This window comes from Silene latifolia, chromosome 2 (assembly GCF_048544455.1).
Source record: "Silene latifolia isolate original U9 population chromosome 2, ASM4854445v1, whole genome shotgun sequence".
Taxonomy (NCBI): Eukaryota; Viridiplantae; Streptophyta; class Magnoliopsida; order Caryophyllales; family Caryophyllaceae; genus Silene; species Silene latifolia.
The window spans coordinates 28,945,235-29,017,323 of NC_133527.1; the positions used below are offsets into that span (position 1 = coordinate 28,945,235).

General features: G+C 40.9%; 1 protein-coding gene, 2 long non-coding RNA genes and 1 other non-coding gene across 4 annotated transcripts; 1 reads left to right on the top strand and 3 right to left on the bottom strand.

Annotated features, from left to right (window-relative positions):
- Nucleotides 1-5,092: 5,092 nt before the first annotated feature.
- On the bottom strand, nt 5,093-34,728 carry LOC141629080 (uncharacterized). The gene is made up of 2 exons (XR_012537223.1): nt 33,941-34,728; nt 5,093-5,726 (listed from the first exon to the last, which is right to left on the bottom strand). It is a non-coding gene; the product is annotated as an uncharacterized LOC141629080 (long non-coding RNA).
- On the bottom strand, nt 8,223-8,329 carry LOC141645150 (small nucleolar RNA R71). The gene has a single exon (XR_012544737.1). It is a non-coding gene; the product is annotated as a small nucleolar RNA R71 (small nucleolar RNA).
- Nucleotides 34,729-57,387: 22,659 nt separating the features above from the next.
- On the top strand, nt 57,388-58,602 carry LOC141638127 (putative F-box protein At1g32420). Its single transcript, XM_074447550.1, has one exon. The coding sequence runs from the start codon at nt 57,388-57,390 to the stop codon at nt 58,600-58,602; it is 1,215 nt and encodes a 404-aa protein (XP_074303651.1).
- Nucleotides 58,603-59,321: 719 nt separating this feature from the next.
- Nucleotides 59,322-62,555, bottom strand: LOC141629084 (uncharacterized). Its single transcript, XR_012537224.1, has 3 exons — nt 62,326-62,555; nt 61,508-61,894; nt 59,322-60,310 (listed from the first exon to the last, which is right to left on the bottom strand). It is a non-coding gene; the product is annotated as an uncharacterized LOC141629084 (long non-coding RNA).
- Nucleotides 62,556-72,089: the final 9,534 nt, after the last annotated feature.

A 72,089-nucleotide genomic window follows, 5' to 3' on the forward strand; every position in this document is an offset into this window, starting at 1 on the left:
AGGTTCAAGCATGACCAACTCCAAGAAGGGGAACCTTCCTATGACGATCGGGATGCAGTTGAGCAAGTCTCGATCACCCACGACGCCTGAAGGGATTGAGCGCATGAGTCGTGTTCCTTATGCATCTGCAATAGAATCGATCATGTATGCCATGATATGCACACGTCCAGACGTGGCATATGCATTGAGTATGACGAGTCGGTACCAAAAGACTCCAGGTGAAACACACTGGATAACAGTAAAAAATATCCTCAAGTACCTACGGAGGACTAAGGATTGGGTATTGACTTATGGAGGCGATACTAAGCTATGCGCAACCGGTTCTGTGATGCTAGCTTCCAAACGGATCGAGATGATTCAAAATCTCAGTCCGGGTTCGTCTTCACTCTTAATGATGCTGCGGTCAGCTGGAAGAGTTCCAAACAGAGTGTTGTAGCAGATTCTACTACTGAATCCGAGTACTATGCCGCTTCGGAGGCAGCAAAGGAAGCGATATGGATGCGTCAATTCTTACAAGGGCTTTCGGTAGTTCCTAGTTCGAATGACCCGATCACCATCTATTGTGACAATAGAGGTGCCATCTTCCAGGCTAAGGAGCCAAAGTCTAGCAACAAATCTAGACATGTACTTCGGAAGGCTCACCTGATCCGTGATTACGTGGAGCAAGAAGAGATAGTGATTGACAAGATTGCGACGGATGATAACATCGCGGATCCTCTCACCAAACCGTTGAATTATGATAAGCATGTAGGGCATGTTAATTCCATGGGAATTAAACATGTTCCAGAGTTGTAGTACTTGATTATGGATTTGATACATTGTCTTTTTCATATACTATTTATAACTTCATCGTTTTATATATAATATTTTGTTTTTCATGTGGATTGTACTGACAACATTGAACGCCACAAAGTGAACTGAATTACATTATAATTGTTTTGGTCCGTAATCGCCAATGTGAGCTGATAACTCCGGCTATTATATTGTGCAGTCGATTGATGGTGGGTTCAACGAGCCATAAGTCAAACGGTTGACTGATCGATCACAGATACGAGATTATGACGATACCTCGTAGGACAACTTTTTATGACAACATAATGGAGTCCTAAATGTTTAATAACATTCGGTGCCAGGTCGTGGATAGGACATCCATTGTGTTCCTAGAGTCGATTCTTTTGACTATCGACTGTCTCTTGAGATTAAGGCAGTTTTTGGGTGACTTTGGTTTCTTTCTCACGGTCTACCGTAACTGGGGCTAAGTAAATTTTTTATGGGTCATTTCATACTGTGCTTACGTCTGCAGGATTCGAGTTGAGGAAAATATCCAACCCTTATCAGGTATAGTTATTTCTCAGGGCCACTCGAGGAGTTGTAACTGAAATGCATGGCCATGCTCGAATGTTGATTCGTTTATCAGTTAAGTTACTCTCTAGTCGGGGAAACCACTCTTGATGTTGATCGCTTGTAAAATACGACCTTTGTGAATTCGGATTTGCAAATTGTTTTACATTGAGTGGGAGAAATTTTATAGGATATGAGAATCGGTTATCGCACATACACTTGTGAGGACAAGTGGGAGTTTGTTGGAGCTGGTGTCCTCCACAAATTAGTGTGATAACATTTGTAAATCTCTTACAGGTTCACAAGGGTATACTTCGTATATTTAATCAGTTGATTAACGTTTACCTAATAACGGTTGGCTTGCTAGAAAGTTTGACGTTATTATCATACAGATGGCGGTGATCAATTGGTCCCTAAAGGTCACACCTATAGGATGTGTTTGAGAAATGTGTTTATAGAAATATAATTACATTGATGCCCAAAATGACTAAAATGTTAGTCAATGTGTTGATGAGATAATTATTTAATGAAAATTAAATAATATTAAGTTGAGACGAATTAACTGTCAATTCGTAAATTAAATATAATAAGTTATATTTGATTAAATATATATAATGTTAGCTTGGACGAATTAATCTGTTAATTCGTAATTAAATATAATCAGTTGTATTTAATATCAACAAGTTGAATGTGTCATAGTGGTAATAGTGAGGGTACGCATACCAAGAGGTCATGGGTTCGATCCTCACTAGATGACATTTTAACACATATTATATATTTTTGAAAAGACCAAAAATAAGGAAATTTTATTCCTTATTTCGGTCAACATTGGCCGAAAATTAGGAGAGTTATATCTTTCCTAATTAACTTGGTAATTCGGTCTGTATAAAAAGAAAGGGAGAGAATTATTTCTACCCTAATGTTTTTTCTTGACCTTGCCTCCTCTCTCTCATCACAAAACACAAAAACAACTAAATTTTACAGAAAATTTTAGATCGATTTCTAGCATAATCGAAGGGCATATCTCAGATCGTCTTGGGTGCAACTAATAGGCGAATATCAATTTTGATATTGTTCTTAGGCCATATTTGCTAGGACCAAAGGTTATTTCTGAATCCTTTAATTTTGTTTATGTATTTTATTTTATGACCATTGATCATCATTGTTAAATCGTTATAATCCTTCTAAATTAAGGGAAGTATACAGATTAATTCCCACACATGAGCCCACAAGTTTGTAAACAGTCATAGAAAGGTTCAGACTCAGCCTGAGATACATTTCCACCCAATCTCTCATTAGACTCCAGTACACAATTAAAGTCTCCCCCAATTACCCAAGAGCCATTGACCTAGGTAGCAATTCTTTGAAGGTTAGACCAAAGAGATTCCTCCATGATGGAGGTGACTATTAGTAGAAATGCTCCACTCTGCAAAAATATTACTAGCTATGCTATGAAAATTATTAGACTTTATTTTAGTCTCTAAAAGACCAAACAACGCTACATTATTATTATGAAGGAAAGTATTTACAGCTACTTGCTTGCCTTCTTTATTCAAACCTCTTACGTTCCAGAAACCAAACTTAATCATTTATCTGGTTGTGGATACTCATTACCATTTGTACCAATGCCCTGTTTTGGAGAGGATGCCCCTTGTAAATCCTCCATCAGAGAAGGGGTAACCAAAAGTTTCCTGCTGCCCTCTTCAGGACCTTGTTTAGTGGCCTTCAGAATCCTAATTGGGGACAAAGTCCCACTTGTATTAATTTTAGGACTATTGTTAGGAGTACATTCACTTTCTTTCTCACCATTCTTACTTGCAGCAGGCTGTGACACCTGAAGAGTAGCTTGTGGAGTACTTGTAGTTGGTGGCATCTGAATAGCAGGCTGCTGGACACTGGAAGTTGAAGCCTTGACATGTCTCCACACTTTCTGAGGTACAATAGTTTTAGCCTTGTTCTTTACTCTCCTGCCCGTTTCTTTTTCATGACCCAGTTGCTTGCATTTAGAACACAAACTTGGCTTCCATTCATATTCAATGTTTATAGTGATCAGATTTTTTTCTCATCCAGAAACTTAATTGAGTTAGGGAAATTCTGTCCTAACTTAAATTCCACCATGACCCTAGCAAAACCAAGCCTAGTTTTTTGTTCAGTAGCATCATCACTTTTGACATAAGTACCTACAAGTGAGGCTAATTTAGGGAGATTCTTACCCCAAAACTTTAGAGGCAACTTTTGCATTATGATCCAAGCAGGAACAGATTTAATGTTTTCCTTAGTGAATTCAATATCTGGTTGCCAAGCCTTGAGGATGAGGGGTTTATTGTCAAAAAGGAAGTGTCCACTCCTTAGGAGTGCATTTTTCATCTCCTCTGTTTGGAATCTTGCTAAGAAGATACCATTTGGTAAAAAGAAAATTTTATCAATAACATACTTACTCCAAATTCGTTTCAGGAAGGCCTATAAGACCTACCATGGTGGATTAGCACCAACAACAAATCCCACGACAGCCTGTTGCCAATAATCAAGTTCTGATTGAACGTCCTCATCAGTCAGTTGGAGCAATTCATCAGGGTCCTCATCAATTATTTGGATAATTTTCTTTCCATGGACTTGATACCAGGCATCATCTTGTGTTATATCATCATTTGAAGCAGAGTTCTCTTCACAGTCCTCTACTACTACATCATCCAAGACAAGTGGAGGAATACCAGTCACCTCATGAATATTTTTGCATTTTTGGCCTTCATTGTCATTAGGTTTCCCAAAAATTTTTGTCTTCTCTGATTGTATAGCAATAGAGGTAGTAGATCTAGTACCAATTAGTCTTGGTTTAGAGATAGGAATTGCAGATTTCTTAGTCATTTTGTGAAACCCTAATAATGGCGGCACTTTCTCTCTCTCTCTCTCTCTCTCTCTCTCTCTCTAAACATTTTGTTTCTTTGTAACATGGTAAGGTTAAGTTTATATTGTCTAATTGTTTCTATCACATGTTTGCACCTTAATGTTTAATCTTTGATTATTGGCTGTAATCGTTGATTAAGTTTGTTCATTCATTCTAAAAGTCGAGAGACATGGAATTGAATTAGACTAAGCATGTGTATTAGGACGACCTAGTCATGGACGAGAGTTTCTCTAGGACCCGGTTTATGGTTGACACTAATATCGTAAGGTGAGTGTCTTTAAGCCTAAACATTTATCGTATAATCAACTTGCTAACTTGACATGAGAATTTACATAATTAGCATGTGTGACCCGACCTCCCTAGACATTTTCTTTTTATTGATGTTTTTACTTTAACTCAAACCAATCAACCAAAACAAACGTATACTACAAGAAAAACGCGATTTTGAGACCGCCATAAGTGGTCTCAAACGTTCAAAAGGCGGTCTCAAAAGCGTTTTTGAGACCGCTTTTTTACATTTGCGACCGCCTATGGTCGGTCCCATTATCTGGTAACAAATTTCGTTCTTTGAAACTGATTTATAGCGGTCGCAAATTTAAGACCGCCTTATATGGTCACAAAATTTAAAGTCGGTCCCAAATTTTCAGCGGTCGCAAAATGGATTATGCGGTCCCAAAATCGGGATTTTTGAAGCATTAGTTCTTTTTTTTTTTACCTTATCCATTTATTTAAACTATATCTATAACTTGCACATACACCAAATACCATATTATTAACGGAATCACGGGAGGCCACTAAAGGCAACCACCGCAAAAAAGAGAAGCTTCTGCACCGAAGATACAATCGGATCTCAAAAGAAAAACTTCTATAATTAAAAAGAAGTAATGTTTACATTCCAACACTTTGGTTATCCGCCAATTCAAACAATCTAATCAATCCCACGCTTGAAATTTACAAATCAAACAGTTCAATGTTTAGTTCAAACTAACACTTACGTAGTGTGTTGCAATCTCTAGTTCTCTACCCTACTTGTACCACCGCCGCTACCACTAAACAGATCCTCAACGCACCAAGTGGATCCTCAATGAGGTCGGGCAAGGAGTGAAGTTGTGACAGTCTAACTCTTGTCGCATAGGCGGAGTTGTTGCTCCATTTTTCTTCCTCGTTTTTTCTTTTCATGGTGCCTACTAATTCTGTACATCCTGCCAACAATATGCCTTACATCTTTTGTCAACCATGCCTGAAAACCATTGCAACGACTTATTCTTATACAATGTAATTACAACACAGTGACAAAGACAGAACAAGGAAACGGAAAAAAAATACAATGAGAAAGCACTAAAAGATACTTACTACACTCAAAATATCTTAACTTTAGTCAACCATGCCTGAAAACCATACCTGAACTTGACTGACGAACGTCACATTTAGTCGAGTAATTAGCACTTTGCAGTGACTTCTCTACAATCTCATCCACACTCTGCAGGATATAATTAAATTGTGATAGATGAAGTAGAAACTTTTGTTACAGGTAGTCATAGTTCTTCAAAAGGGAAGGATGGGATATAAACTAAGAGATCAATACATTTTTTTACTTGATCATTTCACATAGTTTTGCTAGTAGTTTGTCTGATACATAAACTACTTATTACTTGTTGTATAACTACTTACTCCTTATTAGTACATAATACTAATGTAAAAGAAGTCAATTAATGAGGTGAAATATAGTTCATAGTTATTGATGCGTGTCTTTTATATGATGTTTTACACCCTATTTTACACGCATTTCAGAGCTCATTTGTGTAGTTTAAGCTACTATTTCCCCTATTTCCGTCTACTTTCGTATTTTTTGTACATTATTGCAGAAATGTGAAGAATTCAACGGAAATCAAGCTAAATCCGTCCCCGAGTATCCTGCATTGCATTTGACGTAAAGTATTCACTAAAGGAACGAGCTTGGTGCGCATTTCGAGGCCCAAAAGACAAATCCACGAGAAGTTAAAAGCGGATTACCAGCTAAAGCAGTCGATCGACCCGTACTCTCAGTCGATCGACCAACTTGCGGGTTCCAGAAGCTACTGTATACCGCCACTCAGTCGATCGACTGCCATGCTTAGTCGATCGACCACACCGCTAATCAGACGGGAATTAAAAGATCGAGGAAACGCAAGCCCATTGTGTTTAGGTTTTGATAATAAGTGTTACGTATATTTGCTATATAACGTAACCTAGTTTACGGAGATATTCATTCAGAAATTTACCTAGTTTTACATTCAGTTTAGTTTTAGCAAATAATTAGGGTTTGGGAAACTATTTCGCATTGGATTTTCGTTGTGCTTTCAATCATTCCGTTACAATCCTTCTGCAATTTCGGTATTCACTTACTCTTATTCCAGTTCATCTTTATTGCATTGATAGTATAGAATTGTTAATTAGTTTCCCGAAGCCATATTCATCGCTTTATGCTAGCCTTTTGTTTCATTAATTCAAGCATGAATTCAGTAGTTAATTTCATTAATTTTATTATCGTTATCGTTCTTAGTATGAGTAGCTAATTTATTCGTGCTAGGATGTAGGGGATTTATAGTGTAGGCGGCAATAGAATGAACCCGGCCTGAATCGCGTGTCAGTCGATCGACTGACATGCTTGGTCGATCGACTGACCACGTGAGGTCTACCTTCGTTTTAATTGATTTAAATGTTGTATTTGACGAATCGAGTGCACACGACTAGTTAAATGCCTAATATATGACTGACCCATTAGATCGAAAGATAGGGACAGTTGTTAGATCACCAATTAAAATGACTAAACTATGCTGAGATCGAAAGATAGGTAATTAAAGTTTAGACCGTTAGTCACTTTTCAGGACGAAAGTTAGTATTAGTGATATTAGGGACCTATAGCGAGATCGAAAGATGCTATTTGTTAAGAGTGGACCGAGAGGACCTCTTTATTTCCGCCTCATGTGTTTGATTTAGACTGTTTAGTATCTTTGCCGCTTGAAACTATAGTGAACCGACCATCCTAGTACCTCTTTTTATATTTGATTTCATATATTTCATTAGTTTACATTTCTTTTATTGCTATTAGCTATAGACCAAATCCAATCAAACCCCCATCTTATTGTTACCTTAGACCGAAATTAAACAACTAGAAATTACGTCTGCCTCTCTGTGGTTCGACCCAACTGCCGCTAGCTATAGTTGTAGTTGGAGATTATAAATTTATTTTTGACACCTCACGACGGGTATCAAATTTTGGCGCCGTTGCCGGGGAGGCGATTGTTCTAATTTTTAGTTGTTTTATTTTTAGTCTTTCTTAGTTTAAGGGACATCCGTTCCTTAAACTTTTCTTATATTCTTTTTGTAGTTTCTTCTTATGCGCAGGTCACAGAGTGGTGAACTATTACCGTTTGATCCTGAGATTGAGAAATCCTTGCGTGAGTTGAGACGATCACAAAGGGTATTACCGACAGAGGAAGAGCTGAGTACTCTGTCAAGCTTTTATGAGAACGAGCTGTTCGAGGAAGATCCACCTACATCTCCTGCTTCTATTTCTTCAGCTGAGACAGTCACTTCTCCAGAAATTTCAGTCATGGCTGAAGAAGCAACTATAGCAAGTCATTCAGAGCCGACAGCTGCGAATCTCTACAAAGGATTCGAACTACCAGGGGAGGCAAGAAAATTCGAACCAAAGCCTTCCTATATTAACTTGGTTGAGAGAAACCAGTTCGGGGGAGTTGCAAATGAAGATGCAGCCAAGCATATGGAGATTTTTATCGATTATTGCTGCTCTATACCTCCGCCGGCCGGTGTGACCCAGGACCAGATAAAGGAAACTATGTTTATATTCTCACTCCGCGATGCTGCTAGGGAGTGGTACAGAGATCTGGATCGAGATGCTTATGGGATCACCGACTGGAATTCTTTGGCCTTGGCATTCTACAAGAAATACTTTTCCACATCAAAGACGAATGCCATTAGAGCTCAGATCACGAGCTTCAAACAGGGACCTGATGAGAACTTTCATGAAGCATGGGTCCGTTTCAAGAAGCTGGTGCGAACCATACCACACCATGGGTTCGAAAAATGGAGCTTGTGCAATCAGTTCTATAACGGGCTGTATGACGATCAGAGGGCTATTTTGGATGCTGCAGCCAATGGTCGATTTGCTGAGAATATGGGAGAGACTAAGGGGTGGACGATCATTGATGATTTGGCCACTCATAAGGCTGAATATGGGAATTCCAGAGGGAATCAAAGGAGAGCTGCTGAATCTTCTTCAGTAGCTGCATTAGAGGCTCTCACGGTGAGGTTTGACAAATATGAGTTGGGAGGAGCTTCAAAAGGAGGGATGTACCATGTTAATGCTGTTTCAGACGGTCCTTTCATCTGTAGAAGATGTGGAGCTGAGGGACATGTTTCAGAAAATTGTCCTAGTCCCTTCGAGTCTTGTGCTGCCTTTCAACATTATAGGCAGACAAACACGTACTATGAGCCGAATGTCCACCCCAACTTCAGGTGGAGTAGCCAAAATGTTTTGAATCCGACTCAACCTCCACAGCAGCAGCAGCAGCAACCCTATGTGCCTCCACATAAGCAGCCTTATCAAAAGCCTCCGTATGTGCCGCAGCAGCAACAATCCCAAAATTCTGAATTTACCGAGTTAAAGAATTTATTTCTGAAGGAGTCCCAAGCTAGAGAGGCCGGGATGAAGATGCTAGAGAGCCAAATTGCTCAATTGGCTAGCAAGAATACCACTCGAGCTCCGGGACACTTACCGACTCAAACTGACCAGAAGGAGACCCTAAATGCCATTACTTTGAGGAGCGGGTCTACCCTGGAGGGGCCCGCTATGGTTGAGGATGCCCCTGCAAATGATAAGCCGGAACCGAGTCAAAACAAGGCTAGAACGAACAAAGGAAAGAAAAAGGCGTCTACCAGGTATATCAGTCGATCGACTGACATACCCGGTCGATCGACTGAAGTGCGACAACCAGAAGCCACTGTTCCTGTACAAGTCAGTCGATCGACTAACATCACTGGTCGATCGACTGAGTCCGCTGCTGATAATGCACAATTTCGTCCTCTGATGCCCGATAACTTGAGGGATCACTTGTTTCGGGGTACGACAGTCTCGAAAATATTGGGGCAAGACCCGAGTGCTGATGGGTCAGTGCCGGTTCCGAAATACGACCCAATGTCGATCAACGGTTCTCATTTGAGACGGTCTGTAGAGGGTTCAAGCTTCAACAAAGAGAAGGTGGTGGACTTTCAGCCTAAGTCCACGGATGCCGGCATGCGAGATTTAGAGGAGAGGGCTAAGCTACTTCTTATAACCCCCTATCCGGAGAGACTAGTGCCGACGAAGGAACATGTATCTTTCAATAAATTTGAAAAAGTTATTCGTAGCTTGAATGTACAAGTTCCTTTCCTTGAGTTAGTCAATCAAGTGCATGCTTATACTAAATTCATGAAACAACTTTTGTCTAAGAAAAAGTCACTTGAAACTGTGCACACTGTCACATTAACTAAAGAGTCATGCTCTTATTTGTCTCATACTGCACCCCTTAAGCTAGAGGACCCGGGAAGTTTTTCTGTTCCGTGTAATATTGACACTTTTCCTATTGAGAAAGCCTTATGTGACCTAGGAGCCAGTATTAGCGTGATGCCCTTGAGTCTTGCTAGGAAGCTAAAATTAACTAGGTTTGCAGTCACAGACATGACAGTACAGATGGCTGACCGATCTGCGGTCCAGCCGATATGAGTCTTGGAAGACATCCCCGTGCAAATAGGGAAGTTCGTCTTCCCTGTTGACTTCATGGTGCTTGATATGCCCAAAGATGCCCACATTCCTATTATTTTGGGCAGACCATTCCTGCACACTGCTGGTGCAGTCATAGATGTTGGTTCGGGTACTTTGACCTTTAAAGTAGAGAAGCATTCCATTGTTTTTGCCCAACCTGCTAAGAAGAAAGACCCCATGTGGCCTGTAACTTGTAATACGGTTTCTGAAAAGAAATCTTATTTTATACTTCCTGATATGCCTGTCTCTGTTTCTACTCTTGTTGTGACACCTCCGCCCCAGATTGGGAGCAAATTGGAGGAAGATTTGTCTGTTTCTGATACTGCAGGAGCTGGTTTGGGGAAGGAAGAGTGTGGACAGCGGGCCGCCCACGGGGGCGCTTGGTGAGAAGCAAAACAAGCGTTTGCATTTTGTATGGAGTCGCCACCAATTTTTATGGGAAATTGGAACCGTTCGAGTACCTCGCGTCATGTCAAGACACAAAGTAGAGACATGAATACTAAGCAATCGTTACCCTTAGCATTCTATGTCTAGAATGACTCTCGTGGATGCCAATGAACACGGGTGCTCACGGAGATCTGGAGTAAGGGGTGAGGGTACGTATTAGGAAGCTCTTTTGATCGAACACCTAATCCCGCCCGCCTCGATAGCGGCCTCTACTAATGATTAGGGAAGTTGTCTATACTCGATGTATCGTCGGCTATATGCATGCAATGCAACATCCAAGTTTTAATCCTAACATGTGAAGATTTAACTAAGTCGGTAAACACATAATTAGCATACAATTGGGGTCGAAGTAGGATTTGATGTTGATTACATGTGAAAACATACAAATGATAAAAGAAATACAATAATTATAAATAACAATAATGAAAATTACATTAATTACAACGGATGGGCGATTTATGTCGAAAATACCTTTAAAACGGATAATTTGAGAAAAAGGAATAAAAGAATGAATCAAAAGAATTAACGAACAAGTCAGAAGGCGATAATACGAATAATAGTTAATTAATACGTAAGCTAAATAAACTATGTCAAGGCAGAAACGGAGTTCAGGGACAGAACTCAACCAGGAACAGGCGCAGTAGAGCTGCGTCCTTTGGAATAGGCGCAGCAGACGCTGCGTCTGTTCCTTGGCTCAGTGCTGGCTGTGAAGCCGTAATTGCAAGCCGTTAATGTCGATTGGTGATTTTAATGATGGATTCAATTATTTACTCGGATGAAAGTGATTAACAGGTTATTTTACACATGAATAGGTCATGAAAACAGTAAAACATGAATGAGACGGATGCAAACGGATTAGTTACATGACGGAATAATGATAGAAGTGAAAAATATTAATGAGTCCTACGAATTAAATGATTAACTACATTAGATACAACGGATTATTGACGAACATACGATGAATATACGAGTAAACAGACGAAAGCTATATCAAAGACGAATTCCAGAAACTCAATATGAACAAATTGAATCTCTACAATCCGGAATTGAATTCAATGACGAAAACCCGCAAATATGGATTATAAGGGATTTAAGTCGGATTTATGACAAACTAAACATGTGAATGACGATGATTATAATACATGTGAATTATTAATATGTTAAGACAAAGAATTAACAGACGAACAAGCAAAAGAAAGATTTTGAACACGGATTACAGAGGACAAACGAAGAAGAAAGGAAGCAGGAACTGCGGCAGCCTCACGAAGAGGCGCAGCAGGAACTGCGCTCCTTCGAAGAGGCGCAGCAGTTGCTGCGTCCTTTCTCGATGGTTATCTACTGGAAATCCGCAAAAACAGATTTTAACAAAGGGTTTTAGAAATCAATTTTAACGGTATTTTCGACATAAACCTTACAAGTGATGATACGAAAAGTAAAATACAGTAAATAAATAAGGATTATACACCCTCAGACTTACATGTTGACGAAACGAGAAGGACTAAGATATCGATTAGTGAATGCTCAACGCGAATGCAAAGAGAGTGCCCTCGTAAGAGGAAAACGATTGATTGATTAAGTTGATTAAGAGTAGTTGGTCAAATTGGTCGGTCATGCAACGGAGAGGCTGGTACCCGGAAAGATCCGAGCTTACGTGGTCGAAAGTTCAAGCACGTAGGCGCCAATAAGTAAGAACAAAGTCTAGAATGCAAAGGGAGAAGAGAAGGGCGGACACTCGCGTGAGAAATATGAGGAGCGAAGGCTCCTATTTATACTAATCACGTGAAGGAATTAGGGTTTCGGAGACTCTTTGGAAGTGAATCTCGGAAAGATATGAAAAAGATACGTGAAACATGCGAGAAAAGGGCACGGGAAGAGGCGCAGCGAGCCCACTGCGTCTCTTGGAAGAGGCGCAGCGCCGCCGCGTCTGTTCCCGAAGGTTTCCTCTTTGAAGAAAGATTTCGCGTTTGAGTTATGGTAGGACGGAAATAATTCGACTTCCTTAATATCTTATATGAATATTACGGGATATTATTTGCCAAAAGATAAAATTTATGAAATATGGAATAGAAATATCAGGAACATTCAGAACATTCGACTCGGGATTTAACGATTTATCGGGAAATGGAGACGGTTTTTGACCCGGACTCCGAATGTACTCTAATTACTGCCAAAACGACCGTATCGGTACGTAGATGACAACCGTGAGGTAGACATTTAATATTTGAGCAATCATTTGACGATAATCTTACGAACTGTCACAAATCGTTCCGCGCATCAAACATGCGGCCCAATCATCACCGGGTGGTTTGCGGGAGGTGCAGAAATAAGGTATCTACAGAGCCCCCACTTTGACTGAGGCTTGGACAAGTCGAAAGTCAAAGTATAGACATCAGGTCAATCGAAGATTACAACCTGACGACTATGGCGACGCGAGGCGGCTCGAGGGGTCCGAGCCAAGGACCTGTCGTCGGGAATATTTTAGAGTCTGTCGACTATCGGGGAGGGTCGTTTAAAGTCCATTAGACTACGTAAGGAGGCTCGCCAGCCATAAGAAGAGACCATACCTGAGACTTCTTTCTCGAGATGCTTCCGGAGTTGCGTAGGAGCTAAAGTTTGAGCATGGGAGCTAAGGGTAAGACCTAAAGGGTATATAAGGATTGTGCTAGGGTGTGGGGACCCTAAAGGAAAGCATCGGCGGAAAGGAGGTCAAACAGTAAGGTCAACTTAAGGATAGCTAAGGTTTGGGTATAGGAACTTCTGGAGAACGACACCTTGTCGCACTCCGCGGGGAAACACAAAATATAGTGGGGGTAGGAGGACGTCGGTAGAAACTGCTGGGGAATCTGCTTGCGTCGGTCTCAAGTGAACTCTTGTTGGATTAGGAACATCTTGATCGTCATGGAAGAAATCTTGATTGAGCAATACTGCAAAATACTGCTGCGCTGGGGACAGATATTTTGACGACTAGGAACATCTTGATCGTCATGGAAGAAATCTTGAGTGAGCAATACTGCAAAATACTGCTGCGCTGGGGAAATGCGAGCCGGAACGAAAGAAAATCGTCGATCGGACCAAAAGAGTAAAATAGCATCGGGGAAGAGGCGCACCAAAGATGGGCCCACAAATAACGAACTTATAACGAATTTTTGAAAATCCGTATGGAGAGAACAAAAGGAAGAGGCGCAGCGCCTGCTGCGTCTTTTCCTCAATTTGGCTTTCCTGCGTAAAAAACGCGAAAATCAGAGGGATATGTGTTCATTCTTATTCAAAACACAAATCACTCATTTCTTCACCATTTCCGCCAAGGTTTGATTCAAAAGCATGTTTTAAACATGACTAATCGAGGTATGTGTCTTAATCTTGCATTAATCTTCTGCATTTGTTGAATTTTGAGCCGCGAACTTTAGGGTTTTCGACCCTTTTGATCGAAAATTTGGGGCTTTTCCCCCAAATGGATTTGCCTTGCCAAATTGATGTTAGAAATGGATAGTAGGTGATGTTAGGAACATAACCATGTATTTGTTTCGAATTTTCATCAAGTGTTGAGCCTTTGAGTGAAAGTTTGATACGGTTTTACAGCTAAACCGTAAATTGCTTCGAAAATAGCCTTAGGGTTGCCCATTTGCGATGAAATTTAATATTCGGGATCCTTGAATGATGGGTAAACTTCCTACCATCTCGGAATTTTGGTTTGTGACAACTTTTTCAGGACACTTTTCTAGGGCATAATCGTCGTTATAGCGAAATGCTGCCGAATTTTCGACTCGAACCTGGAACTAGGCTTCGAACTGGACTTGACTTGACCCAATTTATCACATGAGCGATCGGGTTGGTGGGAACGTGGCCAAAGGTGGCAAGGAAAGAGCGATTTCAGGGCCTTGAAGGCTCGAAAACTCTTTAACAAAGGCTTGTCGTCGTGTGACGCGGCCTGAATTTGCTTTAACGTTGTAGGTGATGAGGCTTCTACTTCTGGGAGGGCTCCCATGGAGATAGACACCGCTGCTGTTGAGAAGGCTTTAGAGCAGGCCTTCACCGCTGCGGTGATGGCTGCTGAGTTTCACGAGGAGGAGGCCGTCGAGGAGGAGGAGGTTCCGAGACGAGCCAACGTCGGGCGAGGAGGTCGTCAGCTGAGGGGAGCTCCTGCGTGGGCTGAGACCTGGGAGAGTAGGCACCTTGTGTGGGCTGCAGAGGGTCACCTGTCCTACAGGACGGTGAAGAGCTTGGTAAATAGGAATTCACTAACTCAATACCCATCCTCTTTCATTCTTTGTCCAAATTTTCTTTCAAATTTCATTCAAAACTAAAGATAGCTTTTGTTTCAAATCATAATAGGAGGCCGGGAACATCAGGTCGTTCTCGGGTTACATGACGGCGATGGAGCACTACGAGCGGCTGTCGGTGGAGGAGAGGGCCATGATCGAGCGTGGAGCGTTCGGTCCTCTGGTTCAGGTCTGGAGGGATATCATGAAGAGGAAGTTGCGGGCTAACCTTAGCATGGTCCGTTCTTTCTTGGATCGATTCTGGGATACGACTTCCACGTTTCACATGCCTTTTGGTGAGGTGGGAGTTACTTTTGAGGATTACGGCATGATTTATGGTCTGCCGTGTGGGACCGAGGATATGGTGTGGCCGGAGACTGCCATGAGGGCGGACTCGGCCGAGGCGAGGAGGTTGATTGGCTGGAACTTGTCGCCGAAGGCTGTTACAGTGCCGGGTTTGGTACCCAGTTCTTACGTTCGAGACTACTTTGCGGGGAAGACCCCGGCGCTGGTGACGATTGACGGGAGGGAGACAGCTCCTCCTCCCTGGTGAGCGAGAGGGCTCGTCTCGTGGCTTTGGTGGTTTCTGTCTTCGATTTATCTCGGAGACAAGGGCGAGAGGTCACGACGAAGCTTCTTCCTTTTCTTTTTGACACGAGTTCCTTAGGGGCGGGACCGGGTCATCGCTTGGTTTTGCGGTCCTTATCCGCTTCTTCATGAGGGCCATGGTTCGTCCGGAGTTGATGGAGAAGGGGACTTCTCCGGTGTCTTTGTCGGACACAGGCTCTGTTGGAGGTATGAACCTTTAGACCAAAGTAAATTCCTTTCTTTATCAAATCACGAAAGATCGTTGCTGATTATTTTGTTTTACAGGCGTGGGTGTACTCTTACTTCCCGAGTCTCGCGCCCAAGAGGACGGAGCCGCTGGAGAGGGCCTATCCCGTGGTGAGGGATTGGGTGATGTGCCGGACGAAGAGCAAGCGTTCTTCTCACAACGTCTACCAGCGGGACGTGAACGCCCTTCAGCTGAGCAGCGTGAGTATCCCATTCGTATTTATTTATACTTCTTATACTTTGCCTTTACTTGATCGTAGGTATGATATTTGCCTTATCTTGTCACAGTGGGTGCCCAGACCTTGGGCGGAGTACGCTGGAGCGTCTCCTTTTGTCGCTGAGGTCCTTCGACCTTGGAGCCCGAGTCGGCTGCTGTTGAGGACGTCGATGGGTCCTGTGTGGTACTTGGGCGAGCGGTTGGCTCATCAGTGCTCTCGGGACGCGTTGACGGTTCCCGTCGATCCTCCCAGGACGATGTTTAGGGAGCCTTCTGAGGCTGAGAGGGAGGCGGACTTGGCTGGTGCCAGTGGCGACGACCTTCTTCTCCTTGGCGAGGACTACTCGGCGTTCCTTTACGGGAGGTTGGCGTACTGGCCGGTAGTGGTGAGTATCTTTTGTTTCTTTCCTGATTTGATTTTGAGAATTGCGATGAAAGATCATCGATTAACGAGAGCTATTTGTCCTTGTAGGAGGTCGAGACGGCGGGCATCGAGCCCCCAGAGTACCCCGAGACCCTCGAGTACACTGACGCGACCGGGAGGACGACGATCTCCGAGCTGCGTGACTTTGACGTAGCTGTGACGGATGCTGGCTTAGGCGACTGGCAACATCTGATTCGGAGGGTGAGCCTCTAACTTGTATAACTTTCGTGTAGGAACACATTTGATTGAGTTTTCAATTTTGAGAATTTCTTTTGATAATGCAGGTCGCGCCGTCCCGATTCATGGCACTATGGAGGGTGACCAACCGGCTGCGAGCTACTGCCATTGAGGTACTCGTCGGTGGTCGAGGTCGCCAGGTATAAACCTTACGCCTATTTTTCTCTTTTTGATGATTTTTATTTTGCTTGAATTGATTGACATGAGCCAATTTGTTGCTGTTTACAGGGTGATCGCGAGCTGGAGCGAGAGTTGACCCAGTCTCGGGAGGAGACCGCTCGCGTGTTGAGGGAGCTCGAGGTTCGGGATGCCGAAATCGCTGCTCTTGTGGCGAGAGTTGCCGAGTTAGAGGGCGCCCAGCAGTAGTCTTGTGTAGTTTTGTAGACTTGTACATTTGGACATCTGATTTTGAACATTTTTGGACTTTGATTGGGGCGCAAGCCCCCAGTTTGCTTGGTCTTTTGGACTTTATTCGGGGCGCAAGCCCCCAGTTTGCTTGTACCTTTGTTCTGTTTGGTGTATATATGACGGCTTGAGTGCCTTTGCTGCTGGGTTGTGTTGCTTGTATCTGTAGGTTAGTTCTTGAACAGGTTTGGTAGACAACGATTTACGCCGTCATGCTGCCGAAATTTACATAGAAATCACGCAAAACATACATTTTATATACATATGGCCTTAATTAGCGCAAAATGAGACTCAAAAGATCACAAAAGTGCAAAAAATTTGCCGGAAATGACCGGACGGTAGGGAGGGTTACCCCCTAAAAAAAATAAAAAAGAGAAATCTATAAGTTTAGAAAATGAAATTAAATAATAGAAATTAATATACACAAGCTAAAATTAAAGTGAAAATTATGTTTAAAATGAAATATGCGAATGTGATATAATGGCAGAAATGTCGATGTTGCCTTGAAATGCGTGCCCGCGAATCTAGGAAGCCTGAAACATGGTAAACTTCTCGTATTTACCAAAATAAAACCCCGCAGGAATAGGAAATTATGCGTTATAGAATTAGGAAAGATCCAACGCGGAAATCACAGAAGTGAGACTGGGGAAGAGGCGCAGCATGAGCTGCGTCCCTTTGAAGAGGTGTAGCAGGTATTGCTTTGTTCCCACCTGGTCCGTTCTGGCGGATTTTTGGAAACAGCAATTAGTATAAATAGAAGCGTCGACGGAGCTTTAATTCACATAAATCTTTCGTCTCTTCTTCGTCTATTCACATAAAACTCTCAAAATAAATCTTCAAAAAGAAAATTGTCATCATGAATACTTTGGAGATCCGCTTGAAGAAATGGACCAATGAATTTTCAAATATGGAGAAGCATGACATGGGTGCTTATAACCTTGGGTCTTTGTTGAGCTTGAAACTCATTAAGGTTGTAAAACCGTTCCTGGATGCTTGCCTTGACTATTGGGACCCGAATTATCATGTTTTCGCGTTCCCGGGAGGTGATATTTGCCCGTTTCCTGAAGAGATTGCTGCTATTGGTGGGTGGGACCCCGAACATTTACCTGCCATCCCTTCTACTTCACAGGGGTATAAGAGCAAATTCAGAGACTTGCTTGGACTAACCAGACTTGAGGTGGATCGTTTAGTTACCCCGAAAGGCGTGCGAATGTTGGACTTTGTAGACCGATTCATCAACAGGGCCGACCCTACTGTTTCTCATGTTGCCAGGAGGAGGGCATTTGGCTTTTTGTTTGCTGCACGTGTATGTCTTCCAAGGACACGTTGATGAAGATTTGAGAGGTGATCCCCGTCTTTTGGGTCTTATTGAGCAAATGGAGCTGCGCAGGAGCCCAGCTTGCTTATGCTTAGGGGAGATTATTTTGGGTTTGGATAATAGGAAATCCAACCGCGATTTGCCGTTCTTGGGTAGTCCCGTCATTTTGCAGGTAAAAGACATCCTTTGTTTTTTCTTGTTTTCGGTTTTTTTTTTTTTTTTTTTTTTTGATGTCTAATGCCTGCTCTTGGTAGGTTTGGCTTATGGAACGGCTCCGATTGATCGAGCCCTCAGTTCATGCACTTTCCTATCATGCTCGTTCGATTGCGATGAGGGCGCGGTTGTACATGGTGGACTTTACCCGGGTCTGTGACTATTGGAAGAACAAGCTGAAGAATGATGATGGTCCGTTGATTAGGTGGGTTGTACCGTGGTGGCGCCTCAAGTCATCCTTTGGAGTATCTTCTTTGGATCCCACTAGGTCCGTGCGCATTCCGGGATTGGAGTTTATGGTATGCATCTTTCCGGAAAGACTGATGAGGCAAGTTGGGCTGAAGCAGACGATCCCTAGGCTTGATACCGTCCCGCAGACTGCTATGGCACTTACTACAGAAAGCCGAAGAGAGTGGGATATTAAATGGGCCCAAAGAAACATGTGGTTCTTGAGCTTCTCCGCCAATGCTTTGTGGGTGTCGAACTCTTATCTGAGGTGGAGAAAGGCTGCAACTCCGGAGGAGCGCGAGAGACTGAGGAAACGCGAGCCTGTTGACTACAAGGTGCGCGAGGGAGAGAAAGAGAAGGAGAAGCATCTGACAGAGGGAGAAGAAGAAGCTGGGTTTCAGGTCATTCATCCTTCGAAGAAATCAAAGACTACTCCTGTCGCGGAAATGGTGGTTGACAAGAATGGCAGAGTCAGGCCTCGAGAAAGACCGTTGGTGATTAGGTCTGAAGTGGTGCAAGAGCGCCCGGCTCGAGGTCGTGACAAGAAATATGACAAGAATGACAAGGGCAAGGGGAAGATGGAGGAATAGCCCGAGTCTTTATTTATTATTTGATTATTATTATTATTGTTGTTGTAATAAAAAGGAGGGATTTATAGAATCCTAGCCTATTCTATTTTTATTATGTAACGTACTACTATTATTTAGGAAACGAATGAAATAAAAGGTTAAATGGTTATGAAACCGTTAAAATTTTCTACTTTATTATTCTTGTCGAATTTCAAATGCAATGCAAATGTCCTTCTATTTACATTTTAGATATGATGGGTTGAATCCCGTGAAGGATTGCCTACGTATTCACTTAAAAAGCGAAATCAAACCCTTGCGCGTAGTTCGAGTAAATGTAAAAGAATAATTGTTCGAAGCAAGAGCTTGTAATGAACATAGAAAATAAGCATGAGCTTTTGCTTACTCTGGAGGCGCGAATTTAGTTTATTTGATGATATGAGGATGACAAACTTGTCAAAATGCAAGAGCACAGTGACATTTAGCTTATTTCAGCTTGGCCAGGGGCCGTTTATTTAGTGCCACAAGAGCGACACATGGGTTTACGCGAGGCGCGTTTTTGTTTCTATTCTAGGCATAGTACCGTTTCAGTTGGTCGAGGTTTGTGGGGTTTGAAAACTCATTCCCATCTAGGTCTGTAATTCTAACCGCACCCCCTGGGAGTATGGATTTGACTAGAAATGGTCCGGCCCAATTAGGTTTGAATTTTCCCCATGGGTCGACAGGTAAAAGAGCTCTAACCGATTTGAGTACTAAGTCTCCTTCTTTGATGTTTCTTGGCCTAACTCTTTTGTTGAAAGCTCGGTTGATACGTGCTTGATATGTAAGGTGCGTAGCCTACGTTCATCCAGGAGGATGAGTTCTTCATATCTGTCCCTCTTCCAATCGGCCTCCGGGATTTGACTTTCTAGTAGAATGCGCAGGGATGGTATTTCTAGCTCGACTGGTTGTACGGCTTCCATGCCGTAGGTCAAATAGAAAGGAGTAGCCCCAGTGGGCGTCCTGACAGATGTACGATACCCCCATAAGGCAAAGGGTATTTTGCTTGGCCAATCTCTGTAGTTGTCGATCATTTTCTTGAGAATCGTGACAACATTCTTGTTTGCCGCCTCTACCGCGCCGTTAGTCTATGGTCTATAGGGCGAAGAGTGGTGATGCTTAATCTTATATTTGGCTAGCAATTGCTCGGTTTCAGCTTGGAAGTGTGACCCATTATCGCTGATGATCTCATGTGGGCAACCATATCGACAGATGATGTTGTTTTGTATGAACTTTGCCACATTTTTGGCTGTAAGACCAGTGTAGGAAGCCGCTTCTACCCATTTGGTAAAATAGTCAATTGCCACTAGAATGAAACAGTGACCTCCTGTTCCGGCTGGGGTTATCTTCCCGATTATGTCAATTCCCCATGCAGAAAATGGCCAAGGAGATGTCATCGTGTAAAGCAATGAAGGAGGGACATGTTGTACATTCCCGAAGATTTGACAATTGTGGCAATGTCTCACGTATTTGATGCAATCGGATTCCATTGTGGTCCAATAATATCCCAGACGTGTGATTTTCTTTGCCATCATGGGCCCACTCATGTGAGGACCGCATTCTCCGTCGTGGACTTCTTCCATCACCTTTCGTGCCTGTGAATGATCAAGGCAACGCAGCACTACACCAAGAGGTGTTATTTTGTATAATTCTCCTTGCATCAGAATGTATTGGGAAGCTAGTAGGCGTATAGCACGTTGTCCCCTCTTGTCCATATCCGGTGGATAGGTACCATTAAGCTTGAAATTCAGGATTGCTTGGAACCAGGGTTCCTGCGCGATTTCCTCTTCATCGGTGATTTGGTGGACATAAGCCGGCTCTGACCGTCGTTCGATGCACAAAGGCATTTCTATCATGTGATCTGGCATATTTATCAAAGATGCAAGTTTCGCAAGAGCGTCTGCAAATTGATTTTCCTCCCGAGGTAGGTGTAGGTATGTTATCAAAGAATTGAGCGACTTGGTCTATCCTAGCCTGATAGGGTGCGAGGCTTTCACTTCGGATTTTCCAAGATCCTGTAACTTGGTTGATGATCAGCGATGAATCCCCATGTACTCGGAGGTTTTTAATGCCTAAGCTACGCCGCTTGTAGTCCAATGAGACAGCCGATTTCTGCAGCGTTGTTTGTCACCTCGAAGTCGAGTTTGACAGCAATTGGTGTATGTTCACCTTCAGGAGAAATGAGCAACACTCCTATTCCGAATCCTCTTAAGTTGGATGCTCCGTCAAAGTATAGATCCCAGGAGTCTACATCTGTTTGAAGTATATCCTTGTCGGGAAATGACCAAGTATCTATGGTTTGTGCGTCATTGATAGGATTTTCTGCGAAGAATTCGGCGACGGCGCGACCTTTTATAACTTTCAGTGGCACATATTTAAGGTCGAATTCTGAGAGCATCAGAGTCCATCTTGCCAGACGTCCGTTGAGGACGGGTTTTTCGAGGAGGTATTTGACTGGATCCATTTTGGAGTATATCTTGACGGAGTAGCTAAGCATGTAGTGACGTAGCTTCTTTGTTGCCCACACAAGAGCGAGGCATGTCTTTTCGAGTTGTGAGTATTTGCACTCATATTCCAAGAATTTCTTACTTAGATAGTAAATAGCTCTTTCTTCACTTCCTACAGTTTGAGCCAGCATGGCACCCATGGCGGTTTCAGTTACTGTGAGATATAAACAAAGAGGTTGATCTCGTTGTGGCGGCATGAGCACTGGTGGTTTAGCCAATATTTCTTTGATTCGGTCAAACGCCTTTTGACAATCATCATCCCACATGGTGTGGTATGTTTTCTTGAGTTTCTTGAAGATAGGCTCACAAATCATCGTAAGTTTCGATATGAATCGACTTATGTACTGTACTTTTCCCAGGAATCCTCTGACTTCTTTTTCTGTTTGAGGTTGTGGCATTTCGATCAGAGCTTTGATTTTTGAAGGATCTATTTCTATACCGCGTTGACTAACGACGTATCCCAGGAGTTTCCCAGATGTTACCCCAAATGTGCATTTCTGGGGGTTGAGTCTCATGTTGTACTTTCGTAGCCTTGCGAAGAACTTGCGAAGGTTCGCAATATGTCCCTCTCTTTCCTTGGATTTGACGATCATGTCATCTACATATACCTCAACTTCTTTGTGCATCATGTCGTGTAGGAGTGTAGTTGCGGTGCGTTGGTATGTAGCTCCGGCGTTGATCAATCCGAACGGCATTACCGTATAGCAATATGTTCCCCATTGGGTGACGAATGCGGTCTTGTGCATATCTTCCATGGCCATCTTGATTTGGTTATAACCCGCATATCCATCCATGAAGGATAGTAATGCGTGGTCTGCAGTATTGTCCACCAATATGTCAATGTGAGGTAGAGGAAAGTCATCTTTTGGACTCGCTTTGTTCAAGTCCCTAAAGTTAACACAAACACGGATTCTCCCATCCTTTTTGGGTACGGGCACTATGTTAGCTACCCAGTCAGAATACTCGGAAACTTTGATGAACCCGGCTTTGAATTGCTTGTCAACTTCTTCCTTGATCTTTAGAGCCCATTCTGTTCTCATTCGTCGAAGCTTCTGTTTCACAGGTTTGAAACCTGGCTTAATCGGAATCCTATGCTCGGCAATATCCCTGTCGATTCCTGGCATGTCTTTGTAGGACCAAGCGAAAACGTCTTTGAATTCATTTAGGAGGTTTATGAAATCGGCCCTTTCGGTTGAGCTCAAGGTAGTCCCTATCCTAAGTTCTTTGGGTTCTAGTTCGGTTCCTACATTGATGGGTTCGGTGTCCTCTATTACTGGTCCCCCTTCCCCTTCCTGTAGTATTTCTTTGGCTACGTAGGGAGGTATTTCGATTGAGTCTGGGTCTTGGTCATCCTCAGTATCATCGTAAACAGAATTGCACTCAAGATAACGCAAAGAGTAAGCAGAACCTGATTTATTCATATTAAGATTTGAGTAAAGTTGAAACAAAGAAGCCAACTGATCCATGGTCAGTGGCGGCAAAGGGACAGTAATTGGGGCATTTCCCGAACTACTGTGACTACTCGAGGCTAAGCTAGGAGAAACGAAGGGAGTGGGGATGACGACAGGAATAGACTCTCTAATGACCTCTCTAGACTCCGACTCTGACTCCGACTCCGACTCCGACTCGAACTCGTCGTCTTCTGGTTCTCCTTTGAACATCTCTCCTTCTCCAGTGGTGAGCTTGAAGAGTCTTCCTTGGTTGTTGGTCAATTTGATAGATTTTCTCCACCCTTTCTCGCTTTGCTTTGTGTCGGTTTCGTGATCAACGCGGTGGGTTGAAGCGATCGTCTGAAGTATCATAGTAATGATCTCATCTGCGCGGCCCTAATGAATCGATCTTCTCCAAACAATAGGCTAACAGCTTGTTCGTCTAAGCAAGGTGCTTGACGGGTTTTGACGGTAGGAACCGTTTCTGGAGGAATGAAGTAGCAATCGTGAAAGATCTCGATTCCGGCTAACTTCCTCTCAAGGTAATGCCAAGGTTCGGGAAATCCATGAAAGAGTTCTGAACTTCCTTCTTGAACAAAGTACCCATTTAAAGTGGGGAGATATGGCCTCATTTGGACTCCCATGTGCTTGCGATTTTGGACTTGGGCTAGCATTTCGAGGACTTCTTCTTTTGTGGGTTTGTACCCCAGACCAAGTGGTATTCTTGTTGAGTTGCCTTCCTTGTATGGTGCGAAGGTATTCTTCCGAATTGGGTTCAAAGGCATTCCAGGGAAGTATCCCTGGGATTTGAGTATGTGGTTGACCACCAAGTTGGAGTAGGGATTATAGTATAAGGGTGCCAATTGGCTTTCTATGACACTTACACTTTGGAAGCCCCCAAGTTCGTATACGGGATCCGCAAGGACTTGATTGTTTGATTGCTTTTCGATTATTGCCTTGATGGGTGACGAAGTGATCCTCACTACTTTGCCATTTAGTGGGATCTTGATCTTTTGATGAAGGGTGGATGTTACCGCTTTGGAAGCATGAATCCAAGGCCTTCCCAGAAGTATGTTGAATGAAGCTTCGATGTCCACTATTTGGAAGTTAACCTTTCGTTCGATTGGTCCCGTGGCTATGGTTAGGTTAGCGAGTCCTACCACTTTTCGTCGTGTACCATCATATGCACACACACCTTGATTGGTAGGGGTCCAATCCGACTCTTTCATACCTAGCTTGTATGCCGTTTTGAGGGGTATGACGTTGACCGCGGAGCCATCATCTACCAAGGACATTGGCACATTCTTCTTTAGACAAATGATAGTGATGTATAGAGCGAGGTTGTGACTAGCGCCAAAAGGTGGCAAGTCTTCGTCCGAGAAAGTAATAGGATTACTTAGCTTAGGTGATTCTTGGAAGACCAAGTTAACTACATCTTCAGGAGTAGAGTTATGTGCTACACTTAGCTTGGCCAAAGCTTGCAGTAAAGCTTGGCGATGTGGGAATGAGCTTGCTACTAGTTGCCAGACTGAAAGATCAGCCTTTGTTTTCTGTAATTGCTTGAGCAAATGATCAGTGGGGTCATCTTCGTTGTCATTTGGTGTGATGACGTTGGTTGGACCGTTTTGAGTAGTGTTTTGATATGGGCGACCCGAACGAGTTAGGTGATCCACATCTTGGTCTTCACCATTTTGGACTATTTCTTTGACTAGGGAGTTTTCAATGAGATATTCGTCCTCATCATCATCGGCCCAAACCCCATTAACTGCAGCTAGTTCCCTCATTCTCATGATATCACCTTCTAGTCGTATGATTTGATCGACTAGTTTATCAACCACGGTGACTACTTCTTGCATAGTGGCACTTTGAGAGAAGATCAATGGTACACGTTCTTTAGGCATTCCGTTGGGATTGCGTAAGGTCATTACCATGCTTTCTAGTTCCCACACTTGTCTATCTACGCTCCTTGCCCATGTGATGAAGTCGGAAATGGTAGGGGAGATAGTAGAGTAGAGCCTTTCTTTCTCAATTGCATGAATTTCATTTTCGGTGGGAGAAATGAGGTGTGAGCAATCTAAGGTAGATTCATCACTTGTAATCACTAGAACTCCAAGAGGATTCTGAGTGTTGTTGGGTTTACCTCCTGGTGGTATTAGGAGTCGACCATCTTCAATCATATCTTGGAGCACGTGTTTCAATTTGAAGCATTTTTCTGTGTCGTGCCCTTTGCCCCTATGGTATTCACAGTATGAATTTTCATCCCAAAACTTGGACTTCCTTTCGGGTTCGGGAGTAGGTCCAATGGGTTTGAGTTTACCTTGCTTAATTAACCTTTTTAGAGCGTTGGAGTAAGTATCCCCAAGGTTTGTGAATTTTCTTGGTGGAGTAGTTTTCTTAGATGGCTCGAGAAGGTTAACTTCGTCGGTCTTGCTAGTAGAGCCGTATGAACGACTTGTGGACCCTTGATATCCTCGACCTACCGTTTTGGACAAGAGTCCTTTGCGGATATCATCTTCAATCCTTGTTCCTAACACGGTCAAGTCCTTGAAAGTCTTGATGTTTTGATATCTCAAATGATTGGCATAGATGGGTTTGAGATTATCCACAAACTTTTCCACAAGAGTAGCCTCATCCGGGCGTTCAACTAGTTGAGTGCTAGTCTTCCTCCACCTACTTAGAAAGTCGGTGAATCCTTCTTTGTCATTTTGGGTAAGAACCTCTAGAGTGCGCATGTTGACTTGGATCTCGGCATTATCCGCGTATTGCTTAGAGAACTCGATTGCGGCATCTTCCCAAGTAGCGACCTTCTTGTGATCTAAAGTGTAGAACCATTGCTTCGGGATGGTGTCAAGAGATGAAGGAAAGATCCTTAAGAACATCTCGGGTTTGATGCCTTTGATAGACATGTAATCCTTGAAGGCACGGATGTGGTTCAAAGGGTTCTCATGTCTTTTGAACTTGGGGATATCCGTCATGTTAAAGTTAGTTGGCAATTTGGAATTGACGGCTTCATACTTGCGATTGTTTTCCCTATAAATGTCATCACCCTTAAGGTACATCAATTGCTCCTCTAGGTATTGGAGTCTTTTCTCAGCTGCAGTCATTCCCACGAAAGGATTCTCATCTCTAGATTCATCATCGGAATTACGTAGTACTTCACTTTCATGAGGAGGCAACCTTCCCTCAACGGAGAAGATATGGCCTTCGATAAGCTCAAGGCGGTCATATGTTTGTTCTTGGGTAATTTGAATTTGGGCTAGCGCGGCGAGGATTCGATCATTACCGTCTTGAAGGTGGTGGAGATTCGTTTCATCACTTGATCCGGGCATCTTGGAAACTGGATAAGAGATCGGCGACGAATCAAAACACGATCGACCATTCTATCACACTTGCTAAAAGAGGAAAAGTTTTGACTCGTGAAGTGGGTGTGTGGCACTTGTGTTGAGTGAGTTTTGAAGAAAGACAAGGTCTTTGAAAATGTGTGTCCTAGTCAACTGTAGTGTAGTTGTAGGAGTGGACTCGAAGTGAGGCTTTGAAATGGGCTTGTGGCCCGAATTTTGACTCGACAAACGGACAGAGTTTTGACCGGATTTTGCGCTAATTGGAAGCCCTATTTCGAAATTCTTGTTTGAAAGAAAGGGTTTTGATTTTTGAAAATTTGTCATGGTTTTGTTTAGAAATGGTGATCACATAAGGTTTACACATTTATACAAGCATTATAACGGGATGCTGAGTGCATTTAAAAGGGTTTTGGTTTAAAGGGTGGGTTGCCATACCGAACCATCAAACCCGAAGTCTGTGGAGAGGCTCGTGCCAAACAAGAGTAAGGCCGATTCCTAGTCCATTTCCTCAAGTAGTGAAGGCCCTTGATACAAACAAGAGTAAGCATCATGGTATGGATGACGTCAATCGCTATCCATCCTTAGGCCCAAATAAGAATTAGGACCGTTTAGACGGGACGATTGGTCGAATGGGTTGGGTTGGGCCTAGGAAGGCCGAATAAAACGGTCTAGGAAGACCGAGTTATGAAAACCGACAATTGTCTTGTACAAACTATTCCCTAACCTTGTTCAAGTTTCACCCTTGGCTACAGGTAAGTGTATTATTCCCAGCAGAGTCGCCAAACTGTGGACAGCGGGCCGCCCACGGGGGCGCTTGGTGAGAAGCGAAACAAGCTTTTGCATTTTGTATGGAGTCGCCACCAATTTTTATGGGAAATTGGAACCGTTCGAGTACCTCGCGTCATGTCAAGACACAAAGTAGAGACATGAACACTAAGCAATCGTTACCCTTAGCATTCTATGTCTAGAATGACTCTCGTGGATGCCAATGAACACGGGTGCTCACGGAGATCTGGAGTAAGGGGTGAGGGTACGTATTAGGAAGCTCTTTTGATCGAACACCTAATCCCGCCCGCCTCGATAGCGGCCTCTACTAATGATTAGGGAAGTTGTCTATACTCGATGTATCGTCGGCTATATGCATGCAATGCAACATCCAAGTTTTAATCCTAACATGTGAAGATTTAACTAAGTCGGTAAACACATAATTAGCATACAATTGGGGTCGAAGTAGGATTTGATGTTGATTACATGTGAAAACATACAAATGATAAAAGAAATACAATAATTATAAATAACAATAATGAAAATTACATTAATTACAACGGATGGGCGATTTATGTCGAAAATACCTTTAAAACGGATAATTTGAGAAAAAGGAATAAAAGAATGAATTAAAAGAATTAACGAACAAGTCAGAAGGCGATAATACGAATAATAGTTAATTAATACGTAAGCTAAATAAACTATGTCAAGGCAGAAACGGAGTTCAGGGACAGAACTCAACCAGGAACAGGCGCAACAGAGCTGCGTCCTTTGGAATAGGCGCAGCAGACGCTGCGTCTGTTCCTTGGCTCAGTGCTGGCTGTGAAGCCGTAATTGCAAGCCGTTAATGTCGATTGGTGATTTTAATGATGGATTCAATTATTTACTCGGATGAAATTGATTAACAGGTTATTTAACACATGAATAGGTCATGAAAACAGTAAAACATGAATGAGACGGATGCAAACGGATTAGTTACATGACGGAATAATGATAGAAGTGAAAAATATTAATGAGTCCTACGAATTAAATGATTAACTACGTTAGATACAACGGATTAATGACGAACATACGATGAATATGCGAGTAAACAGACGAAAGCTATATCAAAGACGAATTCCAGAAACTCAATATGAACAAATTGAATCTCTACAATCCGGAATTGAATTCAATGACGAAAACCCGCAAATATGGATTATAAGGGATTTAAGTCGGATTTATGACAAACTAAACATGTGAATGACGATGATTATAATACATGTGAATTATTAATATGTTAAGACAAAGAATTAACAGACGAACAAGCAAAAGAAAGATTTTGAACACGGATTACAGAGGACAAACGAAGAAGAAAGGAAGCAGGAACTGCGGCGGCCTCACGAAGAGGCACGGCGAGAAGCTGCGCTCCTTCGAAGAGGCGCAGCAGTTGCTGCGTCCTTTCTCGATGGTTATCTACTGGAAATCCGCAAAAACAGATTTTAACAAAGGGTTTTAGAAATCAATTTTAACGGTATTTTCGACATAAACCTTACAAGTAATGATACGAAAAGTAAAATACAGTAAATAAATAAGGATTATACACCCTCAGACTTACATGTTGACGAAACGAGAAGGACTAAGATATCGATTAGTGAATGCTCGACGCGAATGCAAAGAGAGTGCCCTCGTAAGAGGAAAACGATTGATTGATTAAGTTGATTAAGTGTAGTTGGTCAAATTGGTCGGTCATGCAACGGAGAGGCTGGTACCCGGAAAGATCCGAGCTTACGTGGTCAAAAGTTCAAGCACGTAGGCGCCAGTAAGTAAGAATAAAGTCTAGAATGCAAAGGGAGAAGAGAAGGGCGGACACTCGCGTGAGAAATATGAGGAGCGAAGGCTCCTATTTATACTAATCACGTGAAGGAATTAGGGTTTTGGAGACTCTTTGGAAGTGAATCTCGGAAAGATATGAAAAAGATACGTGAAACATGCAGAAAAGGGCCTGGGAAGAGGCGCAGCAGCCACTGCGTCTCTTGGAAGAGGCGCAGCGCCTTTCTTGCGTCTGTTCCCGGAGGTTTTCCCGCTGAAGAAAGATTTCCGCGTTTGAGTTATGGTAGGACGGAAATAATTCGACTTCCTTAATATCTTATATGAATATTACGGGATATTATTTGCCAAAAGATAAAATTTATGAAATATGGAATAGAAATATCCGGAACATTCCAGAACATTCTGACTCGGGATTTAACAGTTATCAGGAAATGGAGACGGTTTTTGACCCGGACTCCGAATGTACTCTAATTACTGCCAAAATGACCGTATCGGTACGTAGATGACAACCGTGAGGTAGACATTTAATATTTGAGCAATCACTTGACGATAATCTTACGAACTGTCACAAATCGTTCCGCGCATCAAACATGCGGCCCAATCATCACCGGGTGGTTTGCGGGAGGTGCAGAAATGAGGTATCTACAAAGAGCTGCAAGTTACTCCAGCTGCAAAGGAGCCAATCATCTCCCGAGGCGGTCTTGGTTGCCTTAGCTATGGCACTGATGAGGAATTTGATGATGAGCCGGTCAAAGTGAGAGAGTCCAAAGAGATCATTGACTGGGGATATATGGAAGATGTCGATCCATTGAGTTCGGCGGATGTTGAAGTTAAGAAAGGTGCAGCTGAGAAGATAAGCACCGTTGAGGCTACCTCTAGTAGCCAGAAGCCGACGAAGTGGGCCATCCCATGGCCATTCTTGATCAACGATTAGTTGATCAAATGCTTTATCAAACAATTACTTTATTGCTTTTAAGACTATTTACCGTATTTTGTGTGCGCGAGACTTCGCATTTAATTATTTTGTTTAGGATTTTTAAGCACTTTAGACTTTACTTTGGGTTTTGCGCAATTTTGGGCGCGTATTATTGTGCATTTGCAGGTTTTTAGACTTCATTAGCTCAAGTAATTGAGAAAATACGAAGAAATAAGAAGTTACAGCAGTATATTCAGTCGATCGACTGGTCTGTATAGTCGATCGACTGGCCTGCAGTTTCCAGGAGGTTCTGTCCCTGTTCATTTTGGTCGATCGACTGCCATCTATGGTCGATCGACCACTGCCGCTGCTGTACCTGTTCACGACCTTTCCCCTGCTGTGTTGGGTCGTTTTGCGGGATTAAGGGAGTTTTCTACTCTATCTTATTTCCCGACTCATTTTTGATTTCTTCTATTTTCTCAATTATGCACATAATATCGCTTCGTTATTACTTTCTCGATTTTATGCGTGATACTTTGTTTGTCTTTTCAGGTACTTATTAGTAGCACTGCTGGCTACTGAAACCTCCTAGCTTACGCTGATTTGGGGAGGTTTCCTTTGCTGCGCTTAAAGTCTTGTGAGTTCCCGATTTTCTACTTCTTGTCATATTTATTTTACGCAAATTCCCGTTTCTCTTTTCTCCATTACATGATTTTGCACAATGGGGACATTGTGCGATTTGGTTTGGGGAAGGGTTTTGTGTCGCATATCATTTGCTTGCATTTACGTTTACAATTTTGTCTTGCATTGTTATTTATTTTCCCTTAAATATACCCAAAAAAAAAAAATTGAAAAATTTCAAAAAAAATTCAAACAAATTGCACGTTTATTTTAGCATATAGGTCGAGTCGGAACGGTAGTATTTCAATAATAACACTGCATTTGCATCTGTTTTGCCTAAGCCTTGCTAATTGACATGTTATTAGTAGAATCGTATATGCATATCTACGAGTTTTCGTTACATTTCTTGCTGGACTTGAGACTTGACTTGAAATTTTGGCAAGCTACTTATATTTCTGAGTTTTAGAGCCTATAACTGGTGACATCCATGACCAGTTTATCTAGGAATGTGAGTAGTTACTCCTTATGAGACATGTTACATAAATGTGCATAAATATGAACTTAATCTGCTTAATACCTGTATGCATTCGGTTTGTGGTTTGTTGACACATGTGGTAGAGGTTTCCCTTTTCTCATTTTACCCATAAGCTTCACACTGCCAAAAATAGCCTTTTTGTCCCATTACTACATCCTACATTTAGCCTGTCCTTGTCAAGCTAGTAGTTTACGTTTTCGGGATTGTTACTTTGTTTTTGGTGACATATGCTCTTTTGAGATTTTGATGGAAAATGAGAAAGGAAAGAAAGAAAGAAATAGAAAAGAAAAAAAAAAGGATGAAAAGTGATTCGAAAAAGAAAGAAAAAAAAGAGAGTTATGTACTGTTCAAAGCAGTCGATCGACTGCCCTCTTTGGTCGATCGACTGGGGTCCGAAAGAATCAATTCGCATCATTCAAAATCCTTATCTTATGGCGATTTTTGCTCCCATGATTCACTTATATCTTATGGGGAGTTAGTTGATTACTTTTATACCAGAGATTGTGAGTTTTGTGCTTGCTATAGCACCGTTTCGATTGATTATGAGCAAGAAGTGGATGTTGCCGCATGGTTCCGTTTTGGTACTAGCTTGATCACCTGTACCTCCTCATTTCCATAAAACGTTTTGCCTCTTCTTACCCATACCTCACATATCCAAAATTGCCTCGGCATGTGTCATGGTCATTTGTTGGTTGGAATGCATATGTACGGTCGTAGAGATTACTTTCATATTATATTGCAGGCATGTTCTTATAGGTCGTAGTTAGGTGAGAGTCTCTACAAAATGAATTCTTTTTATCCTCTTATATATTCACCTGCGATTATGTGTAATATGAGCGACCCGTGAGAGTCCAATTTGATAAGTCTCTATGGGTGACGGTTCAGCAGTTTTTAACGACTTCATAACTCGGTTGTATGATTCATTTGCTAATTGATTGTTGGTTGTGCATTAAATTGGTTTAGGCTATACAGTTTGCAATTCGCTCTGAGATTGAACTCGTTCCAATAGGTCATTAGATCGAGTCTAGTTCTTGCTTGGGGACAAGCAAGGTTTTGGTTTGGGGAAGTTTGATGCGTGTCTTTTATATGATGTTTTACACCCTATTTTACACGCATTTCAGAGCTCATTTGTGTAGTTTAAGCTACCATTTCCCCTATTTCCGTCCACTTTCGTATTTTTTGTACATTATTGCAGAAATGTGAAGAATTCAGCGGAAATCAAGCTAAATCCGTCCCCGAGTATCCTGCATTGCATTTGACGTAAAGTATTCACTAAAGGAACGAGCTTGGTGCGCATTTCGAGGCCCAAAAGACAAATCCACGAGAAGTTAAAAGCGGATTACCAACTAAAGCATTCGATCGACCCGTACTCTCAGTCGATCGACCAACTTGCGGGTTCCAGAAGCTATTGTACACCGCCACTCAGTCGATCGACTGCCATGCTTAGTCGATCGACCACACCGCTAATCAGACGGGAATTAAAAGATCGAGGAAACGCAAGCCCATTGTGTTTAGGTTTTGATAATAAGTGTTACGTATATTTGCTATATAACGTAACCTAGTTTACGGAGATATTCATTCAGAAATTTACCTAGTTTTACATTCAGTTTAGTTTTATCAAATAATTAGGGTTTGGGAAACTATTTCGCATTGGATTTTCGTTGTGCTTTCAATCATTCCGTTACAATCCTTCTGCAATTTCGGTATTCACTTACTCTTATTCCAGTTCATCTTTATTGCGTTGATAGTATAGAATTGTTAGTTAGTTTCCCGAAGCCATATTCATCGCTTTATGCTAGCCTTTTGTTTCATTAATTCAAGCATGAATTCAGTAGTTAATTTCATTAATTTTATTGTCGTTATCGTTCTTAGTATGAGTAGCTAATTTATTCGTGCTAGGATGTAGGGGATTTACAGTGTAGGCGGCAATAGAATGAACACGGCCTGAATTGCGTGCCAGTCGATCGACTGACATGCTTGGTCGATCGACTGACCACGTGAGGTCTACCTTCGTTTTAATTGATTTAAATGTTGTATTTGACGAATCGAGTGCACACGACTAGTTAAATGCCTAATATATGACTGACCCATTAGATCGAAAGATAGGGACAGTTGTTAGATCACCAATTAAAATGACTAAACTATGCTGAGATCGAAAGATAGGTAAAGTTTAGACCGTTAGTCACTTTTTAGGACGAAAGTTAGTATTAGTGATATTAGGGACCTATAGCGAGATCGAAAGATGCTATTTGTTAAGAGTGGACCGAGAGGACCTCTTTATTTCCCGCCTCATGTGTTTGATTTAGACCTGTTTAGTATCTTTGCCCTTGAAACTATAGTGAACCGACCATCCTACTACCTCTTTTTATATTTGATTTCATATATTTCATTAGTTTACATTTCTTTTATTGCTATTAGCTATAGACCAAATCCAATCAAACCCCCATCTTATTGTTACCTTAGACCGAAATTAAACAACTAGAAATTACGTCTGCCTCTCTGTGGTTCGACCCGACTGCCGCTAGCTATTGTTGTAGTTGGAGATTATAAATTTATTTTTGACACCTCACGACGGGTATCAGTTATTTACTCAAAATAATATTAGCATTCTAGAAGGGCTACACTCAAAATACTTGAACTCTATACAAACCTCACAGATAGTTGAGTCATTTGCACTTTGAAATAACTTCTCCACATCCACTTTCACACGATAAAAAATAAACATGGAAATTTCACCAAGACAAGATTAATATAAAATGAGGAGAAATCAATTGAACCTTGAATTAGAGGATATCAGCAGCCATGAGAACATGATATGCCAAAAGAGCAACTCCCAGATGTTCATCTTCCCTGAATATGAGATCTCAATAAAGAAAAATAGTTGTAGGTGTTAGTGACTTTTTGAAGAATTTATCACAATAACAATGACAATGGTTCTCAAGCCAAGTTATCTTATCAACAGCAGGACAACTTACACAAAACCTGACAACAAACATTAGGTGGAAAAGTTGCAGCAAAATAGAAACTTGACCATGGAAGGCACTCCACTGAGTTGAGCTAGCAAATGAGCAATTGTGCAAATTGCCATGGAAGGCTATTTAGAAGTAATCTTGGCCAACTATTTAGCCTAAACAATAAATTAATAACAAACAAAAGCCCTGAAACTATTTGCAACTTAATTTCTTAACTCAATCATGGATACCTAGTTGGGTAAAAAGGGCTTTGAACACGGAATTTGGATGAAAACGAGTTGGATAACAAATAGTCGCAATGCCAAAGCAATCACAGAAACTCAATTAACATAACCAAACAAATTAAGAACAAAAACATTACCCAAACCCTATGAAATGAAAGATCTAATAAAATAATTAGATAAACGAATTGAGATTGAAAATTAGAGTTTTTATCGATTATGTTTCGCGTCGGTTATTGTTCGAATGATGGTGTGTCAACGAACGTGGTCGTCGTCGCCGATAGCGTGGGGGTAGTAATCTTCGCCCGTCGGTGCTCGTGTGGGTGAGGGTGGTGTTCTACCAAGTTTGAGAAGTGAAATAAGAATAATGAACCAAAGGGAACAAAGCTCCTGGTCTCATAAAAGATACTAGCGCGAAAGGTTGAGACTAGGGATGGCAGTGGGTCGGGGACCCGACCCAGACCCTAAGGGTCGGACCCTAATGGGTCGGGTATGGGTCTCATTTTTTCAGATCCAATGGGTATGGGTCGGATATGGGTCTTAAGAAAATATTTCGGGTCCGGGTCCGGGTCTAAGTTATGAGACCCATACCCGGCCCTTAGACCCTTTATTATAAAAGAAAAAAAATCAAAATCACAACTTTTCTGAATTCATACTGACCGTAGAAACCCAACTAAAGTCTCTTTCTCTTCCCTCATCCCATACTCTTCTGACAATACCACCACTCCACCACTGACACAAGAAAACCACCACCACAGCACTGATACGCGATTGACAACCACCTCTCTAATAGACGGCGACCGACAACCACCATTAACGGCAGCCAGCGACGGTCAGATGGAGACGGCTATCAAGTACGGTATTGATTTTTGGGTTCCGAGTTTGATTCTTTCACATGTATTTGGATGTAAAATTAATTTAGGTCTTCTTTGTCTTTCTTAATCTCTTTGGTATGTATAATGGATTTGGTAGTGTACAATAGAGATTAATAAACTCATAATATTAAAGTAGTATGAATTTTTTTTTTTTAATATTATAGACCTCATAGCTGTTAATCATGTTAACAAAATGGCTGAAACTCGGAACCGCGGGTAGACCCAGTCCCTACCCTTACCCATAGGGTCCGGGTATGGGTCCTCGAATTTTAGACCCTTGCGGGTCTGGGTCGGGTACGGGTCCAAAGGAAAAATCTCGGGTCCGGGTCCGGGTCTAGGCAGACCCTACCCATTGCCATCGCTAGTTGAGACCGACGATGGTCCCAAAAGTTATAGTTGGACGTAAATTTGAGACTATATTTTACTTTTTGAGACTGTTATGGGAGTAGTCGCAAATTTGAGTCCGGCTGTATTTTGTTGAGTCTGAAATCAGTCTCAAATAGTTGTTGCGACTGGTTTTTTAGGCGGTCTCAAAATAGAGGTCTCAAATCCGTGTGTTTCTTGTAGTAATCGACCTTGATAAAATTCAATCCATAACAACTAAATTATAAATTCCCGTCTCCTTTGGGTTCGACCCCTAAGTACTACATTAATTTGTTACCTAGGGTATAAATATTATCTTTGCATAGATGTGCGATAGCCTATCAAAAAGGAAATGTCTTTTAGCTCAAAAGAACATGACCTAATTGAATCGAACTTAAAAGAAAATGACTTTAAGTTCAAAAGAACATGGCTAAGTGCCTAACTAATTTGAATTATTTGTTGTATCTTATTTCTATAAGATTGTTTTAGAAGTTGGACTATTCAAAAAGTACTTTGTAACAATCATCTCGCTATAACGAGTAGGGATATTCTGTTCCATTTGGTGTCCCAATGTGTGTGCCACTCCAATCACCTTCTAACACATCAACAAATTAATATAACTAGTTGGAAAGCCCGTGCGATGCACGGGGCTCCCATTAGGATTATCTGTAAAAATACATTCTTAAGTTGATAAAAAAGTCCTACTATGTTATCATCGATGGAAAAAAAAATCGTGATTGGTATAGATGATAATCGATGAATTATTAGTGCTTTTAGTATAAAACTTTTGCCATCAATTAGTATAACATCAAGTGACATAGTTATAATATGTCGCTAGCTTTTTCAGTGTTACTGGCACAACCGATTTTTAATTAGATACAAAACACTTTCTCTATAAACATGGTGGAGTTCACCAATATGAAACCTTAATAACGAAGACATATCTCTATGGTTTTGCAAATTATTTTACAACTGCGTAAAACTGAATGATGTTACAAAAAACAACATGTATCATAATTATATATATTTAGTGCGTTGAGAGAAAATGTTAGATCTCTTATAACATAATTTTACCTTGATTATTTACAATTAAGAGTATTTGCTCCTTATAGACATCACGCAATATTTCTGGTTCTATTACATAGAATGCACGGGCACCTAGTAGTATTATATGTGACAACATCAGTTAGTAGTTTATGTCATTTTTATAATAGTTGGGTTACCAATTTAGTTTAATAATGTCAGTTAGTAGTATACTCCCTCTGTCCCGGTCATTTGTTGTCCTTTTTCATTTTGGGGTGTCTCAGTCATTTGTTGTCCTTTCTATTTTAAGAATGAATTTGATGAGTAATTTGATAATTCACAATCAATTTATTCTACTTGTCATTTAGTAATTGCCCCATCCCATTTCCTTGGTCTTTGTGCCAAAACCAAAGGATAACAAATGACCGGGACGGAGGGAGTATATTTTATGGCACAGCTAAAAACGTTATTTTACGTTACCATGGTCTGCTAATAGAAAACTATTAAATTTAAAAAAAAGTCAAATTATGCTAAAAATGGAAGCAAACAAAATTTCGGGGGTTGATTTAGATGTGGACAGATTAATCACCAGTTCCTATTACAAAAAAGCAATGAAAGCGTTGTGACATTTGGTATCAGTTGAATACTAACATTCAGAGATATAATTGGATTATAGAGTTACCGTTCTTATTGTCTCAGCACCATCTATTTTTTTACCGAAATAGTCTTTGACTACTTATCCTTAAAAACTCCATGCAAAATATATAATACGACATCTTAATTTGGTAAATTATGAAAACTTCTTTGCGAACAATGTCCTTCTTGTGGCCTTGATACATTTGGTCTCTATCATCGATGTAGAACCTTAATCTCTCGAATGACGTTGTTCTTGAAACTACGTAAAGCTGACCATTAATAAAAATTAGTTTCAACGGGTAAATTTTAACATGATTTAGTGACTGTCCTTAACTCTAGTTTATTGTTATGGCGCAGCATTAGAGCGGGCAAACAATGACACGACACGAAAATACGGCATGAATTCGATACGAAATTAATGGGTTTGGGTTGACATTTAACGACCCATTTATGTAAGTGGGTCGACACGACCACGACACGAGATTTAATTGGGCTAGGTTTGGGTTGGGCACTCTACACACGAACCAGACACGAATAACCTATTTACTAAATTAATCACAAATTTTCTTGATACTCACATAAATATACTTACACTTTCCAAATATAACATGACACGAAAACACGACACGAAATAACGGGTTAGGGTTGAGGTTTGAGATTTGATGACCTATTAATGTAACTGGATCGACACGAACAATAAGACACGAGATTTAATTGGTTCGGGTTTGGGTTAAAGACTTTGTGACCTGTTTAAACGTGACACCTGAACCCGACACGACCTGCTCTGTTTGTCACGTCTACGTAGCAAGGCCTCTACGTATATTGTCTGTGCTTAAGAACAAAAAGAATCTTTGTATCTGAGGAAGTCATTACTATCCTCGGGTTCAGGACTTTTTGCCGACTCTGGAACCCGTAAGTATCTTCCCTTCTACTATGAATTTTCGAGGGCGATTGATAATAAGACAGGTCCTATTAAACCACACTTGGTTGAGCATACTATTATGAGTTATATTAAAAAAATTCATGATGTATATTCTCTCTCCCCTTCTTAAACTCTTTCACCTTGCTTCTTAGAGGTCAAACTTTTATAATTTCGACCATTAATATGTCGAAAATCATGATCAAACTTCCGCATTAACAATTGTGTAGAAGCAATACGGAAGATCATTGCAAAGAGGATGAAATACATTTAGTGTGAAATTCCTAAAAGATAATGAATCTTACTCCCAAAGTCTACACCAACTAAAATACCCGACCAAATCTCGCATAATGAAAACAAAAGCAACGCCTAAAAGTAAGGATGTCAAATGGGGGATAAGACATGATGAATGTCAGGCCTTCTCATACCCCTATTTAGAAAAATTACATGCCCTTACTTGTCGCAAGTAAAAAATTTCAAAACCATAACCGCTTCAACTTTGGGAGATCTTAAAATAGTTTCGTTCCATTTAAATGTCATACAGTCGTCTATTCTATAACTTTCTCAAATAATTCTGATATTATTTTACCCATATATAACACCCATAATTGGAACGATTTAAAATTCAGTTTGAGTCTAAAACTTTATTTATATTCGCTACATCCAAGACAAATGCGATATAGTTGGACACCTGTGATAGATTTTCCTTTTTGATCAAATTAATTTACTTTTTTCTTATTGTAGAGCTAACAATTATTTTTATTCTTATGTAGAAAGCTAACATTTATTTTGAACCAATTACTTATTTATTATGTTCCTCATGATTTTGGAGTATATATGTACCTTGTGTTACAATGTCTAATTGCTAATATTTATTCTGAACCAATAACTATAATGGAAATTATTGGAACTTAAGATCAACTACTAACAATAGGGACAAAAATACGTAAACATTAGCAAAAAAAAACATCAAGAAATAATTAATTAGATATGAGGAAGGTCGGGAGATCACGAAAAATCTCATATTTAGGGTTTATTTCAAAGAACTTAGCTATTGAGCAAAATTTCATTTATCTTAATTTTTTTGTAAATATTTGATAGATAAATTATTTACCAAAATAAGAATAGCATGTGAGAAATAAGTTACCTGTTTTTTTTATCCATTCAATTTATAATATTAAATATAGAGAACTTATTATGTTCTTTTATATCATTTTACTAAAAAAACAGCTACCTTTCGGTTAGTTTGCCAAACATTTTTGGCTTAATCAATTAAATTATCACCTCTTAATTTTCAATTACCTTTTAAGCTACATTTTTAGGTTTTATGACAAACGAAATTTAAGATATAGTAGAGTTAATTATATTTTACTCCCTTTTGAAATCCACATTTTAAAAATTACTCTCTTTTGATTTTTTTTGCTAATATCACTCCCTTAAGTTGCTTTTTTTTTCTTCTTCTAAAATTGCTCCAAACTTCAATTTAAGTGACTTATTTTCTCTGTTTTTGAACTCTCCATCCATTTGTCTACATAGTTATACCTTCAAAGTATATAAATTGGCTAAGGCGCAAACAGAATAAGTTCAAAAACAGGCGAAATAGGTCACTTAAATTGGAGTTTTGAAGTAATTTTAGGAAGAAATGCAACTTGTGAGTAATTTAGCAAAAAAAATCAAAAGGGAGTAATTTTAAAAGTGTGAATTTCAAAAGGGAGTAAAATCTAATTAACTCGATATAGTATATGAATAATGTTTATATTATAATTAATATATACCATATAATTAATTACATTGTGTATTTGAGTATCACCTACTCGAATAATCTTATTAAAATAAATTTAATCTACTTATATTAGGATAACTTTATTAAAATATTAAGAAATCTACTTTTATTAGGATAATTTTATTAAATTTGTTTTGAAATCTACTCTTGTTAGGAATTCTAAAAAAGTTGGACTCTCTAATATCGCTCGAAAAGTTTCTGCTTTATATATATGTATTGATATTGATTATTGAAATATTTTATTTTGCAACAAGTGATGTGTCAAGAGGTGAGTAGAGTGACACACACAATGGGACATAAAAGTGGGACAGATGATCCTTACTAAACTAGTTTATTATTATAGATTGATAAGGGTAAAAATTGGAAGAGTACTTATTTTAGATACCTAAAATCTCAAATGTTATTCTAGGTACTATTTTATTTCAGCTAGCTTATACTTGCAAAAAAAATTAATTTTCTGAAATTTTGGTCATATAAGCTACTTTGGTCAAATAATCTACACGAAGTGTCGTGACAAACAGAGCCTAAGCCCATGTTCTTTCTGTCTCTTTAGAGCTGAACTAATCTTAATAGAGCTGAATTGAACTAAATAGAGCTGAACTGAACTGAAATAATAACAATAATAATAAAAATAATAATCAATATCTATCTATCTATCTATATTAATAAAGGAAGCTTTTTTAGAGCGATTACAGAGAATCCAACTATTCAGAAACACTAAAGAAAAATAAAATAAAATATATAATCACGTTATTGTTTATGACTCTTAACAATTGGATATATATTAGGAAACATTTATATTAGGTGTTGTATGCTAATAGTGGTATTTGAGTTGAATTTGCTTACCTAAAACTCAACCCTATAAAAGAAATTTCCGTTAATTGTAATTCTTTGAGAGCTTTTTTTTTATGATTATTAAAGCATCCCTTTGTGCATATGTACTTTTATTTTATATAGTAGTATACGTAGTATTTAGATCAGATTTAAATCGAATCGAATTGATACTATTATATAGTAGACGAATGTTTGTTCTATAGTGCTAACTTTCTCTATTTTGTATCCCAAATATGATACTTTTTTGTTTTCTCTTGCAGATCATATTTTTTCGAAAGTTACTGTATTCAGATAGAGAAAGCGTATAGTGATTATTCTAAGGTATGCTATATAGTAAGCATTATTTCAAGCTTGATTTGCAATTTGTAAATATTCATATTGTTTTGCATTATCTACTCTAACCTCACGTTTTGAATTTTTTTTTTTACTATAGTATACTGTGTTTGCATCTTAGTCATTTGTTTATTATACCCTTGTGCCTTTTTTCGTTTTCTCTCTCGCATGCTATGATGAAAGCATGAAACCTATGATTTTAAGTTAGTCATGTATTTTACGTTATTTTAACGGATTTATCGATACTTACTACAGTACTATATTTACACATCGTTTATATTTATTCACCATCCATTCATTCATTGTTTATTAATTATGGAGTAGTTTCTAATTGCTTATTTGTAGATTCTTCAATTGGCTTTTTTGGTCTCTTTTCAGGAAGTTCATAAAAATTGGATCAACTTTTGCCTATTAGATGAAGTTATCTCTTTGTGACCATGGTAAGGTTGTGCATAATAAGAAATAAAATATGTACTCATACCGATAAGTAGTGAAGATAGCAAAAACACTAAATATCATGTAATATGAAGTTATCATGTAAGATGTGCTTAAACATTGTTATAAGAATAAGTATTTTGGAGCAAACTTTTGTGTGTGCACCAAAATGGCGGAGTATACACAAATCCAAGTGTGTTAAATAGTTTCTACTGCAAAAATATATTGATGATAAGATAGATACTTTTAATAACATCTTAGTGTTGTGTTCGGATTTTAACTGGAAATTTTCAATAATATTTTCACTATTCATCATTGATCATTAGGTTGTAACTTTAGGCATGTTTTATATCTAAGTTTTTTTCGAGCGTCTATAGAAAGCCCAGCTTTTCTAAATGACTGTGTTAAAAAAATCTTAAATTTTTAAGGAAATTAGTGTCCATTATCCTAATAAATTGTATACCAATATAAATAGTAAAATATTCTTAGGATTTCTGGGACTTTATAAGCTTAATCATCACGTTTATATATGAATAGAATTCTATCATATTTGTTGCAGACAAGTCCCGATCAAATACAAATGTACATTCAGGATGAATTAGTGTAGATTTTTTTAACAACAAAGAGTTCTCTACATAATAGGATACCGTGATAGTTATATAATAAAGGTTTTTCTAAAACGTGCCCTCATGACACATGTTAATAATCCTTAAAAGGAAAGTTTAACAATAAATATGGCATTTTAATCTGAAAAATTGGTTTATTATTTCAATTTTCCACGATATTTATTGTTAAATTTTTCTTTTAAGGATTATTAACATGTGCCCTCAAGAAAGGGTTAATGTAAATTGATATTAGAGATATTAGATAGTATATGATAATAATATCCTATAGAATATATTAGGAATATTACAATTGAATCTTAGAAATAAATAGAATTTAATGTTATTTATCTTAGAGGACTTAAGTAACTTTGAGTCATTGAATGGGGATATGAAAAATTCTTGGATCTCCTAAAGGACAATAAGTATGTCCACCTTAATCAATAAAAAGCTTTAGTTTCGGATATTAACTAACATATATTACTAAATTTATATACAGGAATATATATACCATAATAACTAACATAGTACGGAGTATATATACAAGAATATTAAAATGAGACAATAAGTGAAAATTCTGAAACTATGCAACAAATTACTACGAGTATATTTTGTGGGATTATTTATTATTTAATTTGTAGTGTGATTAAGATTCTCTAAGCCAACTATTTTTTTTCCTCTTTTATAATTAACCACTTTAGTTATCGATCTTTAATTTATATACATACTTTTGTGAGATTGAAGAATTAAATAATTAAATACAGTTATTCTTTTTTTTTTGAAGGGAATTAAATAGAGTTATTCAACTTATATTTTTCAGATTATAGAGTTTTTTAAAATTAGTTTTTCAATATATCATACTCTTATGTTTTTTTCCTTCTGAAAATGCATCGTCAAAATTGTACCTACATTATAATTCGGTTATAGTGGCAAAAAAAAAAAGTTATTTCATAGGAATAGTTCATCCTATGAGTGACCTTCCAATAACACTTTAAGGCGACGGGCAACTTGAACAATAACAGGTCACCCTTATGTTTTTAAGGGTTAAGACACCTTAATTCTTACCCTAATTCCAAAAACACTCAATTCATCTCTTCTCCATCCGTTCATTACTCCTCCGTCGACCGTCGACAGTCCTCCCTCTAACCACCACTCCTCCTACGGTCACTCCTCAGCGCTGCGCTTCTCACCTCTCTACACACCAATTCACCATAAACCTACCAAACTACCATTAAACTCACCAACTCTACCCCTTATATTATTCGTTCACCACAAAGCAGCGATCACCGTCGTCCACCGACAGCAACAACCACCATCAAGCAAGCAACCACCACGACAACCTTCTTTGAAACCCGAAAATCACAACCTCTAGATCTAAGAGTGTAGAAGGCGACGCGCTGTGGAGGAGACGAGATAGCGTAAGGAGCTTATGGGAAGGGGTGTGACGCATAAAGAGATATAAGGAGACGATGACCGACGAGTACATTAGGTGATAGCCGGAGGTGGTGTGTGTAATAATGGGGGATTAATGATGTAAGAATTTGAGGGTGACGGAGGCAGATGTGGGTGTAGTGTTTGTCGTGGAGTGGGTCAATTTGGAGTTAACTGAAGAGAGAGGAAAAGATGACCTTATACAACAGGTAAAAAAATTAAGTGAGTTTGTTCTGGAAAGGAAGGGGGGATATGAGGGATTAAATTCGAATTACCTAAAGGATGAAGTAATTTAAGCAGGTCACCCATAAAATGGATTATTCATATGAAATAACCCAAAGAAATAAAAGTGAAGGTATCTCCAAATATTGGGGGTATAAGTTATGGTTTTTGTACTTAATAAATGAATTTATTAAAGAAAAACTTACAAAAATAGTTTCTAACAAAAACTTAGGAAAATAACACTTACATTATACACAACAGAACATTACAAATAGGCCCGTGCATCGCACGGGCATTAAATCTAGTATATATATATAAAAGAGGCTTTTTTCAGGCAATTCTAGAGACTCCAACTTTTTAAAATTACCTAATTAATTTTTATTTAAAATAATATTATGTATAATTATCCCAATATTTATGCAAATTCTATCTACATACGATTTTAATAATTTTTATTTAAAATAATTTTATGTATAGTTAGTTATCCCCAATATTAATGCAAATTCTATCTAATATTTGTGCAAATTTTATCTAATAGAGTTTTATAAGTTATGTACCACTGGAAAATCATAAAATTATATGGCTATATATACCATCAGAAATCTGAATAGTAACCCGACTGATCAACAAGAGGACGATTTCCCCTCAAAAAAAATAAAAATAAAACAAGAGGACGATTCTATCTAATATCATCTTCTGCAATCAAAGATGGGTCATTCTATTGGGGCCATTGGGCTTGTTCAAGTTAATAGTAACCCGACTGATCAACAATAGGACGATTCTTCAAGGTCAGTATCGGAGGAGCACGTTGTTCAGATCTACATAGCGGACATGTGGCGTTGGCGCGTAGCCAGTGTCGAATACAGTCACCATGAAACACGTGTTTGCATAACGTCAGTTGTCGTAGCTCTTCTTTCATTTCAAATTCTCCTAAACACACACAACATCTGCAAAGACAGGTCGTAATCAGTACTTGTATGATATTTCACAGTTACTAATTGATGATAATTTTAACATTTTCAATGGGTCGTCTTTGTCGATTGTACCCAGTAAATTAGTTCCGCAGGGTACAACATCATCATCATCATCATTCCTCAATGCCATTTAGAAAACAGTAAATTTGAGATGGACACAGTAAAGTAAAAGGCTTGTCCCTGCAACAATTTAACATGAAAAGGCCGCAGTCTAGAGCCAAAGGAAGAGAAAAGAGCAGAAAAGTCCGTATGTCGTGTATTCTTACTTCTCAGTTTAAAGCCATTACCTTCCTCAATTGCATCAGACCCGCCATTCATAGAGAGAAGAGTTCTCCCAACTTCTTCACCAGTAGAAAGAGAAAGCGCCACAACCTCAGTCATACCTTCTTCTTTCGATGATGCGTCCCCATCAATATTTTCTTTAGAATGCATATCCTCATCCTCATCCTGACAATTCGAAAAACATTGCATTCTTATCACTACTGGCAGACTTCAAGCCTTCATCCTCATCAGGCCCCCTTCACCACAAACAAGGAAAACATTAGGGAAACCATTCTAATCGCTATGCACACACACGGTTACTTGTTAGCAAGATGTTATATATCCATACATCAAATCAACAAACAATTCTCGAATTCTACAATAACAAATGTAACATTGGGATCTTTTAATAAAGATCCTATAGTTAAATGTTGGAGTGTAGTTTAACGCACGGAAAATTGAAGGGGGAGGTCATCGTTCTGCTCCGCTCCCTCCATTGTTTTTCCTAATTTTCTTAGTACAACTGAACAATAGAAATATTGTCTGCAGCTGAAACGTCAACTCAAAAACAGCTCTAAAATGATTCATAGGCGTTCGACAAATTTCTATTTGCCCCAAATTTTTGCAAAATAACTAAATGGGAAGAGGCTTTCCTATGAACTTCAATTATAAAACCTTTAAACTAAAATTTGCAGAACAAGCTACAGTATTAGTAACTAATACTCATTCTGTAATAGTTACTTATTTCGGTCCATGAACTTCAATAGTCAGTTTTTTAGTTATCTGCATCAAGCTTGATCTGCTCGAAAATTTAAATTTTTTTATTACACTATAACAAAAGGCCGTAGAAACATTTTATGCGAAAACGTAAATTGTTACTAAAGATGGGGTGGGTAAATTACGCGTTGTAACTAACGAAACAAAACACAATACAAAAACAAAAGTTTCATAGTCTTACTTAAATAAGGTAGCTTTGACCTTTACTCTTGGTAGCTTTTGTCGACGTGCAATTCTGCAACCAAAGTAATATACTCATGTTTAATAATTACACAAGCTTGTGACGGATACCGTTTTCTCTCACAAAATACCCATGAAAGGTGAGTGGAGAAGTACATGGGGGTGCTTCACCTTGTCCCCTCTCCCTTTTTGTGAGAGGTCTTCAGCCTATGACGGGATTAGCCCGTCACAAGCAGGACGCTTTGTTATTAATTTGATATGGACAGTGGCGGACCCAGGAAGTAAATATCGGGGTGCACTTTTCAATAAAGCCGAGAAAGCTTAATGAATTGATCGGATCAAACTAGAATATACACAATGAAATTACGAATTGCTAAATTGATCGCTAAAATTAATATTATGTTCCGTAGAAGAAATTAATATTGAAGCATAAGCCGAGTATATTGATATGTTCCGTAGAAGAATCGTCTTATTATGAATTGATGTAGTGTTTTACGTATGAATAACTAACTTAATTTACAAATTACTAAATTATATTCCATTAAAAAATTTATCTATAAATTTGAAAAGTGAAAACTTGGATAAAACTTTAAAATAATTTGTAATTATCCTCTTATTCTAACTGTTCCGGGTATAATTCCAGAGCAGTGATTAGTTACCACCCGTGGCTTGTAGTATGATGTCTTGAGTTGAATCCTTCTTGCTTCTATCGTCCCTCGCGGCCTTCCCTGCAACAATGAACGAAGGCGAGGGCTTGGGTGTGTGCAAGCGTACTCACTCCGACGCTCAAGTCAGTAAACTTAAAGGATCAAGCTGTGTAACTTGGCTAGGTATATATTGTAGAGAGATAAGGGAGATATTACCAGATGAATAGTGTATTTAGGTTATAATTGTGAGATCCTTTCCTTAATGAAGGTTGAGGAGTATTTATAGACTTTCACCTTTTGTCACGTAGTGGCCAAGTGGCCAAGTGGCTAGCAGGTGGAAAGACTGATCTACCCCTCGGCCGAGGGACCTATGGCAGGCCGGCGGACAATGTTGACTCGCCGCCGAGGGGTCTTGGATATGAGTACGCGGATGTGTGTCCCGGCTGGAAGGTTGTCACGCCGAGACCCAGGTGGCAGGCCGATGGGATGCATCGGCTAGGCTATCTAAGTCGTTGACTTATTGTGGATATCTTTGACCTTGCTCGGTGTGTTGACTTGGTCGGTCGGTGCGAGAATATGCCCCATCAATTTGCCCCAGCGTAGTCTATGCCGTGGTATGGGCTCCGATGTACGTTGAGCATGTATTCTGCACAAGTAATTTCTAGAAATTTTCTGCATCGGCTTCTTCTTGTGCATCGGCGTGGCTCTTGCTAGGCCGTGCCGTATACCATATCCCCCCTCCACATGGATGCGTAAAGGGCACTCGATGTGGAAAAGAATATGACGCTGGCCGTGACCAAGGCTGAGAGTGCCGGTTGATTTTGATTGCCCCCGGCCGGTGCTTCCTAGCTTGGTTGATCAGGTGGCCGGCGGAGACCAGATACCTAGGAATTTGTTGAGGAAGATGAATAGTTGAAGGGATGTGAACGGGCGTGTTGAAGACGCTTGGTCACTGTTGCATTGATTGACGTTTAACTGTTGCGATGATTGACATTCCGTGGTTGCATGCTCGACACGTGTTTGCTCGTTGATTGGTTGTTGCTTCATGGGTCGTGCTCGATTGGCCCTTCGTTGTGGGCTTTTTCCCTATAAATAGGGCAGTTTTTTCGTGATTTTGGTCACTAATTTCATTTTCTCAAATTTTCTTCAAAATTTTCGTCTTGCTAAACTGAAGGGCTTCTTTTTTCTTCCAATCTTCAGAGTTTTTGATCCGGCTAGCACTTTTTCCTTTGAAGGTAAACAAACGAATTTTTCTTTTCTTTGCTAGTAATTTGTTGTGAACATGTCTTCTGCCGACGCTGGACCTAGTGGGCCTGTGTCGGAGGGTCCTAGGTCTCCTTCTCCAGAGGTTGATCCTCAGATTCTGGAGGAATGGGAGGATGAAGATTCTTACGGTGATTTTGGTGAAGAGGAGGAAAGGCCTCGTCCTAATGAGAGGCAGTACGTCATGGATCACGGTGATGCCTGTAAGGTTCGCCTTGACCGTCTTTGGTCCCATAAGCTTGCCAGTTGTTCTGGTGAGAAACTTTTCGAGGGCCATTTTTTCTTCGGTAGTGGATACGAAATTGTCATCCCTGGGGAGGGTCAGTCCGTCTGTTGTCCTCCGCCAGGCCACACCGGTGTGTACATGCGGCATTTGGAGTATGGTCTCCGGTTTCCTCTGAATGGGTATGTTATGGCCATAATTAAGGCTATGAACGTTGCCGTTGCCCAACTGCACCCGTTGGCCATGAGAACCATAATCGGTTTCATCTGGCTTTGTCTCTTCAAGGGAGAGGCTCCGACGGTGAATTTATTCCGTCGACTTCATTATCTGAAACCATCAATCTCTGGCCGTGTCGGGTGGTACAGCGTGCAAACGGAGCAAGGTTACGTCTCTGTTGACAAGCTCTCTTCTAGCAAGGACTGGCGCGGTGGGTCGGTGGGTGTACGTTAAGGTACCGGACGACTATCCGCACGCCCCGCTCCTTCCAAAGCACCAGGTTAACTTGCGGTGTGAGACTAGGGCGGAGCATGACAGATGGGTCACCCGGAAACATCTGAAAATGGATGCCAGCAGGGTCCATCTGAAGGAGGATGAGAGGTTGGCGATGAGGCTCTTCGAGGTGGACAAGAGTGGGGTGCCGAAAAGATGGATTCCCCCGACGCAGATCATTCTCCAGGATGAGCCACTTTGCTACGTCGGCCTCATACCGGCCCTGGCCGCAGGTGAGTGGGGTCGGTGTGAGGCCCGTCACCGCTCTCAATGCTCCTGTTTTCTCGGACTTCGATTTATTTCCTCTTCTTGATTCTTTGTTTCTTTTGCAGACCACTTCGGACCGGACCTATCTGAGGATCTTCTTCGGAGAATGGGGCTGCATAAAGACAAAACCGTTGCTAACTTGCATCCCAAGGCTCTGGCCCATGATCGCAGGACGTCGCCGAATGACCTCATGGAACGGGTGAAGGGCTTGAGCAAGGAGGAGGCGCAGGCCCGGGTGATTAGCGGCGTAGTGCGTCGGACGCGGAAGACGGCGTCGAAACCGGTTTCAACTCCCGTCCTCTCCCCTAAGAAGGTGGAGATTGTTGATATTCCTGATGAGGGGGACTCTGATGCAGAGGGATCTCCCCTTATCTGTAGGAGGAAAAGGACGGCTTCTGCTGCTGGCAAGGAAGTGCCTTCTCCGGCCAAGAAGGCCAGACATGGTATCCGTCTATCCTGTGGTTTAAACTTAGCCGTGCCATTAGGTGTTCCTGATAAGTCAGTTGATACTGATGCTTTAATTGAATTTTTGCAGATCAGCCGCAGTCGGCCATCGCTCACGTTGGGCGGCAGGCGGTGGGCTTCTCTGCGCAGGCTCGCGATCAGGGCGCCACCGTCACTTCTTCATCCCAGAAGGTTTCCTTCTCCGCCCGGGGCAGTCGCGGTGGTGGCCAAAGTACCACCGCCGTTCCTCCCCCGGAAGGCTTCCGTCTCCCGCCTTATAGAGGAAGGCACAAAGGCGATTAGGGAGTCGGCGAGGTGGAACGTGGCTACGGGGCTCGCCTCAAGGAGCAGGAGAGGGTCATTGCTCGTTTTTTCGAGTGTAATGCCACTAAGCGTGTGGTGGCTGCGTCGGCGAAGCCGAGTCTCCATAATGAGCGAAGCTCTCGGGGGAGATGTTGAGAAGGCGCTCTTGGGCGAGCGAAAGCTCGGGAGGACGCCGAAAAGGAGGTCCTTCCGAGAGAGCTAAGGCCGAGGCCGCGGCAACCGAAGGCCGCGAAGCCGCTCGGAGGAATGTAGCCTTGCTCGAAGCGTGCGACCTCTGTCTCCAGCAGAAGGATCAATACGGGGGCATGTTTAAGGCCCAGTGAGCCGATTCGTGGCAAAGAGGCCATCATCAAGCAAAAGGAGGCGGACGTCGATATGCTCCAAACCGTCATGCTCCCCAAACCGTGCGCCGAGTTAGGGACTTGGCCGAAGATGCTTGCCAGGGAAGTTATCGGGGAGCTTTTCCCTCTTGATGGCTCCTTCCCGTGGGACGGGTTCGACGTCTTCGCTTGATGACGAGTCGCGGCTAAGGAGAAAGCCGCGGTGGAGGCGGCCAAAGAGGCGGCGAAGGCGAAGATGGAGAGGGAGGCGGCCGCGGAGAAAGCGGCTCTTCCGAGAGGGCTAGAGTGGCTAAGGAGGAGGCCGAAAGGATGAGGGCGGTGAGGATGCCGAGGCCAAGGCCGAGGCCGCTAGAGAAGTCTTTGGGTTGCCCTCTTGGGGAAGATGCGGCCGCCGATATGCGATGGCGGCGGCGGCGAAGAGCCTAAGAGAGCAAGTTCACGCAGATCTGTTTTGACTCCTCACTAACATGTCTTTGCTTGATGAGAACAAGTTTGGTGATCGATTTCGGGCCATTTGTCCGTGGGCCAATTACTCGCTCTTCCTTCCCGCTATCTCTTGGTATAACTGTAGCCTTTGCTTTTTGTACAACTTTTAGTAGGTTGTGTCTCGGATTATCCCCGCGGGGACGACCGTCGTCTGTATTCTTCTCACTTGTAAATCTTGTAACTTATCTTCTAATAATAATTCGTTTCTTTCGCCTGCGGCCTGGCCGTGGTCTTCATCTCATCTCTATCGAGTTGTCTTCCGTATTCTTAATTGAGCGCCCTTCTTGTTTTCGCCTCGGCTTGGCGGGCCGTTTTTTGAGTACGTATCTCAACCTGTGTTTCAACGCTTCCACGACACTTTGAATGTTTTTGCGAGTGTGATGTGCGATGGCTCTTGTTGGATTGACCGGGGAAGCCGGCGTTGGTTCTTAATAGCGTGTTACGTGGCGTCTACCACTTGGAGTGACTGCGACGGCGTCTACCTCTTGGGGTGACCGCCGTGGCGTCTACTACTTGGGGTGACTGCGACGGCGCTGTAGTTCTTCGCAACGACTGCCGCTCTTGTCGGTATGACAGTGTGAGCCGGCGTCGGGTTCTTAATAGCGTGTTACGTGGCGTCTACCACTTGGAGTGACTGCGACGGCGTCTACCTCTTGGGGTGACTGCCGTGGCGTCTACTACTTGGGGTGACTGCGATGGCGCTGTAGTTCTTCGCAACGATGCGCCGCTCTTGTCGGTATGACAGTGTGAGCGGCGTCGGTATCTTGATAGCGTGTTACGTGGCGTCTACCACTTGGAGTGACTGCGACGGAGTCTACCTCTTGGGGTGACTGCCGTGGCGTCTACTACTTGGGGTGACTGCGACGGCGCTAATGTCTTCGCAGTTGCGCCGCTCTTGTCGGTATGACGGTGTGAGCGGCGTCGGTATCTTGATAGCGTGTTACGTGGCGTCTACCACTTGGGAGTGCTGCGACGGAGTCTACCTCTTGGGGTGAGCTGCCGTGGCGTCTACTACTTGGGGTGGCTGCGACGGCGCTAATGTCTTCGCAACGATGTTGCCGCTCTTGTCGGTATGACGGTGTGAGCGGCGTCGGTATCTTGATAGCGTGTTACGTGGCGTCTACCACTTGGAGTGACTGCGACGGAGTCTACCTCTTGGGGTGACTGCCGTGGCGTCTACTACTTGGGGTGACTGCGACGGCGCTAATGTCTTCGCAACGACTGCCGCTCTTGTCGGTATGACAGTGTGAGCCGGCGTCGGTATCTTGATAGCGTGTTACGTGGCGTCTACCACTTGGAGTGACTGCGACGGAGTCTACCTCTTGGGGTGATCGCTAGTGGCGTCTACTACTTGGGGTGCTGCGACGAGCGCTAATGTCTTCGCAACGATTGTCGCTCTTGTCGGTATGACAGTGTGAGCGGCGTCGGTATCTTGATAGCGTGTTACGTGGCGTCTACCACTTGGAGTGACTGCGACGGAGTCTACCTCTTGGGGTGACTGCCGTGGCGTCTACTACTTGGGGTGACTGCGACGGCGCTAATGTCTTCGCAACGACTGCCGCTCTTGTCGGTATGACAGTGTGAGCCGGCGTCGGTATCTTGATAGCGTGTTACGTGGCGTCTACCACTTGGAGTGACTGCGACGGAGTCTACCTCTTGGGGTGACTGCCGTGGCGTCTACTACTTGGGGTGACTGCGACGGCGCTAATGTCTTCGCAACGACTGCCGCTCTTGTCGGTATGACAGTGTGAGCCGGCGTCGGTATCTTGATAGCGTGTTACGTGGCGTCTACCACTTGGAGTGACTGCGACGGAGTCTACCTCTTGGGGTGACTGCCGTGGCGTCTACTACTTGGGGTGACTGCGACGGCGCTAATGTCTTCGCAACAGAACGCTGCCGCTCTTGTCGGTATGACGGTGTGAGCCGGCGTCGGTATCTTGATAGCGTGTTACGTGGCGTCTACCACTTGGAGTGGCTGCGACGAGTCTACCTCTTGGGGTGACTGCCGTGGCGTCTACTACTTGGGGTGACTGCGACGGCGCTAATGTCTTCGCAACGACTGCCGCTCTTGTCGGTAGGACAGTGTGAGCCGGCGTCGGTATCTTGATAGGTAACTGATGGGAAAATTTCGCGGTGATCGAAGGCTTGATGGTTTCTCATTAGGTGAAAACATGCGTTGGGGTGTCCACAGATATTTTGGACACCTCCGCGGCTACATAAATTCTTACGAGATTACCGATGCCCTACCGGCTCATTACAGCGCACTTCCTCGTCGGCCCCTAGTTGCATCCATTTGGTCGTCCTCCGCCGCAAGGACGGACTCTTCCCTTTTCGGACTTTCTCGCCTCTTTGAGGGACCGCATGTTGCATCCTCGGGCAGCTATCCGGGACGTTGATCACCTCATCCTTCTCGTCTTTGGAGACGAGCTTATGCGCCTCCCCCCGGTCCGAGACGTACATCAGTGTTAGGGCCCGGATGGACATCACTGCGTCGGCCTCGCTTAGGGTGACCCGGCCTATGAGGACGTTGTACGCGGACGAGCCGTCGATGACCACAAACTCGGCTAGGGACGTTCTTGGCGACGTCTTTTCGCCGAATCTCACCGGAGCCTAATTGACCCCGGTGGTACAGGCCGGCCCCTTTAAAAGTCAGTATAGCGGGTTGGTGCGAGGGCTTAAGTCTTTGATCTTCAGGCCGAGGCCGAGGAAGCATTCTCTAAACATGATGTTCGTGTATGCGCTGTGTCAATCGTGCACCTCTTGACCAGGTGGTTGGATATGTCTAAATTGACTACGAGCGGGTCGCTGTGAGGGGCGATGACCCCTTCGTAGTCCTTTCTTCCAATAGTCATGTCGGGGATGCTTGCGGAGGGGATCCCTGAGTTGGGCACAAAGTTGATGGCCTGATATAGCTCGTTTAGGTGTCGTTTGTGCCCATGAGCGGACCCTCCGTTCTCGTTGCCCCCGATGACAACGTGAATCACTCCTATCCGTTCGAAAACGGACTTTTTATCTGAACTGCCGGCGTCAGTCTTCTGGCCTTTTGCGACGTACTTGCCGAGGCTTCCCTTCCGGATCAGTTCCTCTATGGCATTCTTCAGATGGCGGCAGTCGTTGGTTAAATGGCCGGTGTGGCCGTGGTACTCACAGTACTGGCTCGTGTCACCGTCACTTTTTGGCTTGGGGGGTCTCTCCCACTTCTGGCCCTCGTTTTTGCTCAGGGCGAAGACCTCAGCGGCTGATACGACGAGGGGGGTTTTTTCACTATACCGCCTCTGGTGGTACGTTCCCGAATTCCACCCGGCGCCCACCGAGTCTTGCCTCCGGTCGGATCTGTCCGACCGTGATCTGTTATTCTCACGGCGTTTTCCGTCGGACCGCGAACCGTTGTTGTCGCGGCGTTCTTCGTCTGGTCTGCCCCCGGTGACTCCTCTTTTCTGAGTGCTCGGCTTCGCTGGGATCTACCCAGGTCTTGTGATAGTCTTCTACCTTGATGGCCTGGTCGGCCAGCTTCCTGGCGGCGTCCCAGCCTAGGCCTCCGCTCTTGATGAGCTCGTTCTTTAAGGCTCCCCTCGGGAGGCCCTTCATCAGCGCGAAGGCCGCCAGCTCGGGATTAATTTCTCGAATCTGCTGGACCTTTCCATCAAACCTCTTCACGTAGCTTCGGAGAGACTCGCCCCCCTCCTGTCTGATAGTTAGGAGGTCGGAGGTCTCTACGGCCCTTCTCTTATTGCAGGAGTACTGGGTTAGGAAAGCGCCCTTTAGGTCGGCGTAGTAGTACACCGAGCCATCGGGAAGCCCTTTGTACCAGCTCTGAGCCATCCCATGCAGAGTTGTTGGGAAAATTCGGCACCAGACCTCGTCGGGTTGCTCCCATACCGACATGTAAGACTCGAAAGCCTCCGCGTGATCGGCTGGATCGCTATCCCCCTTGTATGATAGGGGTGGCAGTTTTAGCTTGTTTGGCACCGGGACTTCTAGGACGTAGGCGTTGAGGGGTTGCCTGACCACGTGTTGAATGACACGTGGCGATCGGCTCCTCGCATCCCTATCCCGGCTTCTCCCTCGTAGCGGGAGGGGCTCCTTCTTCGACTATGACTCCTTCTCCAACTCTCCGAGTCGGACTCCTCGGCTCCTTTGGGGTATGCCTCGCCTCGTTGTGGCGGGGACGCTGTCCTTCCGCGAGTGCGGGAAGGACTTAGGTCCACCGCGCCCACTTTGGGCTCCCCCGGCGTCTTGACTGGGTCAACCTCTCCTAGTGCTCCGTTGATTTCTCTGAGTCACGTTTTGGGCCCCTGGTTTCTCGGGTGGTTTCCGCCGCTCTTGTCGGTGTGACAGTGTGAGCAGACGCATTGCTAATTAGGTCCAGGACCATTTTCAGTTTTGCTATGTCAACCACATGTCCCATGATGGTGACTGGTTGTTGGCGGCGGCGATCTGGTATTATCGGCATCCCGAACTCCGGTTGGATTACTCCGCCGGTGGAGGGCCGCTCGACTCGCAATTGTTGAAGGTATCATCCGGGTGGAGGGGCTCGTTGTTACGAACACCTCTTCTTTGTTTCGACATTTTCTTAGCTTTTTGGGTGGGTTTTGTGTTTTTTTTTTTTTTTTTGTTTTGGGAATGAATGTGACTAGCTTCTAGTGTCTTTCCCCACAGACGGCGCCAATTGTTCCGGGTATAATTCCAGAGCAGTGATTAGTTACCACCCGTGGCTTGTAGTATGATGTCTTGAGTTGAATCCTTCTTGCTTCTATCGTCCCTCGCGGCCTTCCCTGCAACAATGAACGAAGGCGAGGGCTTGGGCGTGTGCCAAGCGTACTCACTCCGACGCTCAAGTCGTAAACTTAAAGGATCAAGCCGTGTAACTTGGCTAGGTATATATTGTAGAGAGATAAGGGAGATATTACCAGATGAATAGTGTATTTAGGTTATAATTGTGAGATCCTTTCCTTAATGAAGGTTGAGGAGTATTTATAGACTTTCACCTTTTGTCACGTAGTGGCCAAGTGGCCAAGTGGCTAGCAGGTGGAAAGACTGATCTACCCCTCGGCCGAGGGACCTATGGCAGGCCGGCGGACAATGTTGACTCGCCGCCGAGGGGTCTTGGATATGAGTACGCGGATGTGTGTCCCTACTGGAAGGTTGTCACGCCGAGACCGGGTGGGCCGATGGGATGCATCGGCTAGGCTATCTAAGTCGTTGACTTGCTGTGGATATCTTTGACCTTGCTCAGTGTGTTGACTTGGTCAGCGGTGCAGAATATGCCCCATCACTAACAAATTGTAATTCCTATTCCTAGAATCCTTACATAAATATACTTCTTAATCTTATATAAAATTAATAAGATAAATTTTTTTTGAAAAGAAAGAAACTTTATTGAAAAGTGTTCAAATTAATAGAATAGGAAGATTTATACGGAGTACCTTATTTGAGTAATTGAAATACAACTTTTACGTATAATTCAAAATGATATTAAAAGGTCTAAACAATTAGAGAAAGGATAAATTTGAAACCCGTGCAACGCACGGGCACAAAATCCAGTAATTAATATTAAAAGTTAATTATAATAATTGTAATATAATAACAGTAATAGTAATAGTAACAATAACAATAATAATAATAATAATAATAATAATAATGTTGGAGCTGGGTTTGTTGATTACTATAAAAGTCTCCTTGGCACTTCCGTTGACACTTCCCCTCTTAATTCATACACTTCATTCAGCCACAATTCCTTCATGAAATCATAGACTTGAACATTAATATTATTAAAATTTTATAGCTATGTAAAATTGTAACTTGATTGTACAAACAACTTCCGAGATTCGATTACTATCAACAACACATTCTATCAATTCAATTGCTAAAATCTTATATCCTTCTACTTACGTCTCCGGTTAACAATACCATAACTTCGGAGAGACGATCTTTCAATAGCGTTATTGAGAGACTACCGTTCCATATGATAGTTTATGTTTGGTTTATGCACATATGTCAATGCTTATTTTCTTTTATTCATATCTTTAGTTATATATCACTAAAAATTATAAAAATTTGATATTCATAATGACTATCTTTTATGTCTTTTATGTTACATTAGAAGTTGTATTAAAGATTCTTCTCACCCATGAATAGTGCCCAAAAAGCAAACGTAAACAATTCAATGAAACGAAGAAAGTATGTTATTTACAATAATTTCTTTAAGTACCTATAATTTGAAAATGATCATTGACATTGATTAGCTTATATTGATGCTTATCAAATCTCGACCACCTGTCCGTTATTGTTGAATCGGTTGGATGCGTTTTTGCTTCCTATAAAAGCAAACCTGAACCTCATAAGTAAAATTTAATGTCTTTATGTTTTCTGAGATAACATTTGTTATTAAACTTGTATTTCCAGTGGGATGCGGGCAAGGGCTCTTATGTGGTAACAAAAGGCCCCGGTTTTTGGCACACTTTGAACATGCTAATCGAGGAGCCTCTTTAATTGATGAAAGGTCCTAGTTGTATATTAATTTAAAGTGTTTAACGAAACTTGGAGACTTTAATTTCGGTTGAAAGTGTTTGGCTATCGTACGAATAGGAACAGGTGATATATATTGATGATTGATTTTTGTTGTGAATCTTAATATCGTATCTTAGATTTCGAAATATACACAGATACGGTTGAGAAAATACAAACTACTGTAAAAGGGTAATGGTAATTAAGTAGGAATAGGATACCACTTGGTTTTTTGTATTTATACTCCGTACTCGATAAATTTGTTTTTTAATATTTGCTTTCCTAATGCTACAACAACACTAGTTGTGTTTTAAAACAAAAACTCGATGTCCGACTTATATATATATATATATATATAATGTGTCGGATACAAATAACAGAGTAACATAACAATGGGGGCTCTTGAAGATATAATCTATTACAACATACTACCAAGGCTTCCAGCCAAGTCTCTGTTACGTTTCAAGTGCGTGTCGAAAGTTTGGTACGATCTGATAAACAGTAGTGGCTTCATTAATATGCAGCATAAACGTACCCTAGTATCCCCTACCTCGGACGACACGATATTGGTTGTCCCTGGTGTCTTTAATGTTTCCTCTTACACCTACTTTGATGCAACTCAACCTACAAATAACCGCAAGCTGCTACCACATGCTCCTGCTCCCGCTATTATTGTGGGATGTTGTAACGGCTTGATTTGTTTACGATTTGAACGAGGCTGCCTCGGGTTGTGCGATCCGTTAAACAATTGGGGTGATTGTAGGATAATTCCACCTCGTATTGATATAATAACAAGCAATTCTACAGAATCCCATGGATATGGATTTGGTTATGATGACGTAAGTCGGGTTTACAAGATAGTGAATATTGAGACTAGTTATATGGGGTACACGAGGGCGAGTAAGGTTTATGTTTTAAGTTCAGGTATCGGCTCCTGGCAAGAAGTCTGGGGTGTTCCAACGCACACGGCCGCTTTTGGAGCTAGCGTCTCCACAAACAACAAGCTACACTGGATTCTCAGATGTATACCTGATCACGATCACAATCATGGTGACTGTTACATTGTCACTTTGGATCTTCACACTGAAGTATTCGGAAAGATGTCGATACCCAGCAGTAAGGAGAATTACCCGTGGACTGGATGTGATATGATTGTTTCAAGTGGGCTACTGTATTTACATATGCCTAATAATAAAGACGGTAGGGTTGATTCCATTGCTGAAATATGGGTGATGAAGGAGTACGGTGTTGCCGACTCTTGGACCAAACTGCACAACTATGCTCCCGGTGCCTTTCGTTATCGGGGGTGGCAAATCTGGCTGATTGATTTTAAACTAGGACGAGTTCTGCTAGCCAATTATTTTCATACTGTCAGGACTACAGTCGAACCTTTCTGGTACAATCTTCAAGACAGCTCGACGACTAAGGTTGATGTGCCACATATACGGCGCATCCGTGAGGGTAAACCATGGGTGTGTGTAAGCAGTCTTATTTCAACACCACATCTCCAAAGTTTTACTTCTTTCACACTTGGTATGCGCGAGTGCCCGAAAGAATTTTTTCATTATGATGTGATTCAAGCTCGAATCGACGATTTAAAACTTTGAATCTCGAGATTGGCTCTGAACCATATGTTTTCATTCTCAACTTAGGTCATTATAATTAGTACTTGTAATAGTTTCCGAAACTTCTACAATTCAGTATTTGCTCGAATTTTCTTTTTACTACATGAATACAATTGAACTAGGTTTCATGAATGTAGTGATAGACAATGACAAAGTAGGTCTCTTGTTTGTGTACGTCATAAGTATCCCAGAGCATAAAACTTCTATACATGGCAGGAATCCTAATGGTGATTTAGTTACTATTGTACATCTAAATTAAGTGGTCACAAAATTTAGATTCTCTATAACGAATAATTCTTAATTATGATGGTTGAGCAACACATATATAGATCGTCTTTAGCTTGTCTGATCCTAAATTGATTTTTCATGAAACTATCCTTCTTGTTAATGTTATAATCAAATTTATGTTTGCAGAAGCAAATAGGACGACAACTCAGAGATACCAAAACGAAAAAAAAAACTTGGCTATGTGATAGAACTATAGAAGTCGTGAATTGTCTTGCCTCTTACCAAACTAGACGTGACCGCTATGAAAAATACTCTGCATAATACCAAATTATCCCCACAATCTAAGCAAAATCCAATTTTTACTGGAAAGGATGACTTATGTCAAAAACAAAAATAAAAATATACCCTGCATTTAACTTAAATCTGATTTTGAGATGAAGTAACAATATATTTACAAAAAAATTTATGCCTGTATGAGTCATTCAGAATAAAGAAATCAGGAACCAAACAATTATTATTATTATTATTATACAGAAAACCAAAGAACAGAGGATTCATAAGAGTGAGATTACGTAGCTACTATCTACATGTGGTATGATAAGAGAACTTCATATACTCTATTATCTGTTGGTTAAATCTCTGAATTTTCAAGATCCAGCACTCAAGCAACCTCAAATTCATATGGCAAAAAACCAAAAGCACCTTACAGATAATAGAGTATATAAAAGTTGGCTGACTTACAAGAAAGTAGTTCTATCCAAGCTGTAAAAACACCTTGTTTGAGGAATTTTGAACAATAGCTTCTCCAATATGCATCCCTAACTCATTGAGCTTTGTTGTTTTCTCCAAGGTAGTGGTTATTCCCTTATATGTTACGGAGTATATCATTAATGTTGTCCCGATCGTGAACATTATGAAGGTAGAGTTCATATCTTACTGGCTGCATGCCCTCCAAGTGATGGATTCTTATGTAACTGTCACTGTACACCATCAGGTAGTACCTCTGATGCGTTCCTTCAATGAGTAGGTGAGTTCCTTGGGTAAGATTTAATTCAAACTCCTGCAAATAATACATATTGATACGGGGGTGACGCTGAAAGTGTGATTTCAGCATCATGTCATCTGTAATCCCAATCGAGCAGATTGGACAAACCAATTTTGCAAAGGGGCATTGGTTTATGTGTCGGGGATATTCTTCAATTGGAAGAATCTGCAAGCACCCCCTATCCTTGAAAGGGCATGAAACCATTGCCTGGGACAATATACCATTGATAGCGCTGCTTTCTCTTAACTCACCTCCGCGACAATAAGGGCACAAACCTCCTACTCTGTTATGGCATTCAGCACATATTTTGTGTTGATAGAAGCAACTGTAAATCGGACGTCGGGTGACAGTGCGGCATATGTCACAACTCAAAATGTCCAACTCATCAAGGGTAGTGTGTATCACCATGTTGAATCTCTGCAATAAAGAAAATCAGAAACAAAATTAAAAATAATAATGCAACCAGATACCACACTTATCCACCTAAGGCAAACTCTATTGACCCCAACTTATATCTTTGGATAAGATCTTAGACACTGCCATTCTCCTTAAACAAGCTCCTAATGACTCTTTCATCCTCTTCAGAATTACAGTAGGGTGCATTACAGCATGCTCAATCCTACATTTAATCCTGCATTCCCAAATAAGATTTGACCAATCCAGAAATAGCAGCCATTGTTTATTCAGCAGCGAATTACATCTCCACCCTAGCAATCATTGAATCATGTCACCATGCCAGGGTATCCTCAACCATTCCTGTACCAGTTGTTTACACTGACAACTAAACTAACATTCAAGAGCCCATCTAACTTTCTGATGCATTCCAATTAACCAGTCATACCCAGGGAATACAGTAAGATTGTTGTGTTGCATCCATTTTTCCATTTATGCAGCCAAATGACATTCACAACAAATTGACGAACTGATGCCAGGTATGAAAGATTAACACAAACACCGTTATCATCCTACCCCCTACCAGAGTTTAATCACTATTTCCATCCCCGATAATTGTTCTATAATACTGTAGAACGGTTGTTTTGTATGTTAAAATACCTCATTTATTGATTATAACAAGTGAATGTTTAACCTTCAAATGGCCGTCTTATTCTATAATTTGTGTTGACGATCGCACATTAATATGACACAGCAAGAACGAGTAGTACTGAGTATTTCAGAAAACAAACCTCACAAATTCCGCAACAAACTACTGAAGGGTTCCATTTCCAAACATACATATTTGCATTACAACAACCCCAAACTAAATCAATTATCCAAATCAGAGATGTCAAAATAAATACAACCCTACTATGAATGATGTAATTCAAAGTAAACAAATACAGAAATATCCTTAGTCCCAAAATTATTTGGGGTCGGCCGATATGAATCATCATTTGAAACCGTCCAAGGCTTCCAATAGAGCTCGATAATATATATAGATTTAATTACATACATATTTAAAAAAAAATCCAAAGTAAACAAATACAGAAATATAGTAAATAAAACAATAATTAACCAAAATCACCAAAAAAGAACACAAATTTCAATCTAAAATCAAAAACAAAAACCTACCCAAATTATCAATTGAAGTTAAAATCAAAATTCAAGAAGGCTTACAAGAAGTTTTAGCACCAACATGACCAAAAATAGCTCCAACATACTCATAAGATTACCACCAGTAGTACGAAACCCAAGATGCTGATACCCATTAGAAGCAACAATAAAAGCTTGATAATCCCAAAACCCAACAGCATGAGCTTGTGGCCAATTCCTATAAACAAATCTTCAAATCGATACACTTGAAAAGAATCAGATATTGTTCCATTACAGCAATATTTAGACCATTGTGGACATTCCCAACCTCTCATACACACTTTTTTACCCTTAATTGTTTTCACTTTAATTTCTTCAGACATCTCTAAAACCGCCATTTCCCACCATTAATGCAAGCGTTAGAGCTTGAAAAAGCACCATTTTTGTGTGTTTGCCCGTGTTAGAACAACCCTACAAATTGTGATAAATTAGTTTAAAAAGAAATGAAGGATTGCGATAAATTGACCAAAAATATGTCATCCTATATGATTAACAATTCCTAGAACTAAATTTAATAAAATTATCGAAAAACATGTTAGCAACTCAAAACGTCAAATCGAAAATCTAGTAAATAGGTATGTTTGTATGACTGTATCAGCCGTTTGTGATAAATCTTGTAATACTTTCTTTAATAAAATGGGTTGATTAATTTCTGTTCTTACCCGAATGTGTACGGCTGTAAAAGTGTAAATCAACAAATTTAACATTGCAAGAAACATTACGAATGGCAAAGGTATCACATTCAAGAACTCAACTAACCTTATGAACAAAAATAAACAACCCGTCAAATATTATATTCATGATTATATACAAAAGATAGGGAAAATCAAAGGAGAGATTACCAATAATTTTCGGCAAGCGATGGAGATGATTGATGAAAGGGTGTTTCTTTAAGCAATGAAGATGACCGCCAGGAGAGAATGTATTATGGATATTAAGAACGGTGTAATTCTCGTACCAAAAAAAAAAAAAAAAGAACGGTGTAATTCAATTGTAATTATGAACAACGAATGTATTAAATTATAAATTCACAAACAAGAGAGAGAGAGAGAGAAAGAATGAACTAAGAGAAAGGCAGGTATATATGAGCGGGAAGTTGGAGCTTGCAACAGTTGACCCCAACTGAAAAATCGACCCGACTTATCCTAAAACCGAGTTGGTAGAACCTTAAAATATGCTAAGCCAAAACTAACCTGAATCGAGCTGAAGGCTAACTGATAAACCGAGAGAATCCAAAATGATATGACCTGAACCGTTTTGTGACTCGATCCGAACCGCTGCGAAACCCGATTCACGACAAACCGCACCTGACCCGAATGGAACTGAACTGACCCGTAACTCAACCTTGAACCGTATTAACTCGATCCATACGTAGAAATTTAAAAAAAAAAAAATAGTCTAAAATTGCATGTAATTTTTTGTTAATAAATTTGATAAAAATATGAGTCATTTTCTTTTGCAAGACAAAATATAATCTTTAAATAAAAAGTTGAGAAATGTAAGTGGTAATAAATTAAGTACACTATTCTTGGCACGGGGATCGAGGCGATTGCATGCGGGTCAAGGTGGTGGCGTACATTCGATAACGTGGCAACTTGAGTGTAAAGTTTTAAATGGTGATGCGACAGTTTTACTACTAAAGACGTTAAAACGCGATTCTGGCTCATTAAACGATATTATAACGTGTTATTGGTTGAGTAACGGCATTAAAATGAGATAGGAAGTGATGTAATGTGGTATTGCGTATCGAGGATTGTAAGTCGTCTTGAAAGATAATGTGTGGAGTATACGAGTCAAAAGTTTCGGAATGTAACGTTTACCATTAAAAAAAGGTTTTTGGTATGATCTTTGTAGTTAATAGTTAAAGACTTCAAGGTGTGATTAGGTAATTGTTGTATATTGTTAATATGTGACGAAGAACAAATACTTTTGTCGATTATGTAATACCCGAATATTGTAGGACCCGGAAAAGAACCTTGGGATGCGTGACCTAACCTTAGACTAGACTAGAGATCACACGGGATTGAAGTATGACTATAAAGTGGGCCGAGTATAACCTATACTAGACTTAGTGGAGTTGTTATAATGTCCGCCTATAGAAGGATCGTTTTAAAACTGTCATAACTTGAGATCTAGACATGGTATTGATGTGATTCCAATTGGAAGTGATAGCTTATCCTCTTACGATTCCAACGGTAGGTCACACGTCCAAATGACCAAACAACGAGTGAGATATGACTATTTTACGAAAACTGGTCATTGCTGAGAACTGCGTTGCACTCGACCGAGTGGACTCGTCACTCGATCGAGTGGCGCTGAATCAAAACACAGGATAAGGAAATCTTATTCCCTTATCCTCATTCATTCTATCTTTTTCCTTCTCACTCCAAATCCTCTCCCTTCTCTCTTAAACCCTCATAAACCTCTTCCACCATGAATCCAAGCTTGCTTTAAGAAATCTCTCACATGGTTCTTCACCATCCACACTTGTAAGTCGATTTTCACTCATCCTTGTTTAAGTCTTAACCCTAAGTTTTTGGGGGTTTTCACTTGGGTTAATTAGTTAGTAATTAGTATATTTAATATGGGTAATTAGTGGGTAATAATAAGGGTTTCGTATTATATAATAGAATAGGATGTATTTGTGATGGTAATACATGATTTTTATAGGACTAAGACGGTCTTGCGAGACGGAATCGTATGGGATTCGGGTAACTCATGAAGAATGCGAAAAGATAGGTTTATCCTACACGGTTTCAATATTTTGTGTGCATATTTGCGTGTCTTGCATAGTCATTTTTATGTACGAGTCTATTGGAATAACATGTTGGTATTTGAGAAAGTTTTATTCATGATATGTTGGGATTGAGTTCATGATGAGTCATATAATTGGTGTTGTGTTGCATTTTCCATGTATGGTTATTGTTGTGTTGTGTTGGAGATCATTGGTGGTGTTACTTGGTTATTGAGGAGGTGTAAGACGGTTGGGAGACCGTCTTACGCTTGAGTCACTTATTAGAGCTTCTCATTCCAAGAGGGATGTGCACATTAGTGGCTTGAGTTACGGAGGGACTCGTGTGGTTGAGACACGAAGTATGGCAGGAGATCCAGTTGGCTTCCGGACCCGGTACGTATGGGCGTATCCCGGTACCTATTTGTGGTTGTTGGTATGTCTGGGCATGTCTCGGTACCAGTGTGGTTGACGGTATGTCTGGGGGTGTCCCGGTACCGTGGTGGTTGTTTGATAGTATCTCATTCATGTTATTGGCATATTGCATATTTACCTATCATGTTGTGTTGTATGTTTAATTATTGAAATTGACATGTTGTGTGTCTGTGTAATTGTCACCTATTTTCGGGGTGGCTTGTGTTGATTTATAAGATATTTCCGATCATATGGGGAGCAGGTTGAGTACAGGTTGTTTGGTGTCACGCGGAAGACATGACGCGCTTTGGACTTGGAGTCGAGTACTTGGATATAGTTGGTAGATAACCTAGATAGTAGTCATGAGTTTTATTCTTTCATTTATTCATTTATGGTTATGTAATCCATTAATACTTTATTTATATTAAATGTTACTTGATTGTATCTCCGATTTACCGCCTTGGGAAACCGAGATGGTAACATCTCCAAATTACCTTGACAGGGTAAGAAGGGGTGTTACAAAGTGGTATCAGAGTGACGATTTTGGAACCCAAACCAATGAAACAAAATGAACCTAGGTGTGTCTAATAAAATGAAACCAGCATGAGTACAATGGTAGATCGGTTTTGGATGAGTAGGCGCCCTCATGTCAAAACTAGTGCCTATTGTCTCGGTTGGTCACTACGTGGGTGGTTAAAAGTATTGGTAAACGCTATATAGAAAGTTGTATAGTTGCATGACAATGTGATTTACATTAAGTTCTTGTGCGATGTAGTTATTTTCATGATGTACGAATGTGTGTGGAAGTTGGATACTATATTGATATGAGTAGTATGCTTGGAAATGGTTAGTATGTATTGGTATACGAATGATGATATTACTCTTTAAGTTTTGCCCCGTGTGCTAATTAAGTACGTGTTAGTGTATCTATAGTGTATGATTGGTGAAATATGTTGGTAGAGTAGTTACTAATCCTACGGTAGTGTACTAAAGACGGTAAGTAGGATGACGTATGAACTAACTTGGGTGAGTTACCGATAGCCGGTGGACTCCCGGACCTTCTCTCTTTGTGTTGCAGGGACTACATCATTCTAATTCGACTCGAAAATCTCAACCATAAGCAACCATTGTACCGAGTACGACTCCACACTCAGCCGAGTACAGTGCACTCGATCGAGTGGACCCTGACACTTGACCGAGCGGACCATTTTCCAGAAGCTGGAAACATTCTGGAAAATAGGGCACTCGACCGAGTGAACTAGACCACTCGACCGAGTGAAAATTTCACTCGACCGAGTGAACTCGCCACTCGTCTAAGTGGAGCTGGGCTGGGATTTACATGGGTTGTAATGTATTACTTGGACACCAAAATTCCTAAAAACACTTCCTACAAAAATCCTACAAAAATCATTCCAAAACTCCATGGTTGTAATGTGTTACTTGGATTAAGCTCTCTACTCGAATTTTTTGTCTCAAATCTCTTCTAATTAACAATGTATGTAGACCATCTTTCCTCTTGTTTTCTCTATCTTAATTAGTTAGATCTACACTAATGTGCTCAAGGTTTGTCAATTAATTTCATGTTTTTATTTAATTCATAGTAGTAAATATTTTTCTATATCATTGATGTTGCTAGAAATCCAATTTTAAGTCAATTTTGTCTCATAAATGGAAGAACAAGAAAAAGGCGTTCTTATGGTGTACAAATTGATTTTTAGTGCTTGTTGTTGGGTTTAATTGAACAATAAGGGCTTAACCTTTGTTGTTAATGTTGGATCTTATCTTGTATGTGAAAATCTCATCTTAAAAGTTTACCTTAATTTTTTGATTTTAGGGTGTTCATGCCCAAGATTTTGATTTTTCATAAGCGAAACTTGGTTTAGTTGTTTTATAAGATTACTATCTTCACTAGTAGTGTTTTACGTTGTCATAAAAATAAAGATTTCATCATCGCTTTTGCCTAACATTTTCGAACCAAGTGAGAAATATGAACAATTTTTGATTTTATCTTAAACACTGTTTAATAATATTGCAAGACTATAGTGTTATTTGGGAATTGCTAAAAAATGGTGTGAATCAAAATTTTTCCGTCTTAAAAGTTGACAAATGTCCCAAAAATGTTGTGACAAGTGTACATAAGTTTTGATTGTACGCTCGTGACGTACTTCTTTTACTCCTTATTGTCCTAATTTTTGATAATAATGTCTTATGAAGTTGTTCAAGAGAAATTATCCGTCTTAAATTTTTCGGAAATGGATAGTATACCTAGCCGGATTTTGATTTTCACAAAGTTAGGTTCTTATCCTAATTGATCCTTAATACTTTGAACTTGGTTTATAGTGACATGTGCCATCGTATATCGACTTATTCCGCATTAAATTTTTCAAGAAATTGAGACAAATCATCGTTATGTTAGAGTTTTAATATAGTAATTCACATTTGAGTTAAGTTTGAGTAAAATTGCATAATAAGGAAGGGCATTTTACAAAGTTGGTAAAGTTGCTAGAGTTGATTTTCGAATTTGCATCATTTTACAATGTTCATTGATGTATCACTTTTATATATACTTTTAATTTATAACTCCTTTTCAGTTGGTTTTGATACGGTTTCCGTGCTAAATATGTCATTTATATGTCTTTTACATTAGAATGTCGATACTGCCGCTACTTTGTGTTAAAATGCAGAACTAACGCATTTATGAGGTAAAACAAGTGAAGTTGAGCACTGCGGAATTGGCATAGCAGAATACATGAAGCATGGCACGGGAAACTAGAAGGATTGAAGATAAGAGATGAATATTACACGAAGAGAAGCTGAGAAGTGTTGTGTACTCGATCGAGTTAGCTTGTACTTGATCGAGTGGTGTGTACTCGATCGAGTATGTGCAGGCTCGATCGAGGATCCTTATTGTTAGAGTCATTTCCGATATTTTCTAAAACACAAGTTATTTGTATTATATATATTCTAAACTCGTAGTAATTATTAGGTTATGCTTTTTATTACTTTCAGAACTCCTAAAAATTCTTAGCAATTAGTCGGCTAGCATACTTTGGATCGTTAATTTGTTCTTCATCCTTTGTTCATGGTACTTAATCTTTCTTCATTAATTGTTATTCAAATTAGTTATTTTCAATTGCTCTTATTCTTAGTGCATGTCTTTAATTATGTCTTCAATTATCATTGTTGTTGTTGATCTTATTACTATGAATAGCTAAATCCATTATCTAGGGTAAACGGGGATCTACGTTGATTAGAAGGGGGTTAATGATTAAATTGTTATTAATATTGTATGAATTATCGTTTGATCATTATTCTTATTCTAGTTATTTGATTTAGGCCTGAATTGATAATTAGTGTAGCATATTGTAGATACCCGTATCCGTCGATATTGGAATTTATAGAGAACCCGACAAACGCCCGATGATGATAGGACACATGTATTTATTAGTTGTCATTATTTGGGTTTGTTTTACGATGTAGAATGAGCATTGTCGACGGAGTATTTTATTAATTTAAATGATATTTAAATTAAAGTTTTTTTAAGATAAATTCATTTTATTGCTTTATTTTGAATTTATTTTCTCAAATTTATTTTATTGAAAATAAAATAAATATTTGATTTGAAAAATCATTTTATGAGTGTATTTGATTTGAAAAATCATTTATTTTAATGTGTTAATTGTTTTGAAAAATCGATTTAAAAATCGAAAAGAACTCGTTTTAAACACGTGTTTTAGAGCTCGATTATAGCTCGGTTTTTGGGCCCGTTTTCTTTACGAGTTGGCACGAATCTCGAGTACACTAACCAACCTAAGCCTCTACCCATCCAACCCCAGTTCGAACCCCATAACCACGGCCCAAATCATGCCCCAAATCACCCCTAACAGCCCGCACAAAAACACGAGCAGCCCCCCTGTTTTGCAGCTCAAATCCCGAGCCCAAAACCCGCTCCAAATACCACCAAAACCCGTACCCATTAACCCTAACCCATACCCTAGTATCCTACCCATATTACCTTAGCTTAACCACCAATAAAACCCCTCTCAAACCCTCACAAAAGCTGCTGGACAGCAGCTATGCGTGAATGAGCCCATCTGCCTCTCCCCTCTAAAACCCTACCTTAACTCCTTATAAATACCCCCCCTTCACCATACATTCATAGCTCTAAGTTCTCCACACATACAACCTTCATTCACAAGCTTTAAATCCCAGAAACAAACCCTAATTGCCTCTCAAAAAAACCCTCCACAAAACCGACATACAAACTGAGAATCAGTTTGTGTGTCCTCTTTGAAACCGTTCGTTTTCCCTTCAAACCTCCATAAAAATTCGAGTTTCTTGTTCCAAATTAACCATAAAACATCCATCTACACATTAGACAAAGATTTATGAGCCAAATTGCCCTTGAGAGTACACGAATTCCCTCGAAAAACAGAGTGTTATACACTCTGTTTTCGCGGCTTTTCCTGTCTGTCCAGTTCTGTTTATGCTCGTTTTTCGTGCCCAATAACTCAAAACGAGCATGGATTGTTTTAAGATCTCTGTTCTCCTCTCTTTCTAGTTTTCAAAACATCTTTTAAATCGAATTTTCATCGTGAAATGAGAGAGAAATCGCTGTTTGAAAGTTGCTGTCCAGATTCGATAAAAACATGTTGTTTGCTTTGTTTCTTCGTCGACGACGGCCCCTCGAGATACAATCTACCATCGATTACGACCCAAGACGGTGTCAACGATACATGTAGGTTGAGGGTGCATCAAATCCTCCTCTTTTCCCTTTTATTTCGTTTTTTTTATGTTTGTTTTTTATTGTTTCGTTTTATTTCGTTTATCGTTTTTATTTATCGTTTAAATTAACTATGAAACTAGTTTAGTCCGAGTATGAGTTAAAGTACCACCATGAACACCCGCGCTGACTTGAGATGGGAAAGAAACCGCTACATCAATCGGTCATACACCCCCGTCTCATTTACATATCCTCGTGTTCAAGGTAGGGCATTAATAAAACGAGTTCTAACTTCGCTCTTCGCTTTTGACCCCTCTTTTGTTTCGTGTGATTCGACCCACCTTAGGACCCGTCACATGTTAGTATGACCTCTGATTGTTAACATATAACTCATTTAGATGACATTAGATCAATTTGATAACCTAATTAGACACATTAGGGTACATCGACGTAGCTTTAAAAACCAATTAACAATTCTGTAACTTAATTGAATACATCTCTCTCTTTCACATAATTTCTCGCTAGTATAAGAGTGCGTGATTAGCACCTTCTTATTAACACTCGATGAGTTAAATTAATTAGCAAACTTGACCTAATTGGACCCCTTTAGGCCGTGTAGAATGCGCGTTTGCAAGGTATCTTTTCAAATCGATCAACGTCGTTTCTAACTTGTTTTCTAGCCCGCTTTCGAACTTGTTTCGCAATCAATCGATCTAACTAATGAACCTGACCTAGGACCTAGGGTTGGACGTGGCTTTAGGCGGTGAGGCTTGGCCATGTCCTTTGGTTTTTCTTGTTTCGTTTGTTTTACAACGTTCGTTCTTTATTTATTTTGTCGCTTGTAATTTATCGTTTGTTGTCGAGTTGTAATTTTCGAGTTAGCTTTCTTTTATTGAGTCAAAACCTCTTTCAAAACCTTAGTCTTGTTTGGTTAGATGGTTGTGCCCCAATGCATGTAAGAGCGTAGTAAATCGCATGTTGTTTAAAGCAACATGGCCCGATTTATGCTAATGCATGCTTTGGTGCGTGGCCTTATGTCTAATTCGATGAGATTAAGTGAAAGTACACATTACGAGGAGTGACCCAAGGCCGTGAGTCATGTAAGCCGTGGGCCACCCCCCTTGTGCACGTTTCCCTAGGCCGAATGGCCGTGTAATGCGTCATGTACGGTTTTGTGTATAGCGTTGTATTTTAGATCGAGTTGTATCTCTTATTTCTCGTCGTGTCGGCATGAAATGCCTGGGTTGTAATAGGATAGATCCCAACGGCTCCCCCATTCCCCTTAAGCCTTGTTTGCTTTGTTTTGTATGTTGTTAGATCAATCAACCCACATGCTAAATTACAACTTTGACAAAGTTAGTTTAGTTGCATCTAAAACGACATAGAAATTGTTGTCACATGTTAGGGTTTTAAAACGATGTTTGCATATCATATATCGTAGTAGCTATGACCTTGTTTGAAATCCGACACTTGGCTTAGTAGAGGCCGTTATTGACGGGCGGGGTTAGGTGTCCTTATGGGCTTCCTAACACGTACCCTCACCCCTTACTCAACATCTATGGTTTGTGGATCCGTCTAAATACCATTGGATTACGAGAGTCATTCAAATCGAGTGATATAGGGTACAAGTCTTTATCTTTAATCACTCGTAGTCGATTGGCTTTATGCTTTTCGATGAAAGGTGTAAAGTTGACTTGAACGGTTCCAAGTTCCCAAAAAACTTGGTGGCGACTCTAATTTGTCTTAATTCGATTCGAAAGAACCTCGAGTCGATTATGCCTAGTGTGGAGCCCGCGGACGCAGTTCCCGAGGGCCTTGTCCACAGTTTGGCGACTCCGCTGGGGAAAAGAGGACTAGTTACACTTTGTTTTTAGTGTCTTTTCCTCCGAGGTGAAACTTGAAAAGAAAGTATTGGAAAGTAAAACATTACTCATAGTGCTACGATTCATGCATAAACCCTTAAGGACTTTCCCGGGCCATCCCAGCGTTTCTTTGTGATGCGTGGGGGGCGACGTCCCACTATGCCAGGAACTCGCACATTGCTTGCTTCCGCTCCGCCTCGCGTGGTTCTTGATGGTGGGGATGCTCTTCTAGGTACTCTACCTAAAGGCCCTTGCTCTATAAGACCGCAAAAGGATGGAGGGCATAAACTTTCTTGTAGAAGACTTGCGAGACTTAGAGATGTCTAGGAGCATACATCCTTATAACATGAGAATGACAATGTGCAAGGTGTTTTTCCGAGTCTTTTCAAAATTTTCCATATCGATTTCAAAACCGAACTTTTGAACAACTTACTTTCAAAATAGCATGGTTTTAAAAACGCGGAATGTTGCCCAAATAGGACTAGAATTTTCGGCCAAAAATAAGCTTTTATAGCCGGCATGCTGCCCATTTCAAATCTCATTTTCAAATCGATCATTCGTTTTTTTCAAATTCAATCCAAAACGTTTCTCGAACCTCAACCAAGCATGAAATGCATCGAGTCGTGTCCGGGTCCTGGCCGTGTTAGGCCAGGCGTTTTTCGTTCCAAGAGTCTAGAACACGACCCTGTTGGGTCACCCAAGCTCACCTCTTGGGCTTTGAGTCATGTTGGTCGACCATTTGGTCTAGGATAGTCCACAGAAACGTCCAAGCTAGGCCCTTTAGGACGTTTCACTCGAACCTAAGGACTATGTTGGTCCAATCACGGGTTTAGTCACACCGAGTCCAGTTTAGGATCGAGCTATGACAGCTCGAGT

Bases quoted from the DNA above. Each gene is read 5' to 3' on its own strand.
- LOC141638127 (XM_074447550.1), top strand. From the start codon at position 57,388: ATGGGGGCTCTTGAAGATATAATCTATTACAACATACTACCAAGGCTT.